At 42.4% G+C, this 72,089-nt stretch overlaps 1 protein-coding gene across 1 annotated transcript; it reads right to left on the bottom strand.

The window, feature by feature from the left end:
* Window positions 1–50,205: 50,205 nt before the first annotated feature.
* On the bottom strand, window positions 50,206–67,824 carry VIP (vasoactive intestinal peptide). Its single transcript, XM_069769179.1, has 7 exons — window positions 67,627–67,824; window positions 65,177–65,293; window positions 60,909–61,049; window positions 57,979–58,083; window positions 53,899–54,030; window positions 53,070–53,184; window positions 50,206–51,300 (listed from the first exon to the last, which is right to left on the bottom strand). The coding sequence occupies exons 2-7, from the start codon at window positions 65,281–65,283 to the stop codon at window positions 51,292–51,294; spliced, it is 609 nt and encodes a 202-aa protein (XP_069625280.1). The 5' UTR covers window positions 65,284–65,293; window positions 67,627–67,824; the 3' UTR covers window positions 50,206–51,291.
* Window positions 67,825–72,089: the final 4,265 nt, after the last annotated feature.

Here is a 72,089-nt window from a genome sequence, read left to right as displayed (position 1 = left end):
CTCTGGAATGCACTTCCCCAGACAATCAGTCTGATACCTAGCCCCGACCTATTCAAGCGCGCTTTAAAAACCCATCTCTTCGAACAAGCCTACCACATCAACTACTCAGTAAACTAACTTTGCCCTGTGCCCTCCTTCCAAATATTATTCTGAATCTGCACCCTACTATTCATCTCTCTCCACACCCTCCATGCACATGATAACTGCACTTAATACCTGACTATTGTACTTATAAAGAAAAAAAGCAGCATCCATACCAGGTGAATTGTGTCCAAGAAACGGTCTTTATTCAGCCATAAAACAGATGCAACGTTTCGGCCACAATGGCCTTTGTCAAGCATACAAAACATCAATAGTGGCCATCTTAAATAGTGTGGAACCTATACAGGGACCAATCACTACGAAGGGGCGGCCTTTATTAAATCACACTAAAATCACAGAATATATAGTTACATTGTGTGCCACATACAAAACATCAACCATCAATATCTGATTACAAACATATAATCCAAATATTTACAAAATAAACTAAGAAAAACACAGAGGATAGAAATGTCCGATCAATGGCCCAATCACTGCTCAAGCTGCTTGGTTGTCATGGTAGTGCGTCCTCCAATCGCTAATGTAGTTTATGTCCACACACCCATGTATCCAATCACCTTCTGCTATATAAAAGGCCTGCCAGCTGATCCCCATAGTCAATTCCTTACCCGCATATGTATATCAGTCCACCTGCGAACGCCAGCGCCTGCGCACAGCGCACACCACAGCAGCGGTCACATGACCGCCACCTGGTGCGACACACGGCGCCTGCAACCGGCGTCACAGGTCGAACATCATCGCTAGTCTCCACAAGCAGCCGGATGCGATCACCTGACCGGCAGGGAGGAGCCATGACGCAACAGCGCCCGCACCCCCGGCACGCCCACATGACGCAACGCGCCTGCGCACAAGAGAAAATTGGGAACATAGCCAAATCCATGGCACCCGCACTCCACTTTACATCCGTGAACTAAGCGAATCATCATCCCTAAGTAATTTAGCAGATTTGGCAGGCAAGGATCAAAGGGAGGAAAGAGAACATCTGAACATAAAATCCAAAGCAAAAAACAAAGAATTTATTATAGAAAACATAAAAATTATTATGTATAGACAACAAACAAAAAATTACAAAAAAATATATATATTTCAGTATCCTCCATGTGCTCCTTGGATAACAAATCCTGAATCCACTGCAAACACAAATAAATAAAATACAAAAAGAAACAATTAAAAACATGTAACAACACAGATTGTTAAAAAAGTACACAGAACTGGAAGTACACATCAAAAGAGGCAGACGATCCGAAGATACCAACTTTGTATGTATTTTAAATGGACATAACAAACAAGGCCATTGCCTATATATTACATCTACATTAAGACATACAAATATGAAGATTATAATCTACATTCAACCCTTTGGGTTGTAGAGTCTCTAAGACCGAGATCCACCTCAACTCTTTCTGTTTAAGTTTCAATATCCTATCTCCACCTCTCCTCCAAGCTGGGACCCCATCAATGACCCTAAAGCGCAGTTGATTAATAGAGTGTCTACATTCACTGAAGTGTTTAGGTATGGGAAGTTCATGTAAATTAGTTCTTATTGTGCTCTTATGTTTAGTTATTCTAGTTTTGACTTCCGTTGTTGTCTCCCCAACATACATAAGTCCACATGGGCATACTATTAGGTAAACCACAAATTTCGATGTACATGTGTACCGATCTTTAATCATAAATTTTTTGCCAGTCTGAGGATGATGGAAACTATCCCCCTTAAGCATATTCCCACAACATGCACAGTTGAGGCAGGGAAAGTTGCCCATCTGCGGAGGACATAATGTCCGCTGGATGGCAACCCTGCCAGTACCAACATCTGACTTCACCAACTGGTCCTTCAGATTACGCCCCCGTCTATAAGACAAACTAGGCCGCGAGCGAAAGTCCTGAATGTGAGGTAAACCTTTCTGTAGTAGCCCCCAGTGTCTATTCAAAATATTGGATAGACCACTGCTGGCCGGGCAATACGTGGAAACGAATGGTATGCGTTTCTGTTTAGCCTTCCTTCCATGGGTCAAAAGCTCACCCTCAGTTGATCTGGTGACTGTTTCCTTATGCCCCAACACCATCTCCCTTGGATAACCTCTACGCATAAATTTCTCACACATTTCTGTCAATCTCCTGTCACAGACCTCATCATCTTTGACAATTCTCCGTACCCGAACCAACTGGCTCCAAGGTAATGAATTCATCATTCTTTTAGGATGATAACTGTCGTAACACAAAAGGCTATTCCTATTCGTCGTCTTTGTGAATAGATCAGTCCAGAGATTATCGCCATGCTTGTACACCATGGTATCCAAAAATTGTACCCTGTCCACCGAGTACGTCATGGTGAACTTCAACTCTGGATGCAAATTGTTCAGCTCATTCAAGAAACCAAAAAGATCCTCCTGGGTCCCCTCCCATACACAAAAGATATCATCGATATAGCGCCACCAGGCCCGGACATGGCACCAGAAGCTGGATCTGTACACATGTTGGTCCTCGAGTACCGCCATGTAGATGTTGGCATATGTGGGAGCCACATTGGACCCCATGGCGGTACCCCGTAACTGCCGGTTGTAATCATCCCCAAAGAGGAAAAAATTCCTCCCGAGGATGAACTCCAGCAGTGTGAGGACCAACTGTGCACAATCCGGTGCCACGTCCGAGCCCAACAGCGCCACACCGACAGCGTGTAGACCACTTTCGTGTTGAATAGATGTGTACAAAGATACTACATCGAAGGACACCAAAAAGGTAGAGGTACTCACAGGGATGGTACTAACTTTTTCCAAGAAGTCACTAGTGTCTCTAATGTAGGAACGAGCAGAAGTAGAGAAAACACGAAGAATTTTGTCTAAGAAAATGGCCACTTTGTTACACATAGACCCCCTACCAGATACGATAGGGCGCCCGGGGGGGTTATCCAAGTCCTTGTGTATTTTTGGCAATGTGTATAGGACTGGAGTGATTGGCGCACTGACAAATAGATACTCGGCCAACTTCTGATCGATGAGTCCATTGTGTAAGGAGTCATCAATCAGAAGTTGTAACTCCCTCTGAAACACATTAGTGGGGTCACAATTGAGTTTCCTGTACACCGCAACATCTGACAATTGTTTCAAAATTTCCGCTTTATATTTGACAGTATCCATAATGACAACTGCTCCGCCTTTATCGGCCGGCTTGATTGTAAGATCAGTGTTACTGGACAGAAGATCTAAGGCCTGTCTTTCAATGTTGGACAGATTATTATATCCAACATTCCGAAACCTTTCCTTATACTGTTTGACATCCCTCTCTACCAATGTAATATAAGACTCAACAAAGTGATTTTTCACCTGGGGTTGAAAAGAGCTCTTATTGAACAAACCAGCTTTTTTAAGTGTAAAACCCCCCGTCTTATCACCCGTGGATTCCTCAGTTTTCAAATCTGTCTCTGAAAAGAAAGAGGTTAGCCGAAGTCTCCTATAAAAGGCGAATAGATCACATTCAATTTGAAACCAGTCAGGATAATTTTTGGGACAAAAAGAAAGTCCTTTAGACAAAACATGACATTCAATGTCCGATAATTGTATAGACGAAATATTTACCACTAATTCGTTGCGGTTCAGTTCACTTTCCGTCGTTCGTCCATATTCCGTGTGCGCATGGGGGACCTTTGGTTCTTCCTCCTCTCCCTGTTCATGCCGTCTCCTCTTGTGCTTCCTACCGCCTCTGCGGTTCCACCTTTTGTTGTTGTTGCCTCCGATTGCCTTGTTCCTAAAAAACTCAAGGAAGAAGAAGAAGTTCCCAGATTCGAATCATCAGTAGAATCAGATTCTGCCATTGTAAAACCAAACTTAAGCAAATTCCTCTCCTGTGGCCTCCTTCGTTGTTTCTGTTGGGAGGTTTTAAATTTCTTTCTCTGGAATGCCACTTGTGCACCAGGATGCCATGAAAAAACACGGCCCGATCTGTAGTCCTCCATATCACGGAACCACTTGGATCTCTTAATTTTTTCAATATCTGCACGAAATTTGGCAAGATTCTCATTTGTTTTAGATTTATAGGTTTCAAGCTCATGTGCTGACATCAGCGTAGCCAATTGTTGTTCCAACTCCACCACAGATGCTTTCACCTGCTCCATCTCCTTCCGGAGAAACTCAATGTTCAAGAGCATTAGATCAAAAGAAAACTTGTTCGTGATGGACTCGAACTTATTGCAAAACTGGACATTATCTACCAACAAAGTTGGGCGCAGATGAGGGCGTAAGCCACGAGGTATCCTCCGGGCCTTATAATATTCAGTGAGTGTAGTCACATGAAGTTCCAAAGAGATCACTCTCCTCTGCTCACCCTCATATCTCTTACATATCATGTCCGCAGTAGGTTTACTTAAAAAAGCATTATCATTGGAGGACCCAGCCAGGATCCGTATAGCATCCTCTTCTGTGTACGAAAAAGTAATGGCATTGTCCAGTTCACCCACCTCTGGATTACTGATCGGCTCCATGGCCATTAGTCCGGTGCACGTTGGTTAGGATCCAAATCACAACCACATAGAAAAAGTCAACCACCAGCACTCGGATGCAGGATGCACGCTCAAGGGTCCCAGGATCCAAACGGGCCCGAAATCACAAATAAAGAAAAAAAGCAGCAAACATACCAGGTGAATTGTGTCCAAGAAACGGTCTTTATTCAGCCATAAAACAGATGCAACGTTTCGGCCACAATGGCCTTTGTCAAGCATACAAAACATCAATAGTGGCCATCTTAAATAGTGTGGAACCTATACAGGGACCAATCACTACGAAGTGGCGGCCTTTATTAAATCACACTAAAATCACAGAATATATAGTTACATTGTGTGCCACATACAAAACATCAACCATCAATATCTGATTACAAACATATAATCCAAATATTTACAAAATAAACTAAGAAAAACACAGAGGATAGAAATGTCCGATCAATGGCCCAATCACTGCTCAAGCTGCTTGGTTGTCATGGTAGTGCGTCCTCCAATCGCTGATGTAGTTTATGTCCACACACCCATGTATCCAATCACCTTCTGCTATATAAAAGGCCTGCCAGCTGATCCCCATAGTCAATTCCTTACCCGCATATGTATATCAGTCCACCTGCGAACACCAGCGCCTGCGCACAGCGCACACCACAGCAGCGGTCACATGACCGCCACCTGGTGCGACACACGGCACCTGCAACCGGCGTCACAGGTCGAACATCATCGCTAGTCTCCACAAGCAGCCGGATGCGATCACCTGACCGGCAGGGAGGAGCCATGACGCAACAGCGCCCGCACCCCCGGCACGCCCACATGACGCAACGCGCCTGCGCACAAGAGAAAATTGGGAACATAGCCAAATCCATGGCACCCGCACTCCACTTTACATCCGTGAACTAAGCGAATCATCATCCCTAAGTAATTTAGCAGATTTGGCAGGCAAGGATCAAAGGGAGGAAAGAGAACATCTGAACATAAAATCCAAAGCAAAAAACAAAGAATTTATTATAGAAAACATAAAAATTATTATGTATAGACAACAAACAAAAAATTACAAAAAAATATATATATTTCAGTATCCTCCATGTGCTCCTTGGATAACAAATCCTGAATCCACTGCAAACACAAATAAATAAAATACAAAAAGAAACAATTAAAAACATGTAACAACACAGATTGTTAAAAAAGTACACAGAACTGGAAGTACACATCAAAAGAGGCAGACGATCCGAAGATACCAACTTTGTATGCATTTTAAATGGACATAACAAAAAAGGCCATTGCCTATATATTACATCTACATTAAGACATACAAATATGAAGATTATAATCTACATTCAACCCTTTGGGTTGTAGAGTCTCTAAGACCGAGATCCACCTCAACTCTTTCTGTTTAAGTTTCAATATCCTATCTCCACCTCTCCTCCAAGCTGGGACCCCATCAATGACCCTAAAGCGCAGTTGATTAATAGAGTGTCTACATTCACTGAAGTGTTTAGGTATGGGAAGTTCATGTAAATTAGTTCTTATTGTGCTCTTATGTTTAGTTATTCTAGTTTTGACTTCCGTTGTTGTCTCCCCAACATACATAAGTCCACATGGGCATACTATTAGGTAAACCACAAATTTCGATGTACATGTGTACCGATCTTTAATCATAAATTTTTTGCCAGTCTGAGGATGATGGAAACTATCCCCCTTAAGCATATTCCCACAACATGCACAGTTGAGGCAGGGAAAGTTGCCCATCCGCAGAGGACATAATGTCCGCTGGATGGCAACCCTGCCAGTACCAACATCTGACTTCACCAACTGGTCCTTCAGATTACGCCCCCGTCTATAAGACAAAATAGGCCGCGAGCGAAAGTCCTGAATGTGAGGTAAACCTTTCTGTAGTAGCCCCCAGTGTCTATTCAAAATATTGGATAGACCACTGCTGGCCGGGCAATACGTGGAAACGAATGGTATGCGTTTCTGTTTAGCCTTCCTTCCATGGGTCAAAAGCTCACCCTCAGTTGATCTGGTGACTTTTTCCATATGCCCCAACACCATCTCCCTTGGATAACCTCTACGCATAAATTTCTCACACATTTCTGTCAATCTCCTGTCACAGACCTCATCATCTTTGACAATTCTCCGTACCCGAACCAACTGGCTCCAAGGTAATGAATTCATCATTCTTTTAGGATGATAACTGTCGTAACACAAAAGGCTATTCCTATCCGTCGTCTTTGTGAATAGATCAGTCCAGAGATTATCGCCATGCTTGTACACCATGGTATCCAAAAATTGTACCCTGTCCACCGAGTACGTCATGGTGAACTTCAACTCTGGATGCAAATTGTTCAGCTCATTCAAGAAACCAAAAAGATCCTCCTGGGTCCCCTCCCATACACAAAAGATATCATCGATATAGCGCCACCAGGCCCGGACATGGCACCAGAAGCTGGATCTGTACACATGTTGGTCCTCGAGTACCGCCATGTAGATGTTGGCATATGTGGGGGCCACATTGGACCCCATGGCGGTACCCCGTAACTGCCGGTAGTAATCATCCCCAAAGAGGAAAAAATTCCTCCCGAGGATGAACTCCAGCAGTGTGAGGACCAACTGTGCACAATCCGGTGCCACGTCCGAGCCCATGTGGGCGTGCCGGGGGTGCAGGTGCTGTTGCGTCATGGCTCCTCCCTGCCGGTCAGGTGATCGCATCCGGCTGCTTGTGGAGACTAGCGATGATGTTCGACCTGTGACGCCGGTTGCAGGCGCCGTGCGTCGCACCAGGTGGCGGTCATGTGACCGCTGCTGTGGTGTGCGCTGTGCGCAGGCGCTGGCGTTCGCAGGTGGACTGATATACATATGCGGGTAAGGAATTGACTATGGGGATCAGCTGGCAGGCCTTTTATATAGCAGAAGGTGATTGGATACATGGATGTGTGGACATAAACTACATCAGCGATTGGAGGACGCACTACCATGACAACCAAGCAGCTTGAGCAGTGATTGGGCCATTGATCGGACATTTCTATCCTGTGTTTTTCTTAGTTTATTTTGTAAATATTTGGATTATATGTTTGTAATCAGATATTGATGGTTGATGTTTTGTATGTGGCACACAATGTAACTATATATTCTGTGATTTTAGTGTGATTTAATAAAGGCCGCCCCTTCGTAGAGATTGGTCCCTGTATAGGTTCCACACTATTTAAGATGGCCACTATTGATGTTTTGTATGCTTGACAAAGGCCATTGTGGCCGAAACGTTGCATCTGTTTTATGGCTGAATGAAGACCGTTTCTTGGACACAATTCACCTGGTATGTTTGCTGCTTTTTTTCTTTATTTGTGATTTCTGGCCCGTTTGGATCCTGGGACCCTTGAGCGTGCATCCTGCATCCGAGTGCTGGTTGTTGACTTTTTCTACGTGGTTGTGATTTGGATCCTAACCAACGTGCACCGGACTAATGGCCATGGAGCCGATCAGTAATCCAGAGGTGGGTGAACTGGACAATGCCATTACTTTTTCGTACACAGAAGAGGATGCCATACGGATCCTGGCTGGGTCCTCCAATGATAATGCTTTTTTAAGTAAACCTACTGCGGACATGATATGTAAGAGATATGAGGGTGAGCAGAGGAGAGTGATCTCTTTGGAACTTCATGTGACTACACTCACTGAATATTATAAGGCCCGGAGGATACCTCACACTGCTGGAGTTCATCCTCGGGAGGAATTTTTTCCTCTTTGGGGATGATTACAACCGGCAGTTACGGGGTACCGCCATGGGGTCCAATGTGGCCCCCACATATGCCAACATCTACATGGCGGTACTCGAGGACCAACATGTGTACAGATCCAGCTTCTGGTGCCATGTCCGGGCCTGGTGGCGCTATATCGATGATATCTTTTGTGTATGGGAGGGGACCCAGGAGGATCTTTTTGGTTTCTTGAATGAGCTGAACAATTTGCATCCAGAGTTGAAGTTCACCATGACGTACTCGGTGGACAGGGTACAATTTTTGGATACCATGGTGTACAAGCATGGCGATAATCTCTGGACTGATCTATTCACAAAGACGACGGATAGGAATAGCCTTTTGTGTTACGACAGTTATCATCCTAAAAGAATGATGAATTCATTACCTTGGAGCCAGTTGGTTCGGGTACGGAGAATTGTCAAAGATGATGAGGTCTGTGACAGGAGATTGACAGAAATGTGTGAGAAATTTATGCGTAGAGGTTATCCAAGGGAGATGGTGTTGGGGCATAAGGAAAAAGTCACCAGATCAACTGAGGGTGAGCTTTTGACCCATGGAAGGAAGGCTAAACAGAAACGCATACCATTCGTTTCCACGTATTGCCCGGCCAGCAGTGGTCTATCCAATATTTTGAATAGACACTGGGGGCTACTACAGAAAGGTTTACCTCACATTCAGGACTTTCGCTCGTGGCCTAGTTTGTCTTATAGACGGGGGCGTAATCTGAAGGACCAGTTGGTGAAGTCAGATGTTGGTACTGGCAGGGTTGCCATCCAGCGGACATTATGTCCTCCGCGGATGGGCAACTTTCCCTGCCTCAACTGTGCATGTTGTGGGAATATGCTTAAGGGGGATAGTTTCCATCATCCTCAGACTGGCAAAAAATTTATGATTAAAGATCGGTACACATGTACATCGAAATTTGTGGTTTACCTAATAGTATGCCCATGTGGACTTATGTATGTTGGTGAGACAACAACGGAAGTCAAAACTAGAATAACTAAACATAAGAGCACAATAAGAACTAATTTACATGAACTTCCCATACCTAAACACTTCAGTGAATGTAGACACTCTATTAATCAACTGCGCTTTAGGGTCATTGATGGGGTCCCAGCTTGGAGGAGAGGTGGAGATAGGATATTGAAACTTAAACAGAAAGAGTTGAGGTGGATCTCGGTCTTAGAGACTCTACAACCCAAAGGGTTGAATGTAGATTATAATCTTCATATTTGTATGTCTTAATGTAGATGTAATATATAGGCAATGGCCTTTTTTGTTATGTCCATTTAAAATGCATACAAAGTTGGTATCTTCGGATCGTCTGCCTCTTTTGATGTGTACTTCCAGTTCTGTGTACTTTTTTAACAATCTGTGTTGTTACATGTTTTTAATTGTTTCTTTTTGTATTTTATTTATTTGTGTTTGCAGTGGATTCAGGATTTGTTATCCAAGGAGCACATGGAGGATACTGAAATATATATATTTTTTTGTAATTTTTTGTTTGTTGTCTATACATAATAATTTTTATGTTTTCTATAATAAATTCTTTGTTTTTTGCTTTGGATTTTATGTTCAGATGTTCTCTTTCCTCCCTTTGATCCTTGCCTGCCAAATCTGCTAAATTACTTAGGGATGATGATTCGCTTAGTTCACGGATGTAAAGTGGAGTGCGGGTGCCATGGATTTGGCTATGTTCCCAATTTTCTCTTGTGCGCAGGCGCGTTGCGTCATGTGGGCGTGCCTGGGGTGCGGGCGCTGTTGCGTCATGGCTCCTCCCTGCCGGTCAGGTGATCGCATCCGGCTGCTTGTGGAGACTAGCGATGATGTTCGACCTGTGACGCCGGTTGCAGGCGCCGTGTGTCGCACCAGGTGGCGGTCATGTGACCGCTGCTGTGGTGTGCGCTGTGCGCAGGCGCTGGCGTTCGCAGGTGGACTGATATACATATGCGGGTAGAGAATTGACTATGGGGATCAGCTGGCAGGCCTTTTATATAGCAGAAGGTGATTGGATACATGGGTGTGTGGACATAAACTACATCAGCGATTGGAGGACGCACTACCATGACAACCAAGCAGCTTGAGCAGTGATTGGGCCATTGATCGGACATTTCTATCCTCTGTGTTTTTCTTAGTTTATTTTGTAAATATTTGGATTATATGTTTGTAATCAGATATTGATGGTTGATGTTTTGTATGTGGCACACAATGTAACTATATATTCTGTGATTTTAGTGTGATTTAATAAAGGCCGCCCCTTCGTAGTGATTGGTCCCTGTATAGGTTCCACACTATTTAAGATGGCCACTATTGATGTTTTGTATGCTTGACAAAGGCCATTGTGGCCGAAACGTTGCATCTGTTTTATGGCTGAATAAAGACCATTTCTAGGACACAATTCACCTGGTATGGATGCTGCTTTTTTTCTTTATTTGTGATTTCGGGCCCGATTGGATCCTGGGACCCTTGAGCGTGCATCCTGCATCCGAGTGCTGGTGGTTGACTTTTTCTATGTGACTATTGCACTTAAACACACGGGCTGATGACCGGATCATGCAGCTTTATATGAACATCCCTATTTATTACAATTTCCAGACCTAAAATAACAAGCACTTTTCACCTATTGTGTCCCCCTTGTGTTCCTTGTAGATTGTAAGCTTGCGAGCAGGGACCTCACCCCTAATGTCACTGTTTAAATTGTCTTAACTTGTACTGAATTTATTGTCTGTACATGTCCCCACTTAATTGTAATGTGCTGCTGAATATGTTGGCGCTATACAAATAAAAATTATTATTATTATTATTATTATTATTATTATTACTGTGTTTCTAACATGCAGAGTGTCTATGTGTGTAATATACATTGTGTGTAACATGCAGTGTGTTTGTATGTAACGTGCATGTTTGTACCATGCAGAGTGTCTGTGTGTAATATACAGTGTGTTATATGCAGTGTCTATGTATGTAACTTGCAGTGTTTCTACCATGAAGAGTTTCTATGTGTGTAATATACATTGCGTGTAACATGCAGTGTGTGTAAGTGTGTATGTAACTTGCAGTGTTTGTATCATGCAGAGTGTTTATGTGTGTAATATACATTGTGTGTAACATGCAGTGTGTGTGTGTATGTAACTTGCCGTGTTTGTACCATGCAGTGTCTGTGTGTAATATACAGTGTGTTATATGCAGTGTCTATGTATGTAACTTGCAGTGTTTGTAACATGCAGAGTGTCTGTGTGTGTGTAATATACATTGTGTGTACAATGCAGTGTGTGTATGTAATTTGCCGTGTTTGTACCATGCAGAGTGTCTGTGTGTGTAATATACAGTGTGTTATATGCAGTGTCTATGTATGTAACTTGCAGTGTTTGTACCATGCAGAGTGTTTATGTGTGTAATATACATTGTGTGTAATATGCAGTGTGTGTGTATGTAACTTGCAGTGTTTCTACTATGCAGAGTTTCTATGTGTGTAATACAGTGTGTGTAACGTGCAGTGTGTGTAAGCGTGTATGTAACGTGCAGTGTTTGTACCATGGCAACAGAAATCCCACATACATACTTATAGACCAGGATGGTGACATGAGTTGTCCACAACCCCCGGCCAGACTATATCAGCTCTAAGAAATATCAGGGAACAATAGGAGGAAAGGGAACATAGCGATAACATCTAGTAAAATCAACAATTCAATTTTATTAATTCATTAAAGGGAATCTGTCACCCCGTTTTTTCAGATTGAGCTATAAGTACTGTTAAATAGGGCCTGCGCTGTGCGTTACTATAGTGTATGTAGTGTACCCTGATTCCCCATGTATGCTGAGAAATACATTACCAAAGTCGCCGTTTTCGCCTGTCAATCAGGCTGGTCTGGTCAGGTGGGCGTGTTCACAGCGCTCTTTTCTTCTCCAGCTTTCCGTTGGTGGCGTAGTGGTGTGCGCATGTCCAAGGTCCGAATTCCCTGCGCCCACGTGAAGACACAGCGCGCGATCTGCGCTGTTATCCCTTGCATCGGTGGGGGCGGCCATCTTCCTGGGGCCGCGCGTGCGCAGATGGAGTGCTCTGCTGCACGGGGCTTCAGGAAAATGGCCGCGGGATGCCGCGCGTGCGCATTAGAGATCGCGGCGGCCATTTTCCCAAAGCCGAGTTTGCATCTCGGCTTTGGAAAAATGGCCGCCGCGATCTCTAATGCGCACGCGCGGCATCCCGCGGCCATTTTCCTGAAGCCCCGTGCAGCAGAGCACTCCATCTGCGCACGCGCGGTCCCAGGAAGATGGCCGCCCCCACCGATGCAAGGGATTACAGCGCAGATCGCGCGCTGTGTCTTCACGTGGGCGCAGGGAATTCGGACCTTGGACATGCGCACACCACTACGCCACCAACGGAAAGCTGGAGAAGAAAAGAGCGCTGTGAACACGCCCACCTGACCAGACCAGCCTGATTGACAGGCGAAAACGGCGACTTTGGTAATGTATTTCTCAGCATACATGAGGAATCAGGGTACACTACATACACTATAGTAACGCACAGCGCAGGCCCTATTTAACAGTATTTATAGCTCAATCTGAAAAAACGGGGTGACAGGTTCCCTTTAACTAGTAGAAAAATGTAGATAAAACGTCACAACAATACATAAAGTACCAATTCAATGCAGACAGCTAACCCCCCACCCTCACTAGTCCCCACATAGAAGATGTATATCAACCTCTCATGTAACCAAAAAGGTCCAGTGACCATAAAAAGGGAGGAGATAGCAAAATCCAGGTAAGCATATCAAGGTATGCATACTGTATATGGATCAGATGGCTGAAAAAGGAGCTCCAAGTGTATCCATCATTAAAGTGCGATAATATCCAGTGAAAAGTGTTCAATGCTTACCGATGGGGACGAGAGGGGTCGGATAGATAATACGATGCGCATTTTGTAGCGATGTGGGGCCGCTTTATCAAGGAAATGTATCTTGAGCCCGAACAGGACCTTCAAATAACCCGATGAACCTGGTCACATGGCCGTAAACGGCCAATCAGGTTTGCATTCGTCGGCGCATGCGCGCTAGGGCCATCAGGTCCCAAGCCGCGGACCAGGCATCATGCACAATGCACATGGGCCGGGGGGAAAAGAATCCCACAGCGCAGTGCACCAGGCATTTAATACGCCCGCCCGCAGGCAGGACCATACAAGCCGCAGTGTGAGGCGCACAGCCACACACAAAAGTATAATCACATGAATCACGTGTCACAAGCCAAATGGCAGAAAAATATCAAATACAAAAAAAACACCACTCCAAAATACATATTATTATTATTATTATTTATTTATATAGCACCATTGATTCCATGGTGCTGTACATGAGAAGGGGTTACATACAAGTTACAGATATCACATACAGTAAACAAACTAACAATGACGGACTGATACAGAGGGGCGAGGACCCTGCCCTTGCGGGCTCACATTCTACAGGATTATGGGGAAGGAGACAGTAGGTTGAGGGTAGCTACCAGTATGGACAACACCATAACAAATAAATCATTCAAAGCCAATAATTGTGATCCATGGTTGCTGTGGTGATGATGCGTTCTTATCCATACGATGTGGCTATTGTCCAAGATTATATTCCAAGCTCATTCTTAGGTTCAAAGGAGACGCCCAATGGAGAATATAGTAAGACACAGTAAGTCAGCAGGGTCACAAGCACTAGATAGACAGAACAGTTAAAAACATAATTAAAAACAGCACAAACACATATCCAAGGGGATTTAGACATGGGGGCATATGGGGACAGGAAGCTAAATGGCGCAGAATCATATTATAGAGGTGCAATAGGAAAGGAGCAAAGCTCAGGGTTTCATTGAGGCCCCTTGTTGTCATAGTATCTAATTGAACGATCCACCTAGTTTCAATTTGTGTGAGGAGTTTCTTATCACCTCTTCTAATACCCATATGAAGGGCATCGATCCCCCTCACCTTCAGCACTCTTGCATAGCTATTGTGGCATAATTTAAAATGGAATTGTCTTCAAATCCGAGATATCGGACACCGTCTTGGCCGCGTCAATATCCCGCACGTGCTCATGTATCCGTACTCTTAGTTCTCTTGTGGTGAGGCCTAAGTATATCTTGGGGCACGAACATGTAGCGTAGTAAATCACCTTAGAGGTGCCGCAAGATATACCCTGTCTTATTTTAAATTCTTTAGACCCATCTGAGGAGGCAAAAGTAGAGCAGCGCAGGACATTGGTGCAGGCAAGACAGTGCCCGCATGCATAGGATCCCCAGAGAGGACCACAAGTACCAAAAGGATTGCTCGAAGTCGGGATATAGTGGCTCCTACATTTTAAAAACCTGACCGGCACATCCAAACATAGACTAAGTGTGAACAGGTGCTGAACCTAGAGTCGCCAACTCGTATATAGTTAAGTAAATAAGGCAGCACACTGCAGCGCTAAAACATGCAAACTTGAAAACACGAAATTTGAACTGCATTACTGCACTAGAAATATGAAAAATGAGAGCTTTTAGCGCATAAAAATGGCCAATTTTATGTGTACCTGGTAGCCCCTTTACGGCATCTCTCTTATACGAGGTAAAGCAAGCGTAGGACCTGGTATAAGAGAGATGCCGTAAAGGGGCTACCAGGTGCACATAAAATTGGCCATTTTTATGCGCTAAAAGCTCTCATTTTTCATATTTCTAGTGCAGTAATGCAGTTCAAATTTCGTGTTTTCAAGTTTGCATGTTTTAGCGCTGCAGTGTGCTGCCTTATTTACTTAACTATATACGAGTTGGCGACTCTAGGTTCAGCACCTGTTCACACTTAGTCTATGTTTGGATGTGCCGGTCAGGTTTTTGAAATGTATTCTTTAGCCTTCTGATCGTGCACTCCGCCTCCTAGCTTCAGGTGTTTTAATTACAGCAGGTCCAGTGCCCCTCCACAGAGAGAGAGAATTTTAGTCTAAGAAGAGGTTTCACATGTACCCATTCAGATGGAGACGTTTATTCTCAGCGAGGTAAGGCAAGCGTAGGACCTGGTATAAGAGTGATGCCGTAAAGGGGCTACCAGGTACACATAAAATTGGCCATTTTTATGCGCTAAAAGCTCTCATTTTTCATATTTCTAGTGCAGTAATGCAGTTCAAATTTCGTGTTTTCAAGTTTGCATGTTTTAGCGCTGCAGTGTGCTGCCTTATTTACTTAACTATATACGAGTTGGCGACTCTAGGTTCAGCACATGTTCACACTTAGTCTATGTTTGGATGTGCCGGTCAGGTTTTTGAAATGTATTCTTTAGCCTTCTGATCGTGCACTCCGCCTCCTAGCTTCAGGTGTTTTAATTACAGCAGGTCCAGTGCCCCTCCACAGAGAGAGAGAATTTTAGTCTAAGAAGAGATTTGTTTCACATGTACCCATTCAGATGAAGACGTTTATTCTCAGCGAGGTAAGGCAAGCGTAGGACCTGGTATAAGAGAGATGCCGTAAAGGGGCTACCAGGTACACATAAAATTGGCCATTTTTATGCGCTAAAAGCTCTCATTTTTCATATTTCTAGTGCAGTAATGCAGTTCAAATTTCGTGTTTTCAAGTTTGCATGTTTTAGCGCTGCAGTGTGCTGCCTTATTTACTTAACTATATACGAGTTGGCGACTCTAGGTTCAGCACCTGTTCACACTTAGTCTATGTTTGGATGTGCCGGTCAGGTTTTTGAAATGTATTTTTTAGCCTCCTGATCGTGCACTCCGCCTCCTAGCTTCAGGTGTTTTAATTACAGCAGGTCCAGTGCCCCTCCACAGAGAGAGAGAATTTTAGTCTAAGAAGAGGTTTCACATGTACCCATTCAGATGGAGACGTTTATCCTCAGCGAGGTAAGGCAAGCGTAGGACCTGGTATAAGAGAGATGCCGTAAAGGGGCTACCAGGTACACATAAAATTGGCCATTTTTATGCACTAAAAGCTCTCATTTTTCATATTTCTAGTGCAGTAATGCAGTTCAAATTTCGTGTTTTCAAGTTTGCATGTTTTAGCGCTGCAGTGTGCTGCCTTATTTACTTAACTATATACGAGTTGGCGACTCTAGGTTCAGCACCTGTTCACACTTAGTCTATGTTTGCATATTTTAGTGCTGCAGTATAGTGGCTCCTAACCAGTAAATCTCTAAGATTTTTAGATTTTTTTAGGAGTCATTAAAGGGAAACTACCCAGGGTGGCCCTCATTGTGGGGTCGGCCCCCAAAATGGGCCAATGTTTATTTAGGATAGTGTGCAGGTATGCCATTCATGGTTCAAGGAGGAGATGAACCAAATTGGTCCCTTGCCACTTATATCCCTGCACCTCTTAACTGGATGTAACAAGTTGTTACGTGAGGTTTTCATTGCACGATCGTGCCCGGATTTGACACATCTATGACTGTAGCCCCGAGCAAAAAAATCGTTTTTTCAAGTCTAAAGCTTGTGCCTCAAATTTAGAGTCAGAGGAGCATATTCGGCGCATCCTGAGGAACTGTCCGACGGGGACGGCCCTCACAGTGGCTAGATGGTGAGCTGAAAAGGCATGTAGCAAAGGGTTGACAGAAGTAGGCTTCCTGAAGACATTCGTCTGGATGAGCCGGTCAGAGTCAATCTCAAGGCGGACGTCCAGGAAGTCAACTGTCTTCTCATCAAAAGTATACGCAAGCCGGATATTGAAAATATTATCATTAAGAGTCCTCATGAAATCCTCGAGCTGGCAGGCTGCCCCATCCCACAACAAAATGATGCCGTCAATATAGTGATACCAGCACAGCACAAGGGAAGCGGCCGGTGGGCCCCCGTCAACAAAAATTTGTCTCTCCCAGGCGCTTAGGAAGAGATTTGCATATGAGGGCGCACAGGCCGCGCCCATGGCCGTGTCTTGCTTCTGCAAATAAAAATTGTCTTTAAAGACAAAAAAGTTGTGGGTCAGGACAACCTAACAGCTCGAGGATCAGCTCACATAGAGGACCGCACATGTCGGAGGCCCCCAGGAAAAGTTGAACAGCATCCAAACCCTGGGCATGATCGATGCAAGTATACAAACTCTCGATGTCAATGGTGACGAGAAGGGTATTCGTGTGCACAAGGATACCATCGACCCGTGTCAGGGTGTCCATCATGCCACGGATATGGGAAGGTAACAACTCCACAAGGGGTTTGAGATAGACATCAATAAATTGGTATACAGAGTCACAAATGCATAGTACCATGCAGAGTGTCTGTGTGTAATATACAGTGTGTGTAACATGCAGTGTCTCATATATTATGTATATAACATCAACATTTAAAAATATTGGCAGCACAGATGAGAGTTTGTAAGTGTAAACATGTTGGCAATCATTAAATGAATGAATTAAACATTTATTTATTGAGTGATTGGATCATGATTGTAACAGCCAGTCCAGTGTAGAAGGATGTTGGTGACATCATGGTAATGTGACTGATGTTCCTTCATCTTTCAGAAGTCTGGAAGACATGAAGAAGAAGAAAGAGCTTTGAATAACTGAAAAGATGGTATGTAATCTCCAATGTATGTGTGTGTATAACATGCAGTGTGTGCGCGTAACATGCAGTGAGTGTGTGTATCATTCAATGTGTGTGTGTATAACGTGCGGTATTTGTAACATACAGTGTTTCTATGCATGTAATATGCAATGTGTGTAAGATGTGTGTATATGTTTAATGTGTGTGTTTAACATGGTGTGTGTAACACATAGTGCATGTGTGTGTGTAATATGCAGTGTGTGATGCAGTGTGTGATGCAATGTGTATGTAACATGCAATGTTTATGTGTAACATGCAGTGTGTATGTTTAATATGAAGTGTGTGTGTAATATGTAAAGTGTTTGTGCGTGTGTATAACATACATTGAGTTTGTAGAATGGAGTATGTGTGTAACACACAGTATGCGTGTGACATCCACATTTACAAATATCGGCAGCAGAGACAAATGTTTGCTGGTTTAAACATGTCATCAATCATAAAACTAAAGAACAAAACATTTATTCATTGGGTGATTGAATCGTATATGATAGAACAAAAATCCACCATTATCAGCAGCACATCGTGTAAACAGGACATATGCTGCCAACATAAGGATACTGTATGTGGATCAAATAATGAAAACGGTACAGGTCTCAGAAAATGGCGACATAACCCCTCAAAAAATGTAATTTTAATACACAAAGCCGGCCGCAAAAACAGTTCCCAAAGAACAATGGCAGAATTGTGGGGGGTTTTTTCACAATTTCCCTGCACTTACTTGAAAAATGAATGATGTCATTGAAAAAGTACAACTCGTCCTTCAAAAAAGCATGCTTTCATACAGCTATGTGGACAGAAAACTAAAAAAGTTATGGATCTGGTAAAAAGGGGAAGAATAAACAACACAGCAAAAAATGAAAATTTTCCCACGTCGGGAACGGGTTAGGCTACTTTCACACTGGCGTTTTTTTGAATACGTCGCAATGTGTCGTTTAGGGGAAAAAACACATCCTGAAAAGTTGTTTGCAGGATGCGTTTTTGCCCCATAGAGTTGTGGCAGACCGCCGGGAGCAAAAAACATTAACCCCTTCATGACCCAGCCTATTTTGACCTTAAAGACCTTGCCGTTTTTTGCAATTCTGACCAGTGTCCCTTTATGAGGTAATAACTCAGGAACGCTTCAACGGATCCTAGCGGTTCTGAGATTGTTTTTTCGTGACATATTGGGCTTCATGTTAGTGGTAAATTTAGGTCAATAAATTATGCGTTTATTTGTGATAAAAACGGAAATTTGGTGAAAATTTTGAAAATTTCGCAATTTTCACATTTTGAATTTTTATTCTGTTAAACCAGAGAGATATGTGACACAAAATAGTTAATAAATAACATTTCCCACATGTTTACTTTACATCAGCACAATTTTGGAAACAAAATTTTTTTTTGTTAGGAAGTTATAAGGGTTAAAATTTGACCAGCGATTTGTCATTTTTACAACGAAATTTACAAAACCATTTTTTTTAGGGACCACCTCACATTTGAAGTCAGTTTGAGGGGTCTATATGGCTGAAAATACCCAAAAGTGACACCATTCTAAAAACTGCACCCCTCAAGGTACTCAAAACCACATTCAAGAAGTTTATTAACCCTTCAGGTGCTTCACAGCAGCAGAAGCAACATGGAAGGAAAAAATGAACATTTAACTTTTTAGTCACAAAAATTATCTTTTAGCAACAATTTTTTTATTTTCCCAATGGTAAAAGGAGAAACTGAACCACGAAAGTTGTTGTCCAATTTGTCCTGAGTACGCTGATACCTCATATGTGGGGGTAAACCACTGTTTGGGCGCACGGCAGGGCTTGGAAGGGAAGGAGCGCCATTTGACTTTTTGAATCAAAAATTGGCTGCACTCTTTAGCGGACACCATGTCACGTTTGGAGAGCCCCCGTGTGCCTAAAAATTGGAGCTCCCCCACAAGTGACCCCATTTTGGAAACTAGACGCCCCAAGGAACTTATCTAGATGCATAGTGAGCACTTTGAACCCCCAGGTGCTTCACAAATTGATCCGTAAAAATGAAAAAGTACTTTTTTTTCACAAAAAAATTCTTTTAGCCTCAATTTTTTCATTTTCACATGGGCAACAGGATAAAATGGATCCTAAAATGTGTTGGGCAATTTCTCCTGAGTACGCTGATACCTCATATGTGGGGATAAAACAATGTTTGGGCACATGGTAAGGCTCGGAAGGGAAGGAGCGCCATTTGACTTTTTGAATGAAAAATTATTTCCATCGTTAGCGGACACCATGTCGCGTTTGGAGAGCTCCTGTGTGCCTAAACATTGGCGCTCCCCCACAAGTGACCCCATTTTGGAAACTAGACCCCCCAAGGAACTTATTTAGATGCATAGTGAGCACTTTAAACCCTCAGGTGCTTCACAAATTGATCTGTAAAAATGAAAAAGTACTTTTTTTTCACAAAAAAATTATTTTCGCCTCAATTTTTTCATTTTCACATGGGCAGTAGGATAAAATGGATCATAAAATTTGTTGGGCAATTTCTCCCGAGTACGCCGATACCTCATGTGTGGGGGTAAACCACTGTTTGGGCACACGGCAGGGCTCGGAAGGGAAGGCGCGCCATTTGACTTTTTGAATGGAAAATTAGCTCCAATTGTTAGCGGACACCATGTCGCGTTTGGAGAGCCCCTGTGTGCCTATGCATTGGAGCTCCCCCACAAGTGACCCCATTTTGGAAATTAGACCCCCCAAGGAACTTATCTAGATGCATATTGAGCACTTTAAACCCCCAGGTGCTTCACAGAAGTTTATAACGCAGAGCCATGAAAATAAAAAATAATTTTTCTTTCCTCAAAAATGATTTTTTAGCCTGGAATTTCCTATTTTGCCAAGGATAATAGGAGAAATTGGACCCCAAATATTGTTGTCCAGTTTGTCCTGAGTACGCTGATACCCCATATGTGGGGGTAAACCACTGTTTGGGCGCACGGCAGGGCTCGGAAGGGATGGCACGCCATTTGGCTTTTTAAATGGAAAATTAGCTCCAATCATTAGCGGACACCATGTCACGTTTGGAGAGCCCCTGTGTGCCTAAACATTGGAGATCCCCCAGAAATGACCCCATTTTGGAAACTAGACCCCCAAAGGAACTAATCTAGATGTGTGGTGAGGACTTTGAACCCCCAAGTGCTTCACAGAAGTTTATAACGCAGAGCTATGAAAATAAAAAAAAAATTATTTTCTCAAAAATGATCTTTTAGCCTGCAATTTTTTATTTTACAAAGGGTAACAGGAGAAATTTGACCCCAAAAGTTGTTGTCCAGTTTCTCCTGAGTACGCTGATACCCCATATTTGGGGGTAAACCACTGTTTGGGCACATGCCGGGGCTCGGAAGTGAAGTAGTGACATTTTGAAATGCAGACTTTGATGGAATGCTCTGTGGGCGTCACGTTGCGTTTGCAGAGCCCCTGATGTGGCTTAACAGTAGAAACCCCCCACAAGTGACCCCATTTTGGAAACTAGACCCCGAAAGGAACTTATCTAGATGTGTGATGAGCACTTTGAACCCCCAAGTGCTTCACAGAAGTTTATAATGCAGAGCCGTGAAAATAATAAATACGTTTTCTTTCCTCAAAAATAATTATTTAGCCCAGAATTTTTTAATTTTCCCAAGGGTAACAGGAGAAATTTGACCCCAAAAGTTGTTGTCCAGTTTCTCCTGAGTACGGTGATACCCCATATGTGGGGGTAAACTACTGTTTGGGCACATGCCGGGGCTCGGAATTGAAGTAGTGACGTTTTGACATGCAGACTTTGATGGAATGCTCTGCGGGCGTCACGTTGCGTTTGCAGAGCCCCTGATGTGCCTAAACAGTAGAAACCCCCCACAAGTGACCCCATTTTGGAAACTAGACCCCGAAAGGAACTTATCTAGATGTGTGGTGAGCACTTTGAACCCCCAAGTGCTTCATAGAAGTTTATAATGCAGAGCCGTGAAAATAATAAATACGTTTTCTTTCCTCAAAAATAATTATTTAGCCCAGAATTTTTTATTTTCCCAAGGGTTACAGGAGAAATTGGACCACAAAAGTTGTTGTCCAGTTTCTCCTGAGTACGCTGATACCCCATGTGTGGGGGTAAACCACTGTTTGGGCACACGTCGGGGCTCAGAAGGGAAGTAGTGACTTTTGAAATGCAGACTTTGATGGAATGGTCTGCGGGCGTCACATTGCGTTTGCAGAGCCCCTGGTGTGCCTAAACAGTACAAACCCCCCACAAGTGACCCCATTTTAGAAACTAGACCCCCCAAGGAACTTATCTAGATATGTGGTGAGCACTTTGAACCCCCAAGTGCTTCACAGACGTTTACAACGCAGAGCCGTGAAAATAAAAAATCATTTTTCTTTCCTCAAAAATGATGTTTTAGCAAGCATTTCTTTATTTTCACAAGGGTAACAGGAGAAATTGGACCCCAGTAATTGTTGCGCAGTTTGTCCTGAGTATGCTGGTACCCCATATGTGGGGGTAAACCACTGTTTGGGCACACGTCGGGGCTCGGAAGTGAGGGAGCACCATTTGACTTTTTGAATACAAGATTGGCTGGAATCAATGGTGGCGCCATGTTGCGTTTGGAGACCCCCTGATGTGCCTAAACAGTGGTAACCCCTCAATTCTAACTCCAACACACCCCTAACCCTTATCCCAACTGTAGCCGTAACCCTAATCACAACCCTAACCCCAACACACCGGTAACCCCAACACACCCCTAACCCTAACCACAACCCTAATGCCAACCCAACCCTAGCCCTAAGGCTATGTGCCCACGTTGCGGATTCGTGTGAGATTTTTCAGCATCATTTTTGAAAAATCCGCGGGTAAAAGGCACTGCGTTTTACCTGCGGATTTACTGCGGATTTCCAGTGTTTTTTGTCCGGATTTCACCTGCGGATTCCTATTGAGGAACAGGTGTAAAACGCTGCGGAATCCGCACAAAGAATTGACATGCTGCGGAGAATACAACGCAGCGTTCCCGCGCGGTATTTTCCGCACCATGGGCACAGCGGATTTGGCTTTCCATATGTTTACATGGTACTGTAAACCTGATGGAACACTGCTGCGAATCCGCAGCCAAATCCACACCGTGTGCACATAGCCTAATTCTAAAGGTATGTGCACACGCTGCGGAAAACGCTGCGGATCCGCAGCAGTTTCCCATGAGTTTACAGTTCAATGCAAACCTATGGAAAACAAAAATCGCTGTACACATGCTGCAGAAAAACTGCACGGAAACGCAGCGGTTTACATTCCGCAGCATGTCACTTCTTTCTGCGGATTCCGCAGCGGTTTTACAACTGCTCAAATAGAAAATCGCTGTTGTAAAACCGCATTGAAATGCGCAGAAAAAACATGGTAAATCCGCCATAAATCCGCAGCGGTTTAGCACTGCGGATTTATCAAATCCGCAGCGGAAAAATCCGCAGAGGACCAGAATATGTGTGCACATTCCTAACCCTACCCCTAACCCTAACCCTACCCCTAACCCTACCCCTAACCCTACCCCTAACCCTACCCCTAACCCTAACCCTACCCCTACCCCTAACCCTACCCCTACCCCTACCCCTAACCCTACCCCTAACCCTACCCCTAACCCTACCCCTAACCCTAACCCTACCCCTAACCCTACCCCTAACCATAACCCTAGTTCTTACCCCAACCTTAGTGGAAAAAAAATTTTTTTATTTTTTTTATTGTCCCTACCTATGGGGGTGACAAAGGGGGAGGGGGGTCATTTACTATTTTTTTTATTTTGATCACTGAGATAGGTTATATCTCAGTGATCAAAATTCACTCTGGAACGAATCTGCCGGCCGGCATATTCGGCGGGCGCACTGCACATGCGCCCGCCATTTTGGAAGATGGCGGCGCCCAGGAAAGAAGACGGACGGTCCCCGGGAGGCCAGGTAAGTATAAGGGGGGGGGAGATCAGGGCACGGGGGGGGCGTCAGAGCACGGGGGGGTGGATCGGAACACGGGGGGGTGGATTGGAGCACGGAGTGGGGGATCGCTGTGCGGGCGGGTGGATCGGAGCACGGGGGGGGATCGCTGTGCGGGGGGTGGGATCGCTGTGCGGGGGGTGGGATCGGAGTGCGGGGGGGTTTCTTTGGAGCACGGGGGGTGTGATTGGAGCACGGGGGAGCGGGCAGGAGGACGGGGGAGCGGAGCACAGGACCGAGGGGAGCGGACCACAGATCGGGGGGCTGGGGGGGCGATCGGAGGGGTGGGGTGGGTGCACATTAGTGTGTCCAGCCATGGCCAATGATATTGCAGCATCGGCCATGGCTGGATTGTAATATTTCACCATTTTTTTAGGTGAAATATTACAAATCGCTCTGATTGGCAGTTTCACTTTCAACAGCCAATCAGAGCGATCGTAGCCACGAGGGGGTGAAGCCACCCCCCTGGGCTAAACTACCACTCCCCCTGTCCCTGCAGATCGGGTGAAATGGGAGTTAACCCTTTCACCCGGCCTGCAGGGACGCGATCTTTCCATGACGCATATGCTGCGTCATGAGTCGGAATGGCACCGACTTTCATGACGCAGCGTATGCGTCAAAGGTCGGGAAGGGGTTAAATGTAACGTTTTTTGCTGCCGACGGACCGCTTTTTCCGACCACGCATGCGCGGCCGGATCTCCGCCCCCACCTCCCTGCACCTCATCAAACGCTAGCGTCGGAATCTCGGCCCGACGCAATGCGATGGGCCGAATCCGACGCTAGTGTGAAAGTAGCCTAAATTGCCTCACTGTTGCTATCCACTTAACTTGATGTTAATAACCCCCTTTCTTGTTGGTTGAGCTTCTGTGTAGACAATATACCTGACTTGTGAGGAGCTCTGTTCTTTGAGAGTTGGGAAACTGATATGAAATCATTGCATATAGCCTGGAAGTTTTAGTACATTTAGTAATTTTCTCAGAGTTCAAAATACAAATACATTTAATTTAAACACATATAATCGATCACGTCATATTTTTCATATATGAAACAGCTGAATGTTTCAGATCACTACCTTTAATATTAAGCAGCAAAAAGTAAATAAGTGAGGGATATATATTCAAAAGCATGAAATCACATTTATTGATTCACATACTAAAAATGCATTAGTAAAAAAATACACAGAAAGACAGACAGAAATAAACTACAATGGATGAGTTACATCTGGCATAAAGCTAATGCCATTCCACCTAGACATGAGGAAATGTATTCAAGTGGAATTCAATTCTCCTTGAATATCACAGAAATTTATATTCCCCAAAATATGATTTTTTTGTAATTTGCTCAGTGAGAATTCAGAAAAGCGGCGGCCAGCTGCCTCTGTCATTTTATACAACCATAGACGGATGGGAAAGGTTAAGAAAAGGAACAATGTAATAATAATATTCACCTTTGTTTTTGGCCTTCCCACATCGCATGCATACTCTTCAGCCTGATTTACTCACGCTGACTATACGTCTGACACCACTGCGCACAATGCTGCTGAGGTGCGTGGGACATTGCAATGCACAATGCCTGAAGCCAAGTCAGCACCTCTAGGGGACGCACGTCAAGACATACATAAATGCAAACAGAACCAATTCCAGAATGTTCTATTTCAATTTTCAAGAAATAATCCAACATACGCAGCAACGGTATGCTATGCAGTGACATCAGAAGCCGAGTCCAAAAGGCCTGACATAGAGTGAAGTAGGTTGAAGAGGATGTGCTATGGAGGAAGGTGAAGAGAAGAGGCGCAAAGGACCAGGTGACATAGTGTGGTGGTGGTGGAACAGGTGAGCGTAGAGGTAAGTATTAATTCTTTTTTACTATCTACTATTATTGTGCTTGGGGGTTTAAAGTGACCCTACAGCATAATGAGGAATATTAAATTTACATCAAATAACTTAGACAAACAAACTTCAGACCAGAGCACATCTTCTTAGTCCATAATATCTCGATCCCAGTGGTAGAGGAAGCTATGGTAGCAGAGAAAACTCTCACATGCAAGATCACAACCAAAGAATAAAGAGAGCACAAAAATCCAAAAATAAAAATTACGCATAAGTTTATTCAGTTTACATGAAAATAAACAACAGTAGCAATAAATTTAAAGACAAAGTAGAAAAGTGACTTTAACAGGTGTATCCCACAAGGTCCACCTAACTTAGATGCAAATTGAATATATCTATAACATTTGTGTGATTTTGCAAATCTGAATTTTGGCAGATTCGACCACCTCTGTTGTGAATTCTGTGGCAGAGCTCCCTCCTGTGGTCACAAGTGGTACTTCGGCTGATTCTCTCTGGGAGCTTCCGTTTGTGGAGGAAACTGGTACTGTTGCTTCTGAGTTTCCTTCCTCAGGTGATCTGGTGAGGTCGTTAGGTGCTTCTCTACTTAACCCCACCTAATGCTTTGATTCATGCTTCCTGTCAATGTTCCAGTGTTGGACTTGTGTTTCCCTGGATCATTCCTGTGGCCTGCTGCTCTGCATAGCTAAGTGCTTCTTTGCTATTTGTTGCTATTTTTTCTGTCCAGCTTGTCTATTTGTTTTGCTGGAAGCTCTGGGACGCAAAGGGTGTACCTCCGTGCCGTTAGTTCGGTACGGAGGGTCTTTTTGCCCCTTTGCGTGGTTTTCTTTAGGGTTTTGTGTAGACCGCAAAGTTATCTTTCCTATCCTCGTTCTGTCTAGAATATCGGGCCTCACTTTGCTGAATCTATTTCATCCCTACGTTTGTCTTTTCATCTTACTCACAGTCATTATATGTGGGGGGCTGCCTTTTCCTTTGGGGTATTTCTCTGAGGCAAGGTAGGCTTATTTTTTCTATCTTCAGGCTAGTTAGTTTCTCAGGCTGTGCCGAGTTGCATAGGGAGCTTTAGGCGCTATCCACGGGTGCCTCTAGTTGTGTTTGGAGAGGATCAGGGATTGCGGTCTGCAGAGTTCCCACGTCTCAGAGCTCGTTCTATTATTTTGGGTTATTGTCAGATCACTGTATGTGCTCTGACCTCCATGTCCATTGTGATACTGAATTGCCTTTCATAACAGTACAGGAAGCCAAAAGTACTAATGATTCTCAATAGAGGGAAAAAAGAAGTTCTGAGACCATTTTTTTTTCTTGGCTTTGTGTTTTGTCTTTTTTTTCCCCTAGACATTTGGGTGGTTCAGTACACAGGTGTAGCGATGGACATTAGAAGTCTGTCTTCATTTGTGGATCAGCTCTCGGCAAGAGTACAAAAGATTCAAGACACTATTGATCAGAAATCTATGTTAGAACCAAGAATTCCTATTCCTGATTTGTTTTTTGGAAATAGAACTAAGTTTCTGAGTTTCAAAAATAATTGTAAGTTATTTCTGGTCTTGAAACCTCGTTCCTCTGGTGATCCAGTTCAACAGGTTTTGATTATTATTTCTTTTTTGCGCGGCGACCCTCAGGACTGGGCATTTTCTCTTGCGCCAGGAGATCCTGCATTAAGTAATATCAATGCGTTTTTCCTGGTGCTCGGATTGCTGTACGATGAGCCTAATTCAGTGGATCAGGCAGAAAAGAATTTGCTGGCTCTTTGTCAGGCTCAGGATGAGATAGAGGTATATTGCCAGAAATTTAGAAAATGGTCAGTGCTCACTCAATGGAATGAATCTGCGCTGGCAGCTATGTTCAGAAAGGGTCTCTCTGAAGCCCTTAAGGATGTCATGGTGGGATTTCCTATGCCTGCTGGTTTGAATGAGTCTATGTCTTTGGCTATTCAGATCGGTCGACGCTTGCGTGAGCGTAAATCTGTGCACCATTTGGCGGTATTACCTGAGCTTAAACCTGAGCCTATGCAGTGCGATAGGACTTTGACCAGAGTTGAACGGCAAGAACACAGACGTCTGAATGGGCTGTGTTTCTACTGTGGTGATTCCACTCATGCTATCTCTGATTGTCCTAAGCGCACTAAGCAGTTCGCTAGGTCTGCCACCATTGGTACGGTACAGTCAAAATTTCTTCTGTCCGTTACCTTGATCTGCTCTTTGTCATCATATTCTGTCATGGCGTTTGTGGATTCAGGCGCTGCTCTGAATTTGATGGACTTGGAATATGCTAAGCGTTGTGGGTTTTTCTTGGAGCCCTTGCAGTGTCCTATTCCATTGAGAGCTATTGATGCTACGCCTTTGGCCAAGAATAAGCCTCAATACTGGACCCAGCTGACCATGTGCATGGCTCCTGCACATCAGGAGGATATTCGCTTTCTGGTGTTGCACAATCTGCATGATGTGGTCGTGTTGGGGTTGCCATGGCTACAAGCCCATAATCCAGTATTGGATTGGAAATCCATGTCGGTGTCCAGCTGGGGTTGTCAGGGGGTACATGGTGATGTTCCATTTTTGTCAATTTCGTCATCCACCCCTTCTGAGGTTCCAGAGTTCTTGTCTGATTACCGGGATATATTTGATGAGCCCAAGTCCGATGCCCTACCTCCGCATAGGGATTGTGATTGTGCTGTCAATTTGATTCCTGGTGGTAAATTCCCAAAAGGTCGACTGTTTAATTTATCCGTGCCTGAGCACACCGCTATGCGCAGTTATGTGAAGGAATCCCTGGAGAAGGGGCATATTCGCCCGTCATCGTCGCCATTAGGAGCAGGGTTTTTTTTTGTAGCTAAAAAGGATGGTTCGCTGAGACCTTGTATAGATTATCGCCTTCTTAATAAGATCACTGTTAAATTTCAGTACCCCTTGCCTTTGTTATCTGATTTGTTTGCTCGGATTAAGGGGGCTAGTTGGTTCACCAAGATTGATCTTCGTGGTGCGTATAATCTGGTGCGAATCAGGCGAGGCGATGAATGGAAAACTGCATTTAATACGCCCGAGGGTCATTTTGAGTATCTAGTGATGCCATTCGGACTTGCCAATGCTCCATCAGTGTTTCAGTCCTTTATGCATGACATCTTCCGAGAGTACCTGGATAAATTCCTGATTGTGTACTTGGATGACATTTTGATCTTCTCGGATGATTGGGAGTCTCATGTGAAACAGGTCAGAACGGTTTTTCAGGTCCTGCGTGCTAATTCTTTGTTTGTGAAGGGATCAAAGTGTCTCTTTGGTGTGCAGAAGGTTTCATTTTTGGGGTTCATTTTTTCCCCTTCTACTATCGAGATGGATCCTGTTAAGGTCCAAGCCATCCATGACTGGACTCAGCCGACATCTCTGAAAAGTCTGCAAAAGTTCCTGGGCTTTGCTAATTTTTATCGTCGCTTCATCTGCAATTTTTCTAGTATTGCCAAACCATTGACCGATTTGACCAAGAAGGGTGCTGATTTGGTCAATTGGTCTTCTGCTGCTGTGGAAGCTTTTCAAGAGTTGAAGCGTCGTTTTTCTTCTGCCCTGTGTTGTGTCAACCTGATGTTTCTCTTCCGTTCCAGGTCGAGGTTGATGCTTCTGAGATTGGAGCAGGGGCTGTTTTGTCGCAGAGAGGTTCTGATTGTTCAGTGATGAAACCATGCGCTTTTTTTTCCAGGAAGTTTTCGCCTGCTGAGTGGAATTATGATGTGGGCAACCGAGAGTTGCTGGCCATGAAGTGGGCATTCGAGGAGTGGCGTCATTGGCTTGAAGGAGCTAAGCATCGCGTGGTGGTATTGACTGATCATAAGAACCTGACTTATCTCGAGTCTGCTAAGCGTTTGAATCCTAGACAGGCTCGTTGGTCGCTGTTTTTCGCCCATTTTGACTTTGTGATTTCGTACCTTCCGGGCTCTAAAAATGTGAAGCCGGATGCTCTGTCTAGGAGTTTTGTGCCCGACTCTCCGGGTTTATCTGAGCCAGCGGGTATCCTCAAGGAAGGAGTCATTGTGTCTGCCATCTCCCCTGATTTGCGGCGGGTGCTGCAAAAATTTCAGGCGAATAAACCTGATCGTTGTCCAGCGGAGAAACTGTTTGTCCCGGATAGGTGGACAAATAAAGTGATCTCTGAGGTTCATTGTTCGGTGTTGGCTGGTCATCCTGGAATCTTTGGAACCAGAGAGTTAGTGGCTAGATCCTTTTGGTGGCCATCTCTGTCGCGGGATGTGCGTTCTTTTGTGCAGTCCTGTGGGATTTGTGCTCGGGCTAAGCCCTGCTGTTCTCGTGCCAGTGGGTTGCTTTTGCCCTTGCCGGTCCCGAAGAGACCTTGGACACCTATCTCTATGGATTTTATTTCAGATCTTCCCGTCTCTCAAAAGATGTCAGTCATTTGGGTGGTCTGTGATCGCTTTTCTAAGATGGTCCATCTGGTACCCTTGTTCAAGTTGCCTTCCTCCTCTGATTTGGTGCCATTGTTCTTCCAGCATGTGGTTCGTTTGCATGGCATTCCAGAGAATATCATTTCTGACAGAGGTTCCCAGTTTGTTTCGAGGTTTTGGCGAGCCTTTTGTGGTAGGATGGGCATTGACTTGTCTTTTTCCTCGGCTTTTCATCCTCAGACTAATGGCCAGACCGAACGAACCAATCAGACCTTGGAAACCTATCTGAGATGCTTTGTTTCTGCCGATCAGGATGACTGGGTGTCCTTTTTGCCTTTGGCTGAGTTCGCCCTTAATAATCGAGCCAGCTCGGCTACCTTGGTTTCGCCATTTTTCTGCAATTCTGGGTTCCATTCTCGTTTCTCTTCAGGACAGGTTGAGTCTTCGGACTGTCCTGGTGTGGATACTGTGGTGGACAGGTTGCAGCAGATTTGGACTCATGTAGTGGACAATTTGACCTTGTCCCAGGAGAAGGCTCAACGTTTCGCTAATCGCAGACGCCGTGTGGGTCCCCGACTTCGTGTTGGGGATCTGGTTTGGTTATCTTCTCGTCATATTCCTATGAAGGTTTCCTCTCCGAAGTTTAAACCTCGTTTCATTGGTCCTTATAGGATTTCTGAGGTTATTAATCCTGTGTCTTTTCGTCTGACCCTCCCAGATTCTATTTTCATACATAACGTCTTCCATAGGTCATTGTTGCGGAGATACGTGGCACCTATGGTTCCATCTGTTGAGCCTCCTGCCCCGGTTTTGGTGGAGGGGGAATTGGAGTATATTGTGGAGAAGATTTTGGATTCTCGTGTTTCAAGACGGAAACTCCAGTATCTGGTCAAATGGAAGGGTTATGCTCAGGAGGATAATTCCTGGGTTTTTGCCTCTGATGTCCATGCTCCCGATCTTGTTCGTGCCTTTCATGTGGCTCATCCTGGTCGGCCTGGGGGCTCTGGTGAGGGTTCGGTGACCCCTCCTCAAGGGGGGGTACTGTTGTGAATTCTGTGGCAGAGCTCCCTCCTGTGGTCACAAGTGGTACTTCGGCTGATTCTCTCTGGGAGCTTCCGTTTGTGGAGGAAACTGGTACTGCTGCTTCTGAGTTTCCTTCCTCAGGTGATCTGGTGAGGTCGTTAGGTGCTTCTCTACTTAACCCCACCTAATGCTTTGATTCATGCTTCCTGTCAATGTTCCAGTGTTGGACTTGTGTTTCTCTGGATCATTCCTGTGGCCTGCTGCTCTGCATAGCTAAGTGCTTCTTTGCTATTTGTTGCTATTTTTTCTGTCCAGCTTGTCTATTTGTTTTGCTGGAAGCTCTGGGACGCAAAGGGTGTACCTCCGTGCCGTTAGTTCGGTACGGAGGGTCTTTTTGCCCCTTTGCGTGGTTTTCTTTAGGGTTTTGTGTAGACCGCAAAGTTATCTTTCCTATCCTCGTTCTGTCTAGAATATCGGGCCTCACTTTGCTGAATCTATTTCATCCCTACGTTTGTCTTTTCATATTACTCACAGTCATTATATGTGGGGGGCTGCCTTTTCCTTTGGGGTATTTCTCTGAGGCAAGGTAGGCTTATTTTTTCTATCTTCAGGCTAGTTAGTTTCTCAGGCTGTGCCGAGTTGCATAGGGAGCTTTAGGCGCTATCCACGGCTGCCTCTAGTTGTGTTTGGAGAGGATCAGGGATTGCGGTCTGCAGAGTTCCCACGTCTCAGAGCTCGTTCTATTATTTTGGGTTATTGTCAGATCACTGTATGTGCTCTGACCTCCATGTCCATTGTGATACTGAATTGCCTTTCATAACACACCTCTAATTCCAGCATGACAACATTACAGTACTACTAGCCAAACATGGTGTTGGTATTGTGATGGCATGGGGCTCATTTTCTTCTACTGGACCTGAAAAATTTGTGATAATTCCCAGAATCATGAGTTTTGCCCTCAGAAAATCTTTAAAGGGACTTAGTCCCTCTGCTCGGTGCTTCACAGAGGGGCCATTCCTTTATATATATAACTTCCCATCTGTTTATTTTCTTTCAATCTCAACCTCCTCTTCTTTGATTGACTGCTCTGGCTTCATAGAGCCAGAGGAGGGTGGAGATAGATGAAAATCAAGCAGATGGTGAGGAGTATTTAAATAATTGGCTCTGCCATGAAGCACCAACTTGTTTTTGACCAGTTATTCAGAGTTCCTTTAAGGAGAGAGCCTTCCTAATGTTTTGTGATCTACAGATCAAGTACGTTTTGCTTATTCATCAGTACTATGACCCAAAGCACATAAGCAACTCCACATCTCAATGGTTTTGCGTTAAAGAAAATTAAGGTTTTGGAACATTTGAGTCAAAGTCATGACGTATATCATATGTAAATGCTGTGACAAGAGCTTAAGTGGGCAGTTCATTTTAGCCAAATTAGCTAAATGTTTACAATTCTTCATTGAAGAGTGGTTCAAAATTCCTCCAGAGCAATGTGAACGAAAGATTATTGAAAATGTTTAATTTAAGTGTTTAATTGGGTGAGAAAAATATTTAGAATTGAGAGTTCTCAGTGGTTGATACCTTTTAATGGCTAACTGAAAAGATGGTAACAAATTGCAAGCTTTCGAGACTACTCAGGTCTCTTCATCAGCCGTAGACTAATAGAAATTCTGAAGAATCACATATTTAATTGGGTGAGGGAATTACTTTTTCACAGTGGTGATACAATGAATTGATATTTATTTGAAGTATATGGGATGATCATTTCAGGGCACATTTTGTGTTTTCACTAGTGATGAGCGAATATACTCGTTACTCGAGATTTCCCGAGCACGCTCGGGTGTCCTCCGAGTGTTTTTTATTGCTTGGAAATTTAGTTTTTAGCGCCGCAGCTGAATGATTTACATCTGTTAGCCAGCATAAGTACATGTGGGGTTCCCTAGCAACCAGGCAACCCCCACATGTACTTATGCTGGCTAATAGCTGTAAATCATTCAGCTGAGGCGATGAAAACTAAATCTCCGAGCACTAAAAAATACTCGGAGGACACCCGAGCGTGCTTGGGAAATCTCAAGTAACGAGTATATTCGCTCATCACTAGTTTTCACTCATATTGTTATCTAAAAAATTAGTTGGATGATCTGTGGCACCCACATATGACTGACTAGCAACAAAGACAAAAATTGGGTGAGGGGCCAATACTTTTTCACAGCACTATATTGGAACATACTGAAAGGGTTTTATGATACATACAGGTAAATAATGCACAAATATTTACAAAAATTAGACTCCCCATCTTTCAATAGCATTTTGTGAGGCATGTAGTCACACTATGAGGCAAATTGTGTTAAATCGCACTGTGTGACAAATGGCTTCATATGGGAATTCTGCTTTCTTACGCTGGTTACATATGTGAGTCTCTGCTTGATATTTACTCTGACTTTAGTGGATATAAGAAATTTCCAAGAAAACATATAGTAGAATGTGAGGAAACATAGCTTACTGCACGCTAGGAACTGATTTAAAAGTTTTCTCTAATTAATTTATTTTATAAAACTATATCTTAAATATCACTCAACAAACTTTATGTATTAACATAGCATTCATGGGAATGTATAGCATTATGAACTCAATGGAAAGAAATAAGGCAAATCAAAATATTGGCTGTAATAAAATGACCATATCTCTTAAACATACACGTGTATATTACAGAATTGCATTTGCAATAATTACCAATATTACTTCCTCTGTGAACTCGAGTGATTGCCTTCTTGCGCATGGCAGCAAAAGAGAAATCAGATCCCCACTGATGGGAGAAAGTCTTTCACTCATATAATGGCCATCTGCTTTCTGCCTACATACAATAGTGGAAAGTAGATGTGGCACCCCTAGGGGTATTTACCACAAAAATAGTTACTGACAGTAAGTACAAATACTAAAATAGCAAGACTGCACTACCACCTCCGGCCAGAAGGGGGAGCTCCAGAGACTCCCCTTGATCCATTCTGGTCTGAGAGAAGAAATGGCAGTTGGGCCAAGGAGCTGATAGTAAGAGGTCATACAGTTGAATCTCTAACAGCCCTGTGACTGTTACCAGGCCTAAATCACCGGCCTGAGGAGAAGAGGGATAGAGAAAAAGGACATTGTGAGAACCGGGTAGCATTAATCACTACCCAGAACAGGCGCAAAGATGGATACCGGATCCGTGGCTGTATTCATTATATATAATACAGCAACCGGAAAAACGTGAGGTGATATCAGCTTCACTAGGGTCGGATGCAGCAACAGACACAGAGTTCAGCGGTACTCCCAGAGGGGGTAAACCGATAAAAGGACTCGGGTTGCCCGTCGAACCAGGACCCGGAGGGGACAGATTGGGCCGGCAGCCAGTTCACATACAGCAGCAGGGCCACACAGAAATTGCGCACAATAAGAGGCGAAGACCCCGGCAGGGTCAAAGTAACTCAGAGTTCCCATACAGACTCCGGTGACAGGACTGGTTGTAAATCCTTTTATGTTAAAGTAAACTGGTTAAACGTTTCAGTGCCTCAGTCTTTCATTTGGACAATAGCCATCTATCCAGGATCAGGATCGTCACCGCTGGGAGAACCTGCTGCTGATCAAGTAAGTGCCTGTCCCCTCATGATACCCCTTACACTGTGCATTGCCTGAGGCCACAGCACCGGGTCAAGCCACCCGTGACATCCCCCTCAAGAGACAGACTCCATTGGTCCGGTCTCCTGGGCGTCACAATTGGCGTCACGAACAGGATCTAGCCAGCCCGTATACCGGGTATTGTGTGCCGTGATTGGAGCCCAAAACTGTGAAAACTGGGATGAAAAATCTTGAAAATTGACTTTATTAAAGAAAAATCCATTCCCCATTGAAAACTATTGAAAGTGACTTTTCCCCATTGGTTATAATGGAGTAAAGATGGCCGCCATCCCCTGAGGTAATCACTTCATAACCGTTAGGCACGAGACTGTTAATTGAGCTACGCCATCACCTGAGCCCCAGTCTAACTGAAAAACTTCAGAATCCGCCATTACAGAGCGCGGTGGGTGGGAGCAGCAGGGGGCGTGTCATTGTGGGCAGAACCAAGCTGAGCGCTCTGACATCAGAGCAAGGGAAAAATCGATCCTGCTGCACAGCGGAACGAATCTACACTATCCCGACGGAAGCGGAGGACCGGAAGGGTCCGGATTAACTAAGGGGGCACAGTATGTCGCAGCACGGAGACGCCGCAGCACTCGGCAACGCTAATGCAGCTGAAAGACAGAGTGTCAATAGAGAGTCCGGCAGCGCAGCGGTGCAAGGAGTGGCGCCCATCATGCCGGTGCTGATGCCATATACCCCGGGTGGCCCATGGCTTCCAATGTATGAAGGTGAGCCTAATACCCTTGACGATTTCAGAGAAAAGATGCTGGCCCATTTTGACATGTTCCCTGTGGGTGAAGTTCAGCGTGTTAGTCTCCTGATGATGCAGTTAAGTGGCCATGCTAAGCGAGAAGTCACAGCATGGGCAGCTGATCTAAAAGGCACTGTTGAACGCATATTTGCTGGATTAAAAGCTACATTTGAAACCACGGCCAGCAGCAAAGCTAAAATACGATTCTTTAGTTGCAAACAAAAAGCTAATGAGGGCGTGAGAGACTTTGCCTTAAACCTGCAGGAAGCCCTTAAATCACTTACACTGGCTGAACCCATTTTTAACACCGGAGCGGATAAACTGCTAAGAGATCAATTTATTGAGGGACTCTACACCCCTTCTCACCGGGGGCATGTGAGCATGCTTGTTTTTAAGAACCCTGAATTGACATTTGCCCAATTAAAGGAGAGCGCTATACGTCTCCAGCTGGCAGAGGCACCTCGGGATCAGGATCCTGCGCAACCCATGGCAGAGGCACCTCAACAACAGGGAGTGCCAGTGACATCAGCTATGTCTGGGGCCATTGCTAAGCCCCTGGGGCCCAGTACTAATGAGGCTCTTCAACAAAAGCTTGACTCTTTAGCTGATGTTGTTGCTTCAATGGCTAAAACCATGCAGGATATGAGAGGACACAAGATGGAGTTGGCAAACTGTAGAGAGGATGTTCCATGGATGAGACCCCGGAGATACCCGACATGGAGAGGACGACCCCGCGACCGCTACCAACCGGATGGACAGCCCATTTGCCGCCGTTGCCAGCAGCCGGGCCACTTTGCACGAGATTGTGATTTAAACGGGAATCCCCTGGGAATGCGGGCCGCTTCGCAGGAATGAACTTTCAAGGCCCAACACCCTGGCACGACAGGTACATCGGAGGACGACCCATTATCCCTATCGTGCTGGACGGAATTCCCCTCAACGCTTTGCTGGACACAGGTTCCCAGATTTCATCTATACCGTATATCCTTTATAAGAGGTACTGGGCTGATGCAGATATTGATAAAGGGCCCTCTGATGTTGAACTAGATATATGGGCCAGTAATGGTAAGTTGGTACCGAAACTAGGATTCAGGGAGATGACCATAAAGATTGGTAAAGTAGAACTGAAGAAACAGGGTATAATTGTTGTTGATGTTGACCGGCGGAACTGTGAACCAACTGTATTGATAGGAATGAATGTGTTAGAGAACTGCTTTTCCGAAGTCATTTCTGTCTTACAGCAAATTGCTGAAACTGCCCAATCCTGCCAGCAGAGAGTTCTCCGGAGGGAAATAAAAGTATTGATGTTAAGGCAACAGGTAGAAGTTGCAGGTGGAGAAATCGGCAGTGTGAGGGTAAGTGATCCAACGTCTATTGTAATCCCACCAAAAACAGAAATGCTGGTATGGTGTAGAGCAGCCATTGGTACTAAGGGACGAGATTATCAAGCCTTAATAGAACCAGTGTACACCGACAGCAGGCCCACTATACTCACAGCACGAGGGATAGTCGAGGTACACCGGGGACGAGTGCCGGTACGACTTTTGAACTGTGGAGAGGAAGAGGTCACTTTGCCAAGGTATGCTACAATGGCAAAGCTATATACTGTTGACAACAATGCCATCACAACCATTGAGCCCTTAGAACCAACCTGTCAGGTGGAAGGCAATGGCTCAGATGGAGAAATGGAGGATTGGTGCCAACAGCTACACGTGGGCATAAATTCAACACCTACCCATCAAAAACAAGGGGTGTATAGGCTAGTGACGGAATATGAACAAGTCTTCAGTAAACACCCATTGGACTTCGGACGGATAGAAGGGGTAGAACACACAATCCCCACAGGTGACCATCCCCCAATAAAAGAAAGATATAGACCCATACCGCCCGCTCACTATCAATGTGCAAAAGATATGCTGAGGGAAATGAAACAGGCCGGGGTAATAAGAGACAGCTGTAGCCCCTGGGCGGCCCCTCTAGTGATTGTCAAAAAAAAGGACGGAACCATGAGAATGTGCGTAGACTACCGGAAGATTAATAACATCACCCATAAAGACGCCTACCCCTTGCCTAGGATAGAAGAGTCCTTAACTGCTTTGAAATCTGCTAATTATTTTTCCACCTTAGACTTAACAAGCGGGTATTGGCAAGTCCCTGTGGCTGAGAGAGATAAGGAAAAGACGGCATTCACCACACCAATGGGTCTATGTGAATTTAATCGCATGCCGTTCGGACTCTGCAACGCATCCGGTACCTTCCAGCGGCTGATGGAATGCTGCCTCGGACACAAGAAGTTCGAGACCGTCCTCCTGTACCTAGATGATGTGATCGTCTACTCAAAGACTTACGAACAACACTTAATAGACCTGGCAGAAGTGTTCGAAGCCTTATCCAGGTATGGCATGAAAGTCAAGCCATCCAAATGTCACCTTCTCAAGCCAAAGGTACAGTACCTGGGACACATCGTGAGTTCGGAGGGAGTAGCACCAGATCCCGAGAAAATAAGCGCCATAAGGGATTGGCCAAGACCTACAAGCGCAAAAGAAGTGAGACAATTCCTGGGATTGGTGGGTTACTATCGCAGATTTATAAAAGGATTTACCAAGTTGGCAGCACCCTTGCAAGACACCTTGGTAGGGCAGACGAAGAAACCTTCAAACCGAAACCCTCCTTTTCAGTGGAACGACGAAAGGGAAGACTCCTTTGAACAACTAAAGAAGGCACTAACCGGAGAAGAGGTTCTGGCATACCCAGATTACCATAAACCTTTCATCCTCTACACCGATGCCAGTAATGTGGGACTAGGAGCGGTGCTGTCACAAAAGCAAGAAGGTCGGGAGAAAGTCATCGCCTTTGCAAGTAGAAAGCTCCGGCCTACTGAAAGAAATTCAGAAAATTACAGCTCCTTCAAATTGGAACTACTGGCAGTAGTTTGGGCTGTGACGGAGCGTTTCAAACACTATCTGGCCGCTGCAGAATTTATTGTCTATACTGACAACAATCCGTTGACCCACCTGGACACAGCCAAATTAGGTGCGTTAGAACAGCGATGGATAGCCCGGTTATCTAATTACAACTTCATAATCAAGTATCGAGCAGGTCGCAAGAATGGAAATGCCGATGCCCTATCCCGGATGCCACACTTGAGAGATGTAGAAGAGGAAACGGGGGAGCTTGAAGAAATTGAACTACCAGCCTTCCATCGTCCCAAGGCAAAACATCATCAGTCAAGTACCTATCAGAAACAACAAGAGGTGAATTTTAATCCGTTAGCACACCATAGATGGGCTGACACCCAAGACAGCAATCCGGCTGTGAAGTTGGTGAAGGAACTGTTGACTGAGCAAAGTGCATATCCCGATGAGGATGCCCCAGAAGAGACGCATCAACTCTGGAAAGAGAGAGGCAAAATGTTCCTGTATCAAGGGAAGCTCTGTAGAAGATACACCAATCCGAAAACACATGAATTGGTTTGGCAGATTATTGTGCCTAAACAAGATGTGAAGATGGTCCTCGAAGCTTACCATAATGGTGCTGGTCACTTCGGTTGGAAAAAGTTAGAAGTACTTCTAAGAGAAAGATTTTATTGGGTCGGGATGAGAAAATCAATCGAACAGTGGTGCAGAAATTGTGGCCCGTGTAACCTCAGAAGAAACGATCAAAAGAACCAAAGAGCACCACTGCAGCCCATAATCACCAAACAACCACTTGAACTTGTAGCCATGGACCACGTGAAGTTGACACCAAGCCGGTCTGGCTATGTCTATGCCTTGACCATCGTGGACCATTATTCACGCTTCTTGGTAGTAGTACCCGTAAAAGATCTGACAGCAAAAACAGCAGCCAAAGCGTTCCAAACGTACTTTTGTAGACCCCATGGATATCCGGAACAGGTTCTCACCGACCAAGGTATAGCCTTTGAATCAGAGATCTTCAGAGAATTCTGTAATATGTATGGTTGCAAAAAGATCCGGACGACGGCCTATCATCCACAAACAAACGGCTTATGCGAGAAGATGAACCATATTGTAATAGAACTACTAAAGACTTTACCTGAGGCAGAAAGGAATCAATGGCCAGAGAAATTGCCTGACTTGGTGGATCTGTATAATCATGTCCCGGTGAGTTCCACCAATTGCACCCCAGCTTACCTTATGCGTGCAAGACCCGGCCAATTACCAATCGATCTAGAAATGGGAATTCTGAAACCAGACGCAGAAGTCCAAGACTCCAATTGGGATATCATACGGCAAAAGCAGTATCGCCAAGTGCAAGAGAGTGTGGAAAGAAGCCTTCAGCAAACTAGAGAAAGACAAGAGCGAACTTTCAACCAGAATGCTCTAGCGACCCCATTAAGACCAGGTGACCAAGTGCTCAAGAGAAATCGTCGAACCAATAAACTGGACAATCAGTGGGAAGCCGTACCCTACACAGTTTTACCAACAAGAGTGGATAATCCTAAAATGTGTCTCATGAGCAAAAACGGAGGCTTAACATCTGTACTAGTGTCAAGAGACAATCTTAAATTATGTCCGGAAGCATTGAAAGAGCCAGACGTTGTCCAGCCAGAACCAGAAGTTATTCAACCCATACAGGTTCAACCAGTAAAGGAAAAAGAAGAGTAAGTGTATCACACCTGTATAGGAGACTTTCCCAAAACCCTACTAACATACCATGGTGCAGTAGTGGTTCCCATGGTGGCCTTTTACCCAACACCAAACCCAATACCAGAAGTCCCAAGACAGGAAGAGGCTGACCCCGTACTACAGGAGGTTCCAGGCCAGGAAGAACAGATTCCTGGTCAGAGTAATCCCATTCACGGTGGACTTGCCAACTCCATAGTCGTGGAATTATCTTTAGCAGAGCGGGCAGATACTACATCCGCAGTAGACAGTAGTACACCACATGAAGAGACACCGCTATTACGTAGATCACAGCGTAGTACCCAGGGTCAATTACCGGCCAGGTATGCAGATTACCAACTATAAAGCTCATAATGTGAATTGTATATATGTTATGCCGTATATAGTTAAACAGAAAATGTAGTATAGTCATTGCTATCAGTCTGCAACGTTTAAGCCCAGTGCCTACAGAGACTTGTCTGTATGAACTTATTGCATATTCTTGAACTTTTTATCAGCCCGGAGGCACTAAATCAAAGCTCCGGAAAGACTGCTTTTTGAACTTTGCTTTTTGCTCTTTTTGAACTTTCTTTAGACTTTATATTGATAACTCCGTTGGAAAAATGGAACTAAATTCCTGGACACTAAGTACAGTGCCGTTCCTAATACCTTTAAGGATAGAACTGTATTAATGGACGCTATTTGAAGTGACTTTTTACAGAACTCTATTTTTGTTTCCTTGAGTGGTTTTTGTAACTTTTCATTTTTAAGACTCTGTACATATTAATTGTTATTTCAAAATGTTATTGTCCCACAGTCCCGGAGTACTGTTCTTAACTAAGGGGGAATGTGGCACCCCTAGGGGTATTTGCCACAAAAATAGTTACTGACAGTAAGTACAAATACTAAAATAGCAAGACTGCACTACCACCTCCGGCCAGAAGGGGGAGCTCCAGAGACTCCCCTTGATCCATTCTGGTCTGAGAGAAGAAATGGCAGTTGGGCCAAGGAGCTGATAGTGAGAGGTCATACAGTTAAATCTCTAACAGCCCTGTGACTGTTACCAGGCCTAAATCACTGGCCTGAGGAGAAGAGGGATAGAGAAAAAGGACATTGTGAGAACCGGGTAGCATTAATCACTACCCAGAACAGGCGCAAAGACGGATACCGGATCCGTGGCTGTATTCATTATATATAATACAGCAACCGGAAAAACGTGAGGTGATATCAGCTTCACTAGGGTCGGATGCAGCAACAGACACAGAGTTCAGCGGTACTCCCAGAGGGGGTAAACCGATAAAAGGACTCGGGTTGCCCGTCGAACCAGGACCCGGAGGGGACAGATTGGGCCGGCAGCCAGTTCACATACAGCAGCAGGGCCACACAGAAATTGCGCACAATAAGAGGCGAAGACCCCGGCAGGGTCAAAGTAACTCAGAGTTCCCATACAGACTCCGGTGACAGGACTGGTTGTAAATCCTTTTATGTTAAAGTAAACTGGTTAAACGTTTCAGTGCCTCAGTCTTTCATTTGGACAATAGCCATCTATCCAGGATCAGGATCGTCACCGCTGGGAGAACCTGCTGCTGATCAAGTAAGTGCCTGTCCCCTCATGATACCCCTTACACTGTGCATTGCCTGAGGCCACAGCACCGGGTCAAGCCACCCGTGACATCCCCCTCAAGAGACAGACTCCATTGGTCCGGTGCTGGGTATCCCGGTCTCCTGGGCGTCACAAAGAGAAAACCTGATGGAGTTGCAGAGAGACAAGATGAATAATTTGATTTAGCATTATAAGTCTCAGTAGAGAAACTGAAGACGGAACAGAGAGCGTGATTAAATAGTTATAAAGTATAAAAGTTAACATCTAGCTGAGATATGGCTTGTTGATATCATTTATCAAATATCAGTTATCTTACAAAGTATTGTACAACCTGGAAAGGGAGAGGTGTTCGCTTGCTTCTAAGCTGTGTCTTAGGTCCAAAGTTTGGGAAGATATATGGGAAAGGTGTATAGTCTCTATGTTTAGAAATACATTGAGGGGAAACAATAATAAAATACTAACAGTGTCACGACACAACTGTCCAGTGACCTGGGACCAGGGGCTCCTTTCCTGGCCCTAACACTAGGGGGCAGCCTAGCTCACCCTGTTCCTTGGGATAAATCAAATGGCAAAGACGCCAGGGCCTTCTTCTTGCCTTATGTCCTAATTAGCCCTTTGTCTTTCCCTAAGGGATTACCAAGCGAACAAACCAAACAACAGTCACTTGTAACTCCTCCAGCTCTCCTTCTCATACCAACTTCTCTCCCTCATATTGTCATGTAGCAAGTGCTAACTCTGACAGAGACTAGGTAATAGAGCACAGATTTTATATTGAATAGGAGTGGCTAACCGAGCACAGCTGAACACAGGAATTTCCAACCTGGCCGATTAAACCCCCTATTCTGCAGGAAGAAATAAACGCATTTAATAATAATCTTTATTTAATAATAATCTTTATTTTTATATAGTGCTAACATATTCTGCAGCTCTTTACAGTTTGCACACATTATCATCACTGTCCCAGATGGGGCTCACAATCTAAATTCCCTATCAGTATGTCTTTGGAATTTAATAAACCGGAGAAGTGATTCTTCTCAGTGGTGGTGTAGGAGCAAACAGACGCTGTGGTCTTCTGCCTCCGCTCCATTGCAGTAACCCCGTTACAGTACCCCCTCTTCTACGAGGGACTTCTAGAAAATAATGGCCAGGTTTATCAGGGTGTGCCACATGAAAGGCCTGGACCAGTCTGGCTCTATGAATGTCAGAATCTGGTACCCACATCCTCTCCTCAGGACTGTACCCCTTCCAATGTACCATATATTGAAATGACTGACGAACAAGGCGAGAGTCTAAAGGTACCGTCACACTTAGCGACGCTGCAGCGATACCGACAACGATCCGGATCGCTGCAGCGTCGCTGTTTGGTCGCTGGAGAGCTGTCACACAGACAGCTCTCCAGCGACCAACGTTGCCGGTAACCAGGGTAAACATCGGGTTACTAAGCGCAGGGCCGCGCTTAGTAACCCGATGTTTACCCTGGTTACCAGCGTAAAAGTAAAAAAAAACAAACACTACATACTTACCTTCTGCTGTCCGTCCCCGGCGCTCTGCTTCTCTGTACTGGCTGTGAGCACAGCGGCCGGAAAGCAAAGCGGTGACGTCACCGCTCTGCTTTCCGGCCGCTGGGCTTACACAGGGCAGAGAAGCAGAATGCCGAGGGACAGACAGCGGAATGAAAGTATGTAGTGTTTGTTTTTTTTTACTTTTATGCTGGTAACCAGGGTAAATATCGGGTTACTAAGCGCGGCCCTGCGCTTAGTAACCCGATGTTTACCCTGGTTACCAGCGAAGACATCGCTGAATCGGCGTCACACACGCCGATTCAGCGATGTCAGCAGGAAGTCCAGCGATGAAAGAAAGTTCTGGACTTTCTGCAGCGACCAACGACATCACAGCAGGATCCTGATCGCTGCTGCGTGTCAAACTGAACGATATCGCTAGCCAGGACGCTGCAACGTCACGGATCGCTAGCGATATCGTTTAGTGTGACGGTACCTTAAGACATTTGCTATCTGGAACTAAAGATTACCATTGATAATGACCAGCAGAAAGTGGTAGAGGCAAAGGTATGGCAGATTACACATACTTCTTGAGAAACGAAAGCTCAAAAACGTTATGGATCCTGAAGGTAGGTGGTAGAGCAAAGCAGAATGCTACCGGATTGAAGATGGCCAAGATCTTATAAGGACTGATAAACCTGGGATCCAGTTTCCAAGACGGAATCTTCATTTTAATGTTCCTCAAGGACAGCCACACCAAGTCATCAACACACAGGTCTGGACCCACCAAATGTGTCCGATCAGCCACACTATTATATTTGGAACTCATCTTTTGCAAATTATTAGTCACCCCCTGTCATATTGCATAAATGGAAGATGAAAACCGGTCTTCCTCCGGTAATCCAGAAGGGTGATTACCACTGAAAGAACTAAACTGAGGATGGAACTCATATGCCCCGAAAAATGGGGCTTACCGGTTGATTCCTGATAATTATTTACTGGAAATTCAACCAATGGTAAGTAGGTAACCCAGTCCTCCTGGTTCTCAGATGCAAAACATCTGAGATACGTCTCAAAATTTTGGTTGACCCTTTCAGTCTGCCCATTAGGCTGCAGGTGAAAAGCAGAAGAACAAATGGATCCCCAGATGAGTGCAAAACGCCCTCCAAAATGTGGAGATAAACTGCACTGCCTGATCGGAAACAATATCAGTAGGAATTCCTGCGCAGGAGCATGATGCCGGGGAGCCATGAAGCAAGCATGAGGATGGCGATCATAAGAAGATGAGATGAGCCAGACCCGGACCTGCAACACCAATCGGACCAGACCGCCCTGCAGCTGAGTATAATAAAACTTATTTTTCTTATCTTTCAGGTTGGATCAGGGGCTTATCTACAGCATTACAGAATGTTGTAGATATGCCCTGAAAGGCGGTGGTCGTATCTTATATCAGTCAAACCTGGTGACTGGTTCGCTTTAAGGACATAATCTTACTATACACATGGTTTATGGGTTACTTGATCATGGACATTACACTACGGGGTTAATTTCTTGCTTGTTAGTAGAGATGGGTGAACCTGAACAGTAAAGTTCAGCGTCCATACCAAACACCTTCTGTTCTGGCACAGACACCGAACACGCACTTCACCAGGAAGTTCGTGTTACTGTTTGAGTTTGGCTGCCTGAACATTGGGTGTTTGTCACGCTCTCATGTGCATGGCAGCATAGCAAACACCGCTTTTGATTGGTGGTGAAATCATCCCCGATGGTCAGAGAACCACGGTTCCCACGCTGTCAAAAGACAGCGTGAGCGCTCAGCTGTGATCAGAGGTATAAAGTTTACCTCTGGTCACTGTTGTCAGCTGATGGGACAATGGCTCCCATCATCCGACTCCTGCTGCCGCTAATAACAGTGAAAGCAGGAGTGGCTGATGGGAGTATTCATCAGCTACTCCTGCGCTGTAAATAAATAATTAAATAAAACCACGGTGTGGGTTCCCCTGTATTTTTGCTAACCAGCCAGGCAACCTTCAGCTAGGCTGGTAATCAAGAATAGAGGGGTCCCCATGCATTATTTTTTAATTATTTAAATAAATCATTTAAATAAATGGCATGGGGTCTCCCCTATTTTTGACAACCAACCTTGCTAAAGCAGACAGCCGGGGCTGGTATTCTCAGGCTGGTAAGGGGTCACGGATATTGCCCCCCCAGCCTAAAAATAACCTGCAGCTTCCAAGAAAAGGCACATCTATTAAGTGCGCCAGTTCTGGCCCTTTACCAGACTCTTCCCACTTGCCCTGTAGCGGTGGCAAGTGGGGTTAATATTTGTGGTCTTGATGTCACCTTTGTATTATCAGGTGACATCAAGCCCACGGTTGTATTATCAGGTGACATCAAGCCCACGGCTTAGTAATGGCGAGGCATCTATAAGCCACCTCTCCATTACTAATCACATAGTTATATGGTAAATAAAGACACAGCCAGAATAAAGTCCTTTAATTGAAAGAAAGACACAGACTCTTTTAATAATCTTAATTAAAACAACACTAACGACCTCACGTCATTCCACTGAAGCCCTGGATCTCCTGTAATAAAACTAAAATTAAAAAAACAACAATATATCATACCTGTCGGTCATTCTGTCATAATCCATCAACCTGGACAGTGCCAAGATGCGACCTTCCAGGCTGAAAACCACTGGTGACTGAACTGCTGCGAGTGCAGCCTCAGTGACCGGTGATGACGTCATTGAGGTTACATCCGGTCATTGAGGCTCCGTTCCCAGCCAGGCTGAACTACCATGACCTCGGGGAGATCCCCGCTAGCAGAGTGAAAGTTTTTGTTTGTGCAGCTTTCTGCTATCCAGTGCTTAAAATGGCTGCTTGGGAAGGAGCATGTGACCAGTCTTGTCAATCAACCTTGTCCAATAGAAAAGCAGTTTTTTGATGTGAGTTATTCAATTGGATAAGGCTGATGAACAGGTCTGCTCACATGATCCTACACCAGCAGCCATTTTATGAACTGGAGAGCTGTGCAGTCTGTGAGGAAAGCTGCACTAACAAAAGAAGGAGAACATGTAATACCAATATGATAGTAAGTATCCAAAATCATGTCCCGAATATGTCTGTGAAAATAAAAATAATGTGGCCGACCCCATAACATCATTCTGTAGCGAGCAATAGACAATGTAACAGGGGGCAAACGGTGTGATATTTTTAATAAAACCCAATTGCAAAAATTATTTTTAACACCAATTACATGAATTTAAGTAAGAAAAGATTTATCACCTAACCATATACAGTGGCAAGAAAGAGTATGTTGTTTTAGAAAAATTATTTCAATGCAGGAGCTATCAGAGCCCTTAGATCTGCCCCATGCTTGACCACAGGGGTTGGCATCCTAAAAATGCCATTTGGCACCCCTACTCGCCATCAACCATCCCTGTCCCAAATCAAAAATGGGTAACATTTAGCTTGATGAAGAGTTCCCCTTCGTAAATTGAGGTTATAGGATAAGTCTCATTTCGTCTGAACCTGTTTCCCCCTGTTATTTCACAGGGTTCATCAGAGAACTTTCCCGTCCTTGGCTCAATCACCTATGAAATTGACAAAGGGATGGCATTTGAACAGAAAAGCCATTACTGATATAGATTACCTAGGGAATGCACATGGACTATAGTGAATAGCCAGACCATGTTTCAATGGAACGCATAGTACATTCAACAATCAGTATGTCTAATTTCCGGTATATCCTACATTGCCAATACCAATCTTATTGGGAATGCCTCTTCTGCATCTCAATTTGATACCGCTGGTCACATGTCCATGGTTGTGGGGTTACCCTACAACAAGAGGTGGGATATGTGGAACAAACTGGTATTTGTCGCGCTGAAGCGTGCATGTCCTCCATAAGTCTAATGGATGGAATTGATATCTCCTCACATTTTACAAAAGTTCATGTTCTATGACCAAAGGAAACGAAAAAATGTGCATTGAAACAAAGTACAACGATGTTTAGCCTTGATGGTCAAGGTCTCTTGGTTTGTAAGCTGATCATACCTATGTTATTTACTGCTGCCTGCATAGTGGGTATATTCCGCTATTTGCACTTGTCATTTACTATTCAGCTTCTACCTTATCTATTGTCATTGAGAAGGCTTCTTGAAGGGGACCTTCTAAATTATTAGTCATCTTAGATAATAACTTTTTCTATATGTAGGCATTCAACAATAAATTATGTAAGTTGATGTATTATATTATCTTATTTTGATTCAATATTGACATATTTATACAAATTTTGTTGATAGATATATACCCGTTACTTCTCATTCTCCAAAATATGGATATTTTTGTAATGAAAAAAAATTATAATAATATAGTTCCTTCCCCCGGCCCTCCACATCATCTTCCTCCAAAAAAATGGCAGACGCATGCTCAGTGCGCCCACCGAGATCTGCCGGTCGTTGCCCCGCAACAATAGGAAATGTTTCCTATTGGTTCCTTTTGATCACTGTGATAGACCCTAACAGTAAATCAAAACCTCTTTTGTCAATCCCTTTGTTAGTTAAAAATTACAAAATAAAAAAAATAATACAGTTAGTATTGGTGTTGGGGTTAGGGTTAGAGTTAGGGTTGGGGGTTAGGGTTGTGTTAGGGTTTGGTTGCTTTAGGGTTGGAGTTAGAATTGGAGTTTTTTTTTCAAAAGTAAAAAATAAAAAATGACAATGATATGATGGCTAATGTTGAGCGCAAGTGCTCAATATTCGAGTTTGCTTAGGGTGCTCAGGTATACACAGAGTATCGCTGGTCCCCACATTTTTCTGTGGTGTCTAACAGCTGCAAAACATGCAGGGTGGGTCTCAAGCATGTCACTTGTGCACCTGTGATATTTGGTGCATACCCAAGCGCCCGATGCAAACTGGAGTAGCGAGCACTTGTGCTCAACACTAATGGCAACATATTCAATATGACAATGTAATGTTATCAAATTTTATGTCATACCTGTGGGTTCAAGATGCTCAATTGTACCCTTGGATTAAATGCTTGAAGGGTATGATTTCCAAAATGGGGTCATTTGTCAGGGGTTTCCACTGTTTAGGCACATCAGGAGCTCTCCAAATGCGACATGGCTTCCGATTTTGATTCCAGCCAATTTTGCATTTAACAAGTCAAATGGTGCTCCTTCCCTTCTGAGCTGTGACGTTCACCCAAACAATGGATTTCCCCACATATGGGGTATCGGCATACTCAGGAGAAATTGCACAACAAACTTTGTTGTCTCTTGTTACCCTTGTGAAAATAAAAAAGTCTGGGTCTAAAGTACATTTTTTGTGAAAAAAATTAAATGTCCATTTTTTCCTTCTACATTAAGTTCTCGTGAAGGGTTAATAAACTTTTAGAATGGGGTTTTGAACATCTAGAGGGGTGCCGTTTTTACAATTGTGTCACTTTGGGGTATTTTCTGTCATATAGAGCCCTCAAAGTCACTTCTAATGTGATGTGGTCACTAAAAAATGGTTTTGTAAATTTTGTTGGAAAAATGATAAATCACTGTTCAAATTTAACCCCCTTTACCTTCCTAACAAAAAATCATGCTGATGTAAAGTAGACATGTGGGAAATGTTATTTATTAACCATTTTGTGTGAAATAACTCTCTAATTTAAGGGCATAAAAATTTTTTAAACAATCATGATATGCAATATATAATGAAAAAACAACCTCAGAATCCGTGAGATACTTTGAAGCATTCCAGAGTTATTACTACGTAAAGTAACAGTGGTCAGAATTGTAAAATGTAGCCTGGTCATTAATTCAAAATTGGCTTTGTCACTAATGGGATAAATGTGTCCACACAAAAATATTGCTCGTAGTCAAGCTTATAAGTGTTCCCACACAGTATTGTACACAGTTATGACCATAACAGTGCACCTACAGGAGATGTCCCCAGAGTATAAATATCTCAAGGGCTGTCACATTGTAGAAGGATCATCTTTATTCTCATTTGCACAAGGAAAGACTAGAAGCAATGGGATGAAACTGAATGCCAGGAGACACAGATTAGATATTAGAAAAACTTTTTGACAGTTAGAGTGATCAATGAGTGGAACAGGCTGCCACGAGAGGTGGTGTGTTCTCCTTCTATGGAAGTTTTCAGAGGCTTGACAGACATCTGTCTGGGATGATTTAGTGAATCCTGATTGGAGCAGGTTGGTGGACCAGATGACCCAGGAGGTCCCTTCCAACTCTATCATTCTATGATTCTATGATTCCGCCATCTCCCACAGCCCAAAACACAGTATGATGCCCCTTGTAAACTACACACAGTATGTTGTCCACCCCCCAAAAGCATTCCATTTCCCTGTGCTTCTCTGCTGAGTTTGTCTCTGCTGCCAGTCACATGGTCTTGAAGATCCTTCTGTTTCTTCCTAGATTGAATAGCGGAGTACTGATCTGATGGTTGCTTGTTCCATCATTATATTCAACTGTATGTGTCTCTTAAAAACACAGATATAGTTGAAGTGAGAACAGTGGGACTGCTCCCCAAACTCAGGACTGTCCCGTTGAATCCGGGATTGTTCCGAGGTATACCTTTAAGTTCATTCCAAAGTTTGCTTTTATTCTGCTGTACAAAAATAATTTTTGATTCTTTGAGACACAGTCTATAGTATAACCACTTTTGTAATCAAACTAGTAGGCCTCATTTATCAAAAATGTCTAGAAGAAAAAGTTCATCTGTTGCTTAAATTAACCAGAGTTCAGTTTGTGATTGGTATGAAATTGGCAGCAAAAACACATTTCCTTTAAGACAGTTTTGCCAAATTATTTCAACTTACAATATACCTAACTTTTATTTTTAGGTTGTACATATATTGTGTTATATATAAAGTGCAGGTATCGGGAGTAAAACAGTGACAGCTATAAGCATGGTCTCATCTTGTAAGAAGACAGAATGACACAAGCCAAATGCAAAACCATTCGAATTTGCAGTGATGATAAAATCTCTTTATTATCTGCATATTTCATAAGTTACATTCATTTTGAAAAAATACTATAATTTCCCATTATCCACTTTATATATAAGTAATGCTGTCATCAGCAAAGATATACACAGTTTAATTTCTGAATATTTATGCTGTAGATAAATTTTTACATTAAACAAATCTCTTCCGTCTATCTTCCTCTAGGCATGTCTTAACCTTTTAAATTCCTCAGCATTTTACATTATAACATTAAAATGACAGATACATTCAGGCTTTAAATTTTATCGAAATTATCAAAATCTTTTTTAAAAAAAAAAAAAAGGTTAAATACAAATCCTGAAAAGGTGCATTATTTATACGGGCCAGGTTCCGTGTATATATTTTGGAAAATAGACATATATTTCATTATCTTTGGAGTTTAAGATTTATTCTGTAAAAAAAAAAAACAATCTTGATTTAAAGGGTGAACATGAAGCTTAGACAAGACAAGGCGGGCCTCACCTTGTGTCTCAAAACGTAGGATTAAAATGATTTTGTAGACCCAAGGAGCCAACCAGAGCCTATCACTCATTTTTACAGTGCATTTGAGAACAGCTAAACTCTGACTGGCTGATATGAACAAAGACGTCACCTTCGTTCTGTTACATGAAGACCATAAGGTGTCTCTAATTTAGCTAGGAGAAAGTTGGAATGTCTTCAAAAGGCTAAACTTGGCCTAACTCAGCCTTCAGCCTTTTTTATGAGGTCAATGCAATGTTTGTACTTAAGTTGATCCTAAAAAGCGTGAGACTGTCCTTTTTTTTCTGTGCTCATCTTTCAAATGCGTTTATTGAAACAAAGATTTTGAAGCATATGAAATCACAGGCTTTCCATGAATTTGCATATCTATGTACAGCTTTAGGTAGTGATCTCTAAAGTAATATTTACAGTGTACTCATCAACTTGTAAATATAAGAAACATATTTGCCACAATTTTCACCTTACAACATTGGTTTTGGTTTGAATACAGAAGTAATCTCTTTGAAATACTATGTCAAACTCAAAAATATAGTAAACTTGTTCTTTTGATTAAACGAAAGGCGTTCTTCAAAGGTTCTACAAGAAAACGAAAAGTGAAGAATTTTAGAAATACATCATCTCTTTTAGAAAAAAGTTTTACAAATACATTACCAGAATTCCTTTCTACACAAGTCATATTAGTAGAACTAGTTGCAAACAGCAGAAATAGTTTTTGATCATCAGTTTAGTGACTGGGCTATTTAATATTAGCGGTGAGAAGGACTGATGGAGCTGTTACATATCCATTAACTAAGGGTCTAAAGGTGGACGATACTCTGAACATTTCCTGATGGCCTTCTATGCTATATGCACAGCCGAACTGCGATCATACAAAGATATTAAGAAATGCTATATGAAATACATAATATAAGCAATCATGTAACAGCTTTGATGTATTGAGAGAGAAAACCTTTCCTTAGAGTGACTCACTCTATCACCTATGTAGGATGCTCTCACAAGAAAAACTGCAAAACTAAATTGTTAAAGAGATAGTCCCCTTGTTCTTATTTGATGACTATTTGTTTGAGAATCACCAGTGCATGCTGGGATACTCAACTGAAGCGTCATCAGGTTGAAACAAAACAACATCAGCGACCTTCATGTCAGGGGTTGGTCTAGCCCCTGCTCTGTCACTGTGTAAGGTGCACAATGACAGCGCTCTCCCTTGCCGACTAAGATGAGCAGTAACAAAGCAGTAACACAGCGTACTGTCAGTGCATGTTCTCAGATTACTCAGCATGCAGAGAAGAACGCTGCCCCCACAATTTTGGGCATTCTCACATTGTTTACTGATAGTGCACTCTGTTGCCAGCTCAATACTATTTATCTGAGCCGGCGAGAGAGCACACTGTCATTGTGCACACCGCATAGTGAAAGATAAGAGTGCAGCACTGCCCCTGAAATCAAGGTCACAGATGATGCTTCATTTCAGGGAAGGGTCAGAGGCTGTATGAGTGACCAAGGCCACAGTCCCCTGATGACGTTTCTGAGACTCTCAAATAATGTGCCATCAAAAAGGAAGAAAAGCATTTAGATAGTGTAGTTAAGGAAGGACAGAGCAATTTTAACTAGAGTATATTAGAAAATAGTTTAGTTTATGGCATTAAATAGGCATTTGGGATGAATATTAATTTGCATTTTCTTCCACCTTCATAACAAAAGTGGAATTGGCCTGTTAGCAAATAGATCATCAGTGTGCATTTATAGAAATTTTGGAAGCATTTATACAATGGTGACAGCCCCTCCCCCTTGAGTCCATCCATGTAGGTGGCACATATGACAAAGCCCCACCCCCTGAAAATATTATAATTGGGGGCAACTTGTAAAAACATTATTCACTTAACCTTTTCATAATAAATAATGCTGAATGGTAGGATAGGAATCGGGTACAGACACAAGAAGAGACTTTAAAACAAGCAAAAGATGCCTATAAAAATTGTCTTTTTACTTCTTATTGCGTTGGTGCTGTCATTTTAATGTTATGTTAAAGCAATTATAACCAATATTATAAAAACAATAAATATAATACTGTAGAGTTTAAAATTCAACGCAATATTTGCATCTAACATGGTAGGTTACAAATAATCCCAGATGGGCTACCATCAAGTAAATTTGACATAAAGCCGAGGTTGTGCCATTTTGCCCGTCCTAACATTGTTAAAACACAGTAGATCATGCCCATTTGTGACCATACAAGTGAGCTTGAGATGAAAAATACATGAATATATAATTTGAAAATAAAATATTTGTTTACTGTGTTATGTTATACTGCAGTGGGGAAATATGATCAGTAATGAATGACATACCAATGGTAGGTGATTTAATAACTCATCAATGGTGGCATCATCATAGTTTTCTGAATATGGAGCTTGACTTAGATCGGCCTCTTCTCGAAGGCTTGAAGGGTTGATATCCTCTTGACTATGAAAAATAAGAAGTAGATTTCTTTATATGGGTTCATCTACCTCTTTGTACAAAAAGAACACAAGAATTAAATTTTCTTATATAGGTGAAAATATCCAAATGGTCCGCCCACTATGTGCTAAGAGATATTTCATCTTGTTTGATAACACCTGGGAAAAAGAATGCTGTATACCATGCAACTCGTACTCTATGAGCAGCCAATAAATTGTATGTTATTTACTGCATTACTTTAAATCTATATGTATTATATTACTCATAGTTATTATGTTACTCAAAGTTTGTAGACTTCATTCTCTATGCAATATATTTTACATATTTTACAGTATTATTAAAAAGAAAAATCTATTATCAGTCTCATATTCAGTTAACCTTAGCGTGCTTCAAGCCATGTAAAAAAATAGAAAGAAAATAAAAAGAAATGGCAATAAGCAAAACAGCATGCAAAGTAGGTGGATATAAAAATCTCATAAGGTGTGAATCTGTTTCCTAGCACTACTGAAAGCCACTATTACGCTACAAAAAAAATAAGTGCTCTTTATATGGATTCTCCCATTAGATGCGGCCCATAGCAATCATTTCACTTGTCTGTAAAGTATCCAAATTAATCCCTCTAGATAATGACAATCATGACTAAGTAGATGTATTTGTCCCACTGCAATCCTAAGAGTTAGTGGTATTTTAATTAAAGTCCTTCTGCTGCTCCATCAATACCTTCTTTTTCCAGTGAGCACTGAGTTTAAGTACTTCTTTACTGCCATCTGCTTTCTAAATCGACTGTAGTTATCAGTGAAGACAGCGTCAGAGTGACGTTTCATTGGGGCTGGATCTTCCACAACACTGTTGCTGATAACGAGAAAAAAACACAAAAAAACATAATGGGACAATGCAAAATTCACACAAAAAAATGAGTATGAATTTAATTTTTTCATTTTTCATAACACGAGTAATACTTTTTATATTACTCATTCGTGACATGAATGTCATAGCTAGATTACTACAGAAAACTTACAAAAATACATGTTAATTCATTTTTTACCCATATTTTTACAAATACGTTCTTATGTTTCAATGAGAATGTAATACATTTGTTTATTTGAATGAAATACTGGATGATTCTAAATGATAGAACCTAACATTTTCCATTGTTATATATTAATACTAATAGTTAACTTTCTCATTTAAAAAACAAACAAACAACTAATTATAGTTACTTACTTACTCTATACATTTCTAAACTGAAGCTTCTATGTATCCTTCTAAATTCTTCTAAGGTTTCCCAAATCAGAGACTGTGCTCAAATAATTTAATAGTTGCACATCTGGTTATGTAAGAAGTACTTTCAACTTTTTAGGAGTCATGTTCTTTATATGACATAATTTACTCTTAAAGGGGCTGGATAATAATTTTTATTGCCTAATCATTGGGGGATTTGACACCTAGCACCTCTGCTGATTACCGATCCTGATGAGACGTTCTTGGATGCTGTGGGAACACAACAGCTCTGTCAGTTCTACTGTGGACACGGCTGGGTACTGCAGATCCACCCACTATGCAAATGATTAAGGGTTGGATCTGTAGTACTCAGCCATTGCCACTATAGCTTTTAAAGGGGATATCTGGGATTTTAAAAAATATATATCAATTGCCTAAGTAATAACAGGCAGGTAGTTACTTGCTACCTACCTGCCTGTTGTGCCTGGCACTGTTCTCGGCCAGCACAGAGCGGTCACAAACTTCCGCTGATGTCATGTTAGCAGAGTGGCAGTTTCTTTTCCTGTTGACAGGGTGGGTCTACTGGCTTCATGCTGATTGACAGCCGACTCCCCCGCTGCCTAATTGGGGGATGCCAGCTGCCAATCAGCATGACACCAGTAGTCCCACCAACATGAAGAGAAACTGCTGCTCTGTAGACAGGAGGCAGCTGGATCTCCAGCAGGAGCAGTCAATGGCACAATAGGCAGGTAGTTGCCTTTGTTAGCAACTTCATGCCTGTTAGTGCTTGGGCACATTTTTTATTGTTTAATTCCCGGATAGCCTGTTTAAAGGGACTCTGTCACCTGAATTTGGCGGGCTATGTAAATGCCATGTGTCTGGTCCAATGGGCAGTGTTTCTTCTTTTTGCCTCTACTCCATCCTTCCCCGCTGTCCGCAATATTTTCCGGAATTGGAGTAGGTGTCCTCCATAGTTCGCGCATGCGCAATGCAATCTTGTATCGCGCACGCGCATTTTGCTTTGCCCATCTGCAGGCAAAGCCGAAAAGCATTACTGCGTATGCGCCAACGCACTATGCTCTGGAAGTATTTCTCTGTGTTCTGGGACATAGTGCACCGACACATGCGCAGTAATGCTTTTCGGCTTTGCAAGCAGATGGCCAAAGCATACTGCGTGTGCGCGAGACAAGATTGCATTGTGCACGAGCAAACTATGGAGGACACCTACTCCAATTCTCAAGCTTGCCAAATTCAGGTGACAGAGTCCCTTTAAGGAGCTGGTGTGTTCTAGCAGCATCCAAGAACTTCCAGGTGCCACCAATACCTGCTGATCGGAATGAGTGTTAGGTGTTGCATCCCCACAAGATCAGATTATATTAAAAAGCAGTGGCCAACCTCTTTAAGCTTTTAGATATTTCAAAAAAATGTTATATATGAAATGAAGGGCCATAAGTAACATAGGAGAAGTTATTTTCCTGGAAAACCCTTACCCATGTTCATGAATGCTTGACATAACACCAAAATTTAAAACTATTACGAAATAGGACATTTTACAAAATGTAAAACATTTCTGAGATATGAAGGCATGCTTTACACAGATGCCAAGTTTGGTTTCATTGGGTTTCTTTAGCAAGTTAATAAAAGGAATAACCAATAATTCAATTTATAGCCTTTAAAATACTTGAAAACCACCAGCTACTTGAAGGACCCGTTCAATGCTAATGGACTTCATAAACATTTCTTGAGCTCTCCTTGAAATGTATGAAGATTTTCATAGCCCCCAAAAAAATGAAAGCCATGGTGCTAATGTAAACACAGCGTTATCCTATTATAGTGCATAAGACACTTGATATGTTGAGCCCGATTCATCATTTGCAATTTAAATAAGTTGTTTATCTTTGATTTTTTTTTATTTTATTTTTTTACTGATATTAGTTGTGACAAATTCTTCAAAAATGGTGCACAAAGTTCATGAATTTGGCACAAAGTAAAAAATGTTCTATATTCCTTTTAATCTGCCTTTGTGACTTTTGTAACTTTTTAGCACCATAAAAACCTGAAAAACTTTTAAAAAGTTGCAAGAAATGTACCAAATTGAAAACTCCTCCAGAAACCTCACTCTACCGGAAGAGACGCCACAAATGTGACATTTGGTCGTATTTTATGAATAATCTGGATAAGCAAAGTTGTCAAGGAAATATAAATAAGGACTTAAAGGGAACCTGTCACCCCCAAAATTGCGGGTGAGTTAAGCACACCGGCATCAGGGGCTTATCTACAGCATTCTGGAATGCTGTAGATAAGCCCCCGATGTATCCTAAAAGATGAGAAAAAGATGTTAGATTATACTCACCCAGGGGCGTTCCCGCTGTTGGTCCGGGTCCAGCGCCTCCCATCTTCATCAGATGACGTCCTCTTCTGGTCTTCACACTGCGGCTCCAGCGCAGGCGTACTTTGCCCTGTTGAGGGCAGAGCAAAGTACTGCAGTGCGCAGGCGCTGGGAAAGGTCAGAGAGGCCTAGCGCCTGCGCACTGCAGTACTTTGCTCTGCCCTCAACAGGGCAGACAAAGTACGCCTGCTCCATAGCCGTAGCGTGAAGACAAGAAGAGAATGTCATCCGATGAAGATGGGAGGCGCCGGACCCGGACCAACAGCGGGACTGCCCCTGGGTGAGTATAATCTAATGTCTCATCTTTTAGGATACATCGGGGGCTTATCTACAGTGTTCCAGAATGCTGTAGATAAGCCCCTGATGCCGGTGGGCTTACCTCACCCGCGATTTTGGGGGTGACAGGTTCCCTTTAAAAAAGAAAAACAGCTCAAAAAGTGGCACAAAAATAAAAAGAATAAGGCACAAATGAAAAAGCCACTAATAAGGAGCAAATTACTCAAAAACATTGGAGAAACAGCAATGATGAATTGGTGGTAATTGTCTCTAAACTGTGATATATGACTTTTGTTTATTAGAATAGTTTTAAAGTCCAATCTGCAGGCCCCATGTTATAGAGCAGTAGGAACAGAGCAGATTGGTATATTGTTTTGTAAGAAAAGACTCGGTATAACCTACCTGTGTTTTAATCATTTAAACCTCTGCTCTTTCTTAGATACTCAGTCCAGTGGGCGGTCCTATAAGTGATTGACAGCTTACATTATAAAATTGTGCATACATAGAGAGCTGTCAGTCAATGATAGGACTGCCCACTGGACCAAAAATCCCAGAGCAAAGGACTGAATGATTAAAACAGCCTATAATGAATCTTTTCTCACCAAACTATATATCAATCTCCTAGCTCTCCCTGCTCTATAACATGGTGCCCATGGATTATGCATAATTTTCATGGTGATAGGTTCCCTTTAAAGGCTATTTTGTGTTTAATGGATAACAATTTGGTCCAGAAATAACTTTAGTTGTTAGTGTTACTGTGGAAATTTCTATTTGTCAATTGAGTATGTGTGATGTAACTGAAAATTCAAGGATTCATTTTTAGAATTTCACTAGCTTCCATTCTAGGATTATATTTGTGGGCTGTAAAACATTTACATTTATAGATCCATAATAGATGTATTACTAAATCTCACCTGACTCTCTTGCCAATTAGAGATTCTAAATATCTTCTTGCAGACAGCTGACCCAAGAGCTTGCTATATCCACTAGTGAAAAGTCCATCAGCATGTCGTGATGTTCTGGCAAAATTAAAAAAGTTGAAACATCATAATTAGGCAAGGCAGTATAGCATTGTAATTAATTTTGCAAGGTATTAAAAAAGCATATCAGCACTGAACCATAGTAAATATCTTGGATGAAGATGTCTATAGGCAAGGTTTTTTCAGTATTTTTCGATCCAAGACATTAAAGAAAAATAATCTCTTAACATTTCAGCCTTCACTTTCACTTATTGCTATGTTTATTACAGGTTGGCTCTCGCTATATGATGGTCTGTATGACATCCTTTGAAAAAGCCATAATTCAACCTGATTCTCGAGATTTTGATATTTATTAACACAAATAATTTTTCATAATCTGTAATCCGGAGGGAAACCCCGAGAACACCGGTCTGGTGTGAAGTCATGTGTCATGCTACAAAAATGACGTCAAGATAGGTCAGGTAATGAAAAGAGAAGTGGGTGCTCTCACGTAGGAGGCAGTTTGCAGGACTCCCACAAATAACTGACGTAGCCACTGGACAGAGTCCAGTTATTGTCTCTAGTTCTTAGTTGTGAATTTACAAATGACTGTAACAAGACCTTCAGCATTAGGTTTACCCATGATGCACTTACATTGATGTAGTGTAGAGTTAAAGGAAACCTGTTATGTAAAATAACATTATTCCCCCCTTCAGCATTCAACATTCAGTCATAGAGTTAGTACTGACGCGGCTTCAGTGACTGATCAATGCATATAGAGTGGCGGCTATAGCCACACCCCCAGCACTGACTGACAGCTTTCTCAGAATTAGGGCCAGCTGTCAGTCAGTGCTGGGGGCGCCATCCCTTTGACTGACCTCTGAATGCTTCCAGGGGCAATAAAATTGATTTCATCCCAGCAGCGGGGCTCTCAGTTTGGGCACCACAGAACGCTATTAACCTGCAGATTAACCCCACATCTCCAGGTTAATAGCATTATTTTTCATCACAGTTTCCCTTTAATTCGGCTCAGCTATCTCTGAAAATGCATCAAAATGGTTGTACGACAGATTTGAATTATTTATCATGAATACTCGTAGGGTTTGTCTGTTTCTAGCAGTGATTCATACAATTTTTGCCATGGAGGAGCCCCTGTATTATATCTTTCGATCCTGAGTAACCCCTACTTATGTTTATTAGTCTCTCTATTCTAAAGGTACCTTCACAGTAAACGACGCTGCAGCGATCCAGACAACGTTCCGGATCACTGCAGTGTCGCTGTTTGGTTGCTGGAGAGCTGTCACACAGACAGCTCTCCAGCGACCAATGATGCCGGTAACCAGGGTAAACATTGGGTTACTAAGCGCAGGGTCGCGCATAGTAACCCGATGTTTACCCTGGTTACCATCCTAAAAGTAAAAAAAAACAAACGCTTCATACTTACCTCCCGCTGTCTGTCCCCGGCGCTCTGCTTCTCTGTACTGGCTGTGAGCACAGCGGCCGGAAAGCAGAGCGGTGACGTCACCGCTCTGCTTTCCGGCCGCTGTGCTCACAGTGAGTGCAGGAAAGCACAGCGCCGGAGGACAGACAGCTGAAGGTAAGTATGAAGCGTTTGTTTTTTTTACTTTTAGGATGGTAACCAGGGTAAACATCGGGTTACTAAGCGCGGCCCTGCGCTTAGTAACCCGATGTTTACCCTGGTTACCAGCGAAGACATCGCTGAATCGGTGTCACACACGCCGATTCAGCGATGTCAGTGGGAGAGCCAGCGACCAAAGAAAGTGCTGGCCTTCTAGCCCCGACCAACGACATCACAGCAGGATTCTGATCGCTGCTGCGTGTCAAACTGAATGATATCGCTAGCCAGGACGCTGCAACGTCACGGATCGCTAGCGATATCGTTTAGTGTGAAGGTACCTTAACTTGAAGCACCCAGAACCCTACAGGTTGGACAACACGTACTTCATCCTGAGACAGTACAGTGGCCAGTGTTTCCATCGTGTCCATTGCAGTTGTATCTGTCCTTTTAATCAATATAGATGTGACTGTAGAGAATTAATGAAATGGCTTATACTTGTTGAATGTTTGTATTTCCCATGAAAAAGAATGAAATGAAGATCTATTAATCCTTGCATTTAAAGGGGTTGATTAATATACATCATACATTACCTACCCACAGTATAGGTGATAAATGTATGATCACCGGGAGTCCGATCACTGCCACCCACTAAGATCATCAGAGTGTAGGTCCAAAGTCCCATGTGAGTGGACAGGTGTGAGCATGTGCAGGGTGATAGTGACATTGCAAATGCTCACTATATAGAAGGTGTTGGGCTCCCACTCTCAGAAGAAGGATTTCTAGCACTCATACATTTATCATCTTTCCAGTTAATAAGTTCAAAATGTTGTTTATGGGACAACCCCTTGAAGGAGCAATTTTATGACAAATTTCAGTACATACAATATTGATTACTGTGTGTTACTGATAATTTCCTCTTCAATCACTATACACTATGTTACTGGCACCACAAATCTCTAGAAGAAGGTTCATTATACATTTCAGAATTTTAATAATATACTTTATCAATCAACATTAATCTGTAAAATAAAAAGCATTGATGCCTTTGATAATGAATGCATATGGAATACACAGAGCAAATCATCCGTAGGCTATCAAACCATTGAATCTGGATATTACATATTATTATTATTATTTATTGTTATAGCGCCATTTATTCCATGGCACTTTACATGTGAGGAGGAGTATACATAATAAAAACAGGTACAATAATCTTAAACAATACAAGTCATAACTGGTACAGGAGGAGAGAGGACCCTGCCCGCGAGGGCTCACAATCTACATATAGCTTAGATATTTGGTATACCTGCCAACTCCTTGTGCCATGTCCAGAAAAAACTTGTCATTCTCTGGTAAAGTGTTCTGCAAAATGTCTGTATCTTGTTTTAATGTCCCTTGTGTCTGATCAGCTTCGTTTGCTCCCTCAAAGGACAATCTGGTTCCAAGCCTAAAAGTAGTGATATATGTTAGTTATATGAAGCACAATCTAGAATGCATAACAAATCATCCCGTATATATTACCTATAAAGCTAAATTAATGATTTCTATTGATATCACTACACCCTTGAAGCAATAGTTGTGCTGTGAGCAATTTACAGGGGTTTTCCCATATCCATTTTTCTGCTGACAGTATTAAAAATAATAAAATCAGCTGAAAAATACCCTCCCAAGGTCCAGTCTCCCCCACTGCTCTGCCAATTGTATAAAAGCAACAGCAACAGCGCTGCAGCCTATCACTCAGTTCAGAGTATCTGCACATGTGGCCAGCTGAGCTCAGTGATTGGCTGCAGCGCTGTTGATGTGATCTCACTACTAAAGCCTGTACACATTTGCTAGAGCAGAGGCAGTGCTGGGCTAAGTGAGGGTGAGTACCAACTTTTTATTGTGGCATGGAAAAAATGTGAAAAAAAGGTTAAATATGCGAATTGTCTCTTCAGAGAGGAAGAGGACTAGAATTCTAGTGCGACCTATTGGAAGTAGCAATCCTACAAGTCAATACTGACCCTTTAACGATCCTTAAAATACGACTTATGATAAAAGCCAAATCAGAATCTCAATTTGCAGACATGGTGTTTTGATGCATTGCCCCTCATCAGTGCAAAGTATGAGATCTGACTTGGCTAGGTCTCATACTTTGCACTGTCAGGGGCAATACCCAGAAACACCGTATCTGCAAGCCGAGATTCTGACTTGATATTGCAAGGCTCGTTAATGGGTCGACATTGACTGTTAGGATTGCTACTACCAATAGGTAGCACTAGAGTTCTAGTCCTCTTCCTCTCTGAAGAGACAATTTGTATATTTTATTTCCCAGAGGAGCCTGCAAGACGTTTAAGTCTCCTCATACTGATGTGCCAGACCTGGTATGTCACTCTCCACAAGAAGAAAACTTACCCCTTAAAAAAAGGTTGAAAGGGAAAAACCCCTTTTAATAAAGTCCTAAAAACATCTCACATTCTCTGTCATTAAACATTTTTATTTCACTTGATATAGTTGTGGGAATGTATCTTGTCTGCGACACCTGAAACTCGGCCTCTTGTTTTGCCTGTTCAAACATCTCATTTTCAATCTTAGCAGACTTTTTAATTTCTTTCTTTTCAATTTTATTTGCAGAAAAATCTTACATTTTAATGTCATATATAATTTTTATACTAACAAATTGCATTTTTAATCACTGTTGTACAGATATGCAACAAATTTATGTTTGCATTTTAAATATACCTGAAGCGTTCAGGGCGCCAGCTGTGTTTGACGCCTATTTTTCTATGTCCAGACCACCCTATATATGTGAGTAATACCATGTGGTTAGTATTTGCTATGTACCTGAGGAAGTGGACAGGACGTCCATGAAATGCATAGTGTTATAGCCCTGAATAAAGTATGCAACTCTTCTGAACTCTGTGATTCCCTTGCCTGATTTTGGAGGAGCGCGGAGTTGTCGGCATCTTGAATATCCTATCCAGAATGTATTTCTAATGATGGCATATTCCCTTCAGACCAATGGGAAAATACATGTACAAATTTATATCAATAATTTATTTTAAAAAAATATATTAAAGGAGTTGCACACTTAAACAATCCCTTTTTATTAAAAGCATACTTGCTACGATTTTGTAGGAATAGTCCAGTGACTAAGGCAATGGGGTGGAACGTCCCAAATTCTGGCCAGAAATTCTTAGTACATGTGTAGGTGGATCATTTCAAAATAAGCCGATCACTAGGCTTGAGCTTTATGAAAATGGTCTGAAAGAAATAATCTTTGTTAACCACAGGAACCAATCACAGCTCTGCTACAGTTTTCAACTTCAACAGCAGAATATAAAATGAAAGCTGTACTGTGATTGGTTATTATGGGGAACAAATACAGTTTTGTAGATAGTTTTCATAAGTCTACCCTATGGCCACTGTGCTGAAATACTCATTAGCCAGCTATGTGTTGCGAAATCTGGAAACAAGAGTGCAATTTCCCTTCTGTCCCTTCACAAATGAAGCAAAAATGCCATGCTGACCAATAATTCAGTCTACTACATGTACAACTGATTGGGTGTCCATTGATTAGGACTCGGTCCTTTTGTTTGCCCTTATTCACACACTGAGGTCAACTTTGACACATGGTAAGGTTTTTAATATTAGTGTAGATTCCATCCCGATCAGGGGCACCTTGACGAGGGTGGCATGGCTTTTATGCATTTTTGGATCAAAAACAGTATTACTAAGAACCCGGAGTTATTTAGATGCACTTTTGCTTTTTACTTATTTAGTTACAGCAGGGTTTTTGGTCATTTTGTTTCTTGTAGGTCTTACGTGTACAATGTATGGACATGCTGGAACCCCCTGAAGAAGGTGAAGCACTCTTTGTAACCCCTTTTGTCTTTAGCTAATTGAAAAGTACTTTGGATGATGTAACTCAAAATGCACTAGTAGGTTAACTAAAAAGGACAATCAATTTAATATTGTATTAAAAGAACAGAATAGCACAAATAAGGCTTTTCAAAACATCACTCCTATTCAATAGAGTCACAATTGCAAGGGAAAGTTTGGAAATGTTCTACAAAGGGAATCTCCATTGTGATTGCTTGGGTTCTTAATATCGATTAAATGATATAAGTCATTTGCACGGCAGATTGTTGAATGCTCAGTTTGTGTTCACCAGTCATGGGCTAGCACCGAATCAATAGTGGACATGCTAATAGATGCAAGACGTCCTCATTTGTGTTATTTGTTGAATGCTACTGTAACTAAGTGTAGGGCTATCTAACCTTTCAGAATTTAATTAAAAAAATATTTTGGAAAAAAAACTGACCGTTGCAATCTGTAAAACTGGCAGCTAAAATGATATACTCAAAGCAATCATGTGAATGATCTTACTGTAATTAACATATTATTCCAACTTCTGGTGGAGCCGTGGATCAAGGTTACAATTGATTATGCTCTTGCTCTAAATACTGTTGATTTTCATTGCATTTCCTTAACATGTCTACAGAATTAGACATGACTGAAGAATTCTGGCAACCTATAGAATCATATGTATGTCATCGACCAGAATGTAAGGTTTAATAAATGGAGTTTGTTATAGTATCAGGTGTAATAAATGGTGTTTATATATAAACGTATGTCGGTATGGAAATTAATAGTATCACTGTGCAGAAATATGAATATAGATAAAGTATTTTTTCTTAATTAAAGAGCTTGTTTCTAACTATTTCATAAGCAGCAATGCAGTAACGAGGAGTGCTCAGAACATAGACTTGAAGCTTTTTGGATATTTCCCCACTGCTGCCCTCTGTCAGCAGAATGCACAGCCTGCGTCTACTGATTTGTTAATTCCGATCCATACGAGTAACTATTTCAAGAAGTATTCAAACCAAGCAGGAAAAAGAGTGTCTTTCCCAGGCGCTTCCACAAAGTGAAGACAAGGGTGTATGTTCTCTGATTCTTTCATACAACGCGTTTCAGGATGACTCCTTCATCAGGTAATATTTCAAAAAGTCAACCTTTTTCAGCTGCTCCCGTATCTCACTGTCATTTCACGTGAAGAATGCTCTAATGTCATAAACTGAATTTTCTCAGGATTGATGGAGAAAAGCCGATCAGTCTTTTACTGATCTTTTTTTTTTTTAATCAGCATCAATTAAAGTTATTTATGTACAGATCCCTTTTTAGGAATGACTAGATATTAACAGTAAATAAGTATAGGTTAACTAAAGATGTACCGACTTTGCTTTTGAACTCTGACCATTGGCTAAGCAATGAACATTAAATTGCCAGTGACAGTGCTGGTGACTAAGTAGACATCCCAATATCCTAATATTTTCAATCCAACAATTCAAATAACCTTGTGTTTAATGAAAAACAGGACCACTCTATAAAAACCCTGACTATATAATGTCATGATGCCAAAATTCATAGAAAGGTTTAAAATCGACAGTTTCCCTTCTTCCCTGTACATAACAAACAACAGTGATTTCCAATACAAGGCAGTAACAATGTACAGTATGCAAGATACCGATATCCAGCTTTTGGCACAGCAGATCATGCAAGTATAGGATTAGAAAATCTACAAATATTTCTTACCTGCTACTAGAATACGTCCCTAAAGGAGGTAACGCCTGTGCTCGAAGGTAGAAAACACTGAACAGGGTAAAAGACACCATAAGGTGGAAAATGCTTCTGTGTTCCATTGCTTCAACCCTGATAGAACAGAAGACATTTGTCATAACTTCATAATGCTCCCAATGAAATTGAAACTTTGTCAACAAAATTAATAAAAAAGATAAAAAAAACCATAACAAACTATGTGTATTTATTGTATATAAATGTTCAATTATCACTGTAAATGACTGTAATTATCTCAATTATTAGCATTAGCTTCATAACTGCTTTCATAGAAGTTTACCTGCTTCTTGTATTAGTAATAAAAAGGCAATAAGTTAGTTCTCTATTAAATTATTGATTATATCTCAAATACTTCTATATAAGATGTCTATCTATCTATCTATCTATCTATCTGCAGTATCTATCTATCCCTCTATGTATGTATCTATCTATCTATCTACAGTATCTATCTATCTATCTATCTATCTATCTATCTATCTATCATCTATCTATCTATCTATCTATCATCTATCTATCTACAGTATCTATCTATCTATCTATCTATCTATCTATCTATCTATCTATCATCTATCTATCTATCTATCTATCTATCTACAGTATCTATCTATCTATCTATCTACAGTATTTATCTATCCCTTTATCTATGTATGTATGTATCTATCTATCTATTTATAGATCTATCTATTTTTGATCTATCTACCTTTCTATCTATTATCTATCTATTTATAGATCTATCTATCTATCTACCGTATCTATCCCTCTATCTATATATGTATGTATGTATGTATCTATCTATCTATCTATCTATTTATAGATCTATCTATTATTGATCTATCTATCTTCCTATCTATTATCTATCTATCTATCTATCTATCTATCTATCTCTCTATTATCTATTTATAGATCTATCTATTATCTATCTATCTATCTATCTATCTATCTATCTATCTAACTACAGTATCTATCTATCCCTCTATGTATGTATGTATCTATCTATCTATCTATCTATTTATAGATCTATCTATTATTGATTTATCTATCTATCTATCTATTATCTATCTATTTATAGATCTATCTATTATCTATCTATCTATCTATCTATCTATTATCTATCTATCTATCTATCATCTATCTATCTATCTATCTATTATCTATCTATCTATCTATCTATCTATCTATCTATCTATCTATCTATCTATCTATCTATCACCTCCTAGCTCCTAAAAGATCAGGCAGCTTTCCAAGAAAAAAAGAGGTGACAAAACTGACTTTATTAGCTTATAAACTTTGACAACGGTTTGACACAATGCACAGTGAGCTTCATTCAAGCCTTGGTGTTCAGTAGTTCATTGTTGAAGGCATGTGCCCAAGTAATTGTTTGGAGTGGTGCTGTTTAAATATTTTTATCTATCTCCTAATATATCTATCCAGAAATCACATATATAATTATAAGCAATATATGTAACACCTGTTATTGTATGTTAAGTATAATTTTCTGTTATATTTGTAATTTGCCAATCCTATTTTTTATCTATCTATCTATCTATCCATCCATCTAGCTTTCTCTATCTGTTTATCTATCTATCACTATCTAACTATCTCTATTTATCTACTAACTATCTTTATCTATCTGTTTATCTATTTAACTGTATCTATCTAAATCTATCTATCTATTTATTTATCTATCTCATCTATCTATCTATCTATCTAGATCTATCTATCTATCTAACTATCTCTATATATCTGTTTATCTATCTATATCTATTTAACTATACCTATCTAAATCTATCTAAATCTATCTATTATCTATCCACAGTATATCTATCTACCTATATCTATCGCTATCTATTTGTTTATCTGTCGCTATCTCTCTATCCATCCTGTTGTCTAATATATCTAGACAGCTATATTTTAAAACTGTAACTAATATACGTATACATACCTATAAATACACTATGTGTTCATCATCACATCTGTCATATCTGTCCATTCATCATCCCTAATGTTCAGCATATGTATATAAAATATGATAACTGTTTCTCACATAACTGGGTTCTATTTTACACCTCTTGATGTATCTATGTATCTATTACCTATAACATTTATGTATAGGGGTACATATAAGAAATGTAATTGCTTTTCACTCAACTCTCTATGTCATCACATTTAACAATCATATATATTTTTTTCTCATATTTGAAATCAATGTTTCATACTTCACCTTTAGTCTACGTCTCATATTTGAGTCTATCATATTTCACATCTATAGGACTATATAATATCTATTGTGTCTGCATATGTTCCCAGAAGTTCATTCACAAGTTCCTGAGCCCTCTCCTGCACATTGCAGCAGCTGCTTGAGTTCCCTGCAGTACAGAATAGGAGCATGTGAAGGTTTTCTTACTTACTTCAAGTGCAGTTCCCCTCTCCCCAGAGGTATGTCCTTAAAGCAGTGCTGCTGACTCTTCAGAAGGTCCTTTCTATAAGGAGGAGGCTCTATCCCTGGTGCTGAAGCTCTTGGGCAGGTCTGTGGGAGCCAGACAGATGTGCTGCTGCTGCTGGAAGGTGCCTGTGCTGTCGGGTGCTCTCCTCCTGCACACTGTGCACTTGTCAGCCAGCCTGAAACATGCTCCTATAAAACGAGTGGGGGAGAAGGGCTGGTCAACAAGACCAACTCAAGTGGCTTATGTGCAGACGTCACTGCACATCCCAGGAGGTTACACCAAAAAGTCGTCATCACCTCCTTGCTTAGGACTGCAGCTGAAGTCCCCGAGTGATCAATGGATTCCACAATTCATAACTATGTAGCTGGTAATTTACTTAGGTAATGACTGATGATTGCACATCCATAATGTCATTAGCAGCTCTGGACCACGCAACAAGTGGCCACACAGCAGCAGATTAAATGCCAGCCATAGTATACATTACTTGTGCCCCCCTGTCATTAATCCTGCACAGCCACACTACAGGGGCTTACTACCAGGGGAACATTGATTTATTGATTCCATTTGGTTCACAGAAAGGATTTTAATTAAACATGAATATTTAGCTGACACCAAACACCTAACATCTCATTTATAACATGTATCTCTATTTGTTGCCATGTCTAATCACATTTATTATCATTTTACTATCTAAATTGCACCTCCAGATGTACATTATAAAACATCAGCATATAATATATATATATATATATATATATATATACATATATATATATATATATATATATATATACACATATATATATATATATATATATATATATAATGCTTCACATAGATCTATGGGTGTTAGAAAGAGAAGGTTTCATTAGTGTCCATTTCTGGCTTCTCTACTTACTGTACATCATTGCGCAGATACTTCTATACTGCACATTAGGGAGGACGAATGATGTGTGCAACATGTGCCACCATAGGGGAGCACTACTTATTTATTTGATCATTCTGCTTTATTATTCATTTTCTTCCCACAGCCAACAGTCCTATATGGATAAATATATATATTTATATATGGATATATACATTTATGGATAAATATTCATATATGTGTGAGTGATGACTATTTGTATATATATATATATATATATATATATATATATACATATATATATATATATAATTTTTTTTTCTTTCATATATCTTCTTATTTTTCTATTTTTGATGCATTGGTGCAATTTCATAGGACACCCATTAACCAATTAATCAACTTTTTTAAACATCACTTTGAGGATACTGCGGGGCGGCATGGTGGCGCAGTGGTTAGCACTGCAGCCTTGCAGCACTGGGATCCTGGGTTCTAATCCCACCCAGGACAACATCTGCAAAGAGTTTGTATGTTCTCTCCATGTTTGCGTGGGTTTCCTCCGGGCACTCCGGTTTCCTCCCACATTCCAAAGACATACTGATAGGGATTCTAGATTGTGAGCCCCATCGGGGACAGTGATGATAATGTGTGAAAAACTGTAAAGCGCTGCGTAATATGTTAGCGCTATATAAAAATAAAGATTATTATTATTATTATATGGCTTAGAGGTGTAATCCAAAGTCAAAGTAAATTTCATGCTAAATCCTTATCTATTTAATGCCATGATCTCAGCTATTTTCTATATACTTGCATTAAAAATTCCCTACCATTTCTTAACTATAGTGTCTAACTGCTATTCTATTTTTTTTCACTTCCTGTGCAATGACAATTTGGTTGAGTATGCCAGTGCATGCTGCGATACTCAAGCGAAGTGGTATCGGGGCAGAGGCTGTGGTCACTCACAACCTTTGTCTCCTCCCTGAAACGAAGTGTGATCGGTGACAGGCTAGTCCTGCTGTGCACTGTGCTATAAGCACTATCATGGCGCGCACTCTGATTTTGGTTCAGCTCACTAATAACTAGATGGTAACGGACCAGTGTCACAGTACCCCTCCAGCAGGAGACTAGCACTGCCCTCACAAGTGACGTGACTGGTCTCCTGCAAGATAGGTAATGTGACATGGTTGTGTTGCTGGCTGGGTACTACAGAGCTGAGCCGACAACAGAGCACAAGCTGTAATTGTGCTAATTGCACACTACACATTGTGCATGGACACAGCAGGGATTAGCCCCGTCACTGATGATGCTTTGTTCCAGGGAAGGGGCAGAGGCAGCAGCAGTGACCACAACCTCTAACCTCTGAAGCAGAGGTGTAGCTAGGGTTTTGGTTCAGGGGAGGCGAAGCTTCTCAGTGGGCCCCTAACCAGGTAACCTTGATTACAACTGGGTGACGCACCTTAATAATGGAGGAAAACCCCAGCAGATGATCGCACTGTTACTGATGATAATCTCTATATAAAGACCAATATGGATATTACCGCCATATGGTCAGTAGTAGATACCAGCCCTACAGAACATATAAGAGTTCACAGCACAGTTACAGATAATGTCTTACCGCTGACGTTCTTTATGATGGAGTCGTCACTTTTCCCGTCTTTTCCATCTGGCCCAGACTGACATGACTTCTTCCAGCCAGTACTCGTCTGCAGAGAATTCAACAAAGACACATTTCACTTCTCATATTCCAGCCCCATCTTCATCTATTCCCAACCTGCACAAACTCCTCATCCTACTGATACCCCAATACTGAGCCGCTGCTGCCGTATGTGTCCCTATTACTGCACCTGATACCCCAATACTGAGCTGCTGCTGCCGTATGTATCCCTATTACTGCACCTGATACCCCAATACTGAGCTGCTGCTGCCATATGTGTCCCTATTACTGCACCTGATACCCCAATACTGAGCTGCTGCTGCCGTATGTATCCCTATTACTGCACCTGATACCCCAATACTGAGCTGCTGCTGCCATATGTGTCCCTATTACTGCACCTGATACCCAATACTGAGCCGCTGCTGCCGTATGTGTCCCTATTACTGCACCTGATACCCCAATACTGAGCTGCTGCTGCCATATGTGTCCCTATTACTGCACCTGATATCCCAATACTGAGCCTCTGCTGCCGTATGTGTCCCTATTACTGCACCTGATACCCCAATACTGAGCGCTGCTGCCGTATGTGTCCCTATTACTGCACCTGATACCCCAATACTGAGCCGCTGCTGCCGTATGTGTCCCTATTACTGCACCTGATATCCCAATACTGAGCCTCTGCTGCCGTATGTGTCCCTATTACTGCACCTGATACCCCAATACTGAGCGCTGCTGCCGTATGTGTCCCTATTACTGCACCTGATACCCCAATACTGAGCCGCTGCTGCCGTATGTGTCCCTATTACTGCACCTGATATCCCAATACTGAGCCGCTGCTGCCATATGTGTCCCTATTACTGCCCCTGATACCCCAATACTGAGCCGCTGCTGCCGTATGTGTCCCTATTACTGCACCTGATACCCCAATACTGAGCCGCTGCTGCCGTATGTGTCCCTATTACTGCACCTGATACCCCAATACTGAGCCGCTGCTGCCATGTGTCCCTATTACTGCTCCTGATACCCCAATACTGAGCCGCTGCTGCCATGTGTCCCTATTACTGCACCTGATACCCCAATACTGAGCCGCTGTTGCCATATGTGTCCCTATTACTGCACCTGATACCCCAATACTGAGCCGCTGTTGCCGTATGTGTCCCTGTTACTTCAACTGATACCCCAATACTGAGCCTCTGCTGCCGTATGTGTCCCTGTTGCTGCACCTTATACCCCAATACTGAGCCGCTGTTGCCGTATGTGTCCCTATTACTGCACCTGATACCCCAATACTGAGCCGCTGTTGCTGTATGTGTCCCTATTACTGCACCTGATACCCCAATACTGAGCCGCTGTTGCCATATGTGTCCCTATTACTTCACCTGATACCCCAATACTGAGCCTGTGCTGCCGTATGTGTCCCTATTACTGCACCTGATACCCCAATACTGAGCCGCTGCTGCAGTATGTGTCCCTATTACTGCACCTGATACCTCAATACTGAGCCGCTGCTGCTGTATGTGTCCTTATTACTGCCCCTGATAACCCAATACAGAGCGGCTGCTGCCGTATGTGTTCCTATTATTGCACCAAATACCTCAATACTGAGCTGCTGCTGCCATTTGTGTCCCTATTACTGCCCCTGATACCCCAATACTGAGCTGCTTCTGCCATATGTGTTCCTATTACTGCACCTGATACCCCAATACTGAGCCGCCGCTGCCATTTGTGTCCCTATTACTGCCCCTGATACCCCAATATTGAGCCACTGCTGCCGTATGTGTCCCTATTACTGCACCTGATACTCAATGCTGAGCTGCTGCTGCCACATGTGTCCCTATTACTGCACCTGATACCCCAATACTGAGCCGCTGCTGCCATTTGTTTCCCTATTACTGCCCCTGATACCCCAAT

The sequence above is a fragment of the Ranitomeya imitator genome, chromosome 5 (genome assembly GCF_032444005.1).
Source record: "Ranitomeya imitator isolate aRanImi1 chromosome 5, aRanImi1.pri, whole genome shotgun sequence".
Classification (NCBI taxonomy): Eukaryota; Metazoa; Chordata; class Amphibia; order Anura; family Dendrobatidae; genus Ranitomeya; species Ranitomeya imitator.
Note: the sequence above shows the minus strand (reverse complement) of the source record. Positions and strands in the feature narration are given on the sequence as shown.

What these genes read in the sequence shown, in the direction of transcription:
- VIP (XM_069769179.1), bottom strand. Translation starts at nt 65,283, where the DNA reads ATGGAACACAGAAGCATTTTCCACCTTATGGTGTCTTTTACCCTGTTC. An exon ending in ATGGCACAAGGAGTTGGCAG is followed by an intron (nt 58,084 to 60,908) that starts GTATACCAAATA and finishes TAATTTTGCCAG; the next exon opens with AACATCACGACATGCTGATG. An exon ending in CTAATTGGCAAGAGAGTCAG is followed by an intron (nt 54,031 to 57,978) that starts GTGAGATTTAGT and finishes TCTCGTTATCAG; the next exon opens with CAACAGTGTTGTGGAAGATC.